The following is a 72089-nucleotide window of genomic DNA, read 5'->3' as shown; positions in this document are numbered from 1 at the left end:
GTTCTGAAGTAGACATGCAAGTGTTGCCAGGGCTGGTAACTAGAGCTTCACCTAGAACATAACACTTAAAAGAAAGTGATGCAAAATTTTCACATGATGAGAAATTTCATTCTTGCCTTGGAAATCTGCTTCAGTGGTTACTTACTGTCACTTTTAAAATGTTGAATCCTATTTCCTCTTTTCTACTTTAAATTTGATACCATGGGATCTTGTTGTATCTCTGCCTTCTAGGTTAATAAGTTCTTTAAAATCAAATCTGTTTTCCCTCCATAAGTGTGCATTTCTAGATCACAAGCAAGATACATGCCAGTCCTATTAATTCCTTGAGTCTCATCTTAAAATGTATTTATATTTCTCTCTTAAGAAACCATTTCTGCAATCTGCTATGCTATCAAAGAATGGAGAGAAGTATAAACATTATTCCAGTAGCAAACTCATCTTTCCTATATGCAGAACATTGTATTCAACAGTCTGCTCTTTCTATGCTGAAGGCTGCTATTTACCTTTTCTCTCAGTCCTAAAATACTAGGCATTCATTCTCCCAGATGAAATTTTTTTTCAGCTGCTTTTTCCCAAATCATCTTCTCCACCATGAAAGTGTGGCCTACATTTCTTTCTTCAATGTATGCACTTACATTTCTCTGTATGAAAGTATAGTTAATTCTTTAAGTAAATAATTCTTTCCCAGATGGCTGAAGTCATACCAAGGGGATAGTTACAGCCCAAGATACACAGCAGCAGTTCTACTCTAGCAGCGGAAAAATTCTCATGTGAAAAAACTCCCCCTTGAATATAATCAGAGCACAGAGCTGTTCCAAATTCCACCGATTTTAGCACAAAATGGATTCAGCTTAGGAGACCTAAAAGGAACAACACAATTTCAATTCTCTGGGTATCATAATGGAAAGGAGGGTAAGTACCACTAACAGCAGTGTGGGAGTACAGCGATTGTTTCCACAACTTTCAAATCAAAACTCACTACAATTATGTTTCACACTGGGAAAAGCCTGAAACTTTAATGCAGAAAAATGAGGTTTAATTTTACATATCCAGGTCTTATCAAAACAACAGAGAGAAATTCTAAACACGGAAACTCTGACTAGACTTTGGTCCCCAAAATCCCCTCAAAAATCTAAACTGATGGCTTTCATGGTGGAAATGGGCTTTCAAGTTTATTACTATTCTGTGATGAGGTTCTGGCTATGAAGTACGTTTCTTTGTATGAAGCATGACAAATCCTCTAGATTACTTGCATGTAAGTTAATATACTGGATAGTTTTAGAACCTGCATATTCATTTTCTCTGTGAGCCTTTGACACACACACCTTTATTTTGTTTGATTGTTTTTATAATAAGCTACAGTTATACGAAGGCAAAAATGGTGGAACATCATGCTTAATCAGGCCTGTTGTTTCCAAAACTGTTTGGCTGAGTGCTTTGGTCTAATGCAACCTTCTTCCTTTGCCCCTTCCTTTTCCACTTTGCAGTCTAAGAAACTGTAAAATAATTGAAAAAATTATGATGTGCAGCCACTTTGTTTGCCACTATTTCTTTTAAAGATGGAATAGGAATTTAAAGCAATATCTTGAAATTATACTGCAACAATATGTAATTAGCTACAGCTACAGAAAGAACACAACCTTTAAAAATTTTGTAGATACAAAAAGGTCTTGGGTTGGGCATAATGAGGCATGGCTGAGTCAGATCTATACATCTCCAAAACGGATTTGTAACATAGTATAATAGATTCCAGATTCTATTTTCCCTGAAACTCTATAAAATATCCCTATAAATCACTTCTTAGTGATTGCCCTGTTAAAGTAAGGGTACCACAACCATATGTACAATCCTATTTGACTATTCATTGTTTTATACGTATTTGTGTGCATGTTTGTCATGCTAGGATGGGAGATGGGGAAGTGGGGAGAGAAAAACCATCATGGGTCTAGAAGTATTACCAAAACATCGCTAACAAGGAATCACTCTTACTGTAAAACCAAACAAAAAAATAATTCATATATTCTTTTCCTCCCTCAATTAAAAAAAAAAAAATCTCCAGGGGTTTCATGTGGAGTAGGTCCATCTCTAGTCTAAATCAAACACAACTTTAAAGGCAAAAACCTATCCTACCCACACCCAATACAAGCTTCACTTTTTAATAATTATTCATCCCATGATAAGTTAACAGTATGCATGCTTGTAGATGATTTTCCTGTACTTTAGGACTTTCATTCTGTTCACAGTTGAAACAACATCTACAGTAACCCCATTGATTGAGCAAAGGACAGATCCTACTGGTGGTTATTCTCCAGTCCGCTGGTATCTCCAACAGTTTAAAACATGGGAGGTTCTAACAGGCTCTGAAATTTCTGTGCAAGAGAATGGTTTTTCTTCAGGGCTGCTAAAACATTATCATGGGTATGAGAGTGCTAAATGTCAATTTGCTACACAATGAGAGAAGTATGTTTTCAGAAGAGGCAAAGGAGCCAGGTATTCCTCAGCTCCAATTCTGGTCAAATACAATTTCCTCAGCATTGGCAAATCACTCCCCGAGCACCAGCCTATCAGTGAAACAGAGAAAAAGCTACTCATTGTACACAGGTATTCAAAGAAATACAGCTGATGCACTTAATCCATTCCTTGTGGAACTCCACTTAGTTCTAGGATGAGATACGGCCAGTTGCAGAATCTTGCTTAAAAAGGAAAAAGGCTGCCAGACTTAAGCGCTATTCCCCAAACTGACAGCAATCCCCACTAATTCAGAACAATTCCTGGTAGACAGAGCTATCTGAGAAATAGTTATGAGCACTATGTGGAAAATAAGGAACTCCTTGTTAGGACTATTCTTAGAGGTAAAGGTGAAGTAGTTAAAATATATAACCATCCATTCATAACAAAAAATATTTTCTCCCTCAGTGAGGATGAAAATTGGATTCAATAGCAAAGCAATTTAAAGCGAATTTCCCACTCTGCAAAGTTTATATGCCATGTGACAGATTAACTTCTGTCTGCAGGTACAACAATTAAATCCAGTGAATAAAATTAAACTATTTGGGGTATTCAGATGAGTTCTGTTGCTATTTCTCCACCAGTATATTTAATGACGAATAGTGTCCAGTATTGTGAGAACAAAGGATATTTTTGCATTTCTTCTTGTCAGCCTTTTTATTTGATAGACTTTTCCTCATCACTCTGTGGATTTATAGGATTTATTATAATGAATAAGAGAGCTGAGTTATTAAGTCTGATATCCAAACCACAGGAGTGACTGCCACAGGAATTATTTACTCTGTAATATCAGGGCAATAATTTATTCCCTGAAGCATTTTTTTTTTGTACATTTAAAAGTCCTTTTTCAATGCAATTATGAATTACTATATGAGTTGGTTAGAATTGAAAAATAAAATTTTCGGGGGGGAGAACTTCTAGACAGATGTGGAAATAACAAATGACTTTTTCCGTTTTAACATTGAAAATAAAAATTGAAGGAAAACTCAAAAGACATTTAAAAAAATCCAGTTAAGAAATAATGTACAAGAGACATCTTTCTTTTTCAGAATTTTCTTTTCTCCTAGGAGAACTAGTTCATGGAACTATGCATTAGGATATTTTAATTCCTAAAAATCCAGAAAAAAAAAAATTAGCTCAAATATGCTGTCAAAGACTACAGCAGATAGTAGCTCAGTCCTACATGTTTTGATTTTGTGATTAGATTCCTAATTTTAAAAACATGAGCTACAGTTTGTGTCAATGGGGTGAAAGACTATTCTGGCATTCCATAGGACTTAAATACTATGTTCCAAATTAAAATTAAGTGTGAAATCTACTGTTTCATATCCCCTCTTACCTCCTCCTTATACTGGATCTACCTGTCTTTTCTGATGTATGTTCTCTTCTGCATGTCAGCCTCTGGCCTCTGATTTGAATCTAAAATGGTATACTTGTGGAAAGAACAATAAAACCAGCACAATACTGTGAGCCTTCATTCAACAGCTACATTGAAAAAATTATTTCTACACATGGAGTCATCTGAATTTAAGATTTCACTAAAAGAGGTGTTTTCTTGAATTTAATAAAACAACAGAACACAATTTGCTTTTAATATATGTCTTCCATATAAATTCAGAAAATGCTGTAGAATTGAAACACAGACTACTTTGGCAATTTAGGGATCACAGTACGGGTTTTTTTCTTCTAGTCTGTTCATCATTAGAAAATTCCTAGACTGGATGGTTGAAAAATGCAAATAACTGCCTGTTCTTTGTTCTGTTGAAATAAATTAAAGGAAAGCAAATGGTGCAGTAACAAAAGAAAGGAGAAGTATGTCATTCTTGCTATTACGAAACATACAGCTATTCATCTTTTGCTCAGACATGCAGTGTGAGAAGCCAGGGCCCTATTCGCAGTGATGTCTTTTGGCTCCACTTGTGGCAAGAAGTAGCAGATGCAGCTGATTACAACTTTGCAACACCTAGTACTTCAGCATGGGAATGGCTAGGGACAAAGAACAAGCACTTAAAACTTTTATTTGGTGTCAAAGAGCCAGCTTATTGGATAGAGATAAAAGTGTAATGAGTATACAGTCAGAAAGTCAGAGGCGTGCAAGCGATGCAGTGGGTAGCAGGACACCCCCACATGCACAGAATATCATCTATGATCCTTTCTACATAGAACCATGCTGTAGGACCTCTGAATGCTAATTATCTTCATAAAAATATTCATATTTCTTGCTAAATACAATAGGAAAACTCCTTCTCGGGCAGACAATGGAAATTATTTCAGAAACCTGAACAGAAACAGTGTAAGTCTGTAAAATACTTTGCTTTACAACTGCTTGAGCACAAAGCTGACAACTGAAGTACACCTGATTCAAAGTTTCATTTTAAAGAATGGCATAAACTTTTTTCTTTGTCTATGAAATATCAGCCTTTCAGCCAGGTAGCTCTGTTCTTACTCAAGCATCTCATGGGATTCCATTTTAGTTCCCCAGGGAGACACCAGTTTACTACACTGTAGCACAGGTGACATGGGAGATGACATGAAACAAGCACAACAAAGGGCTTCTTACCTAGAACGCTTTCTACATTCTATATAAGCCCTTGATGGGCAATCCCCAAATCAGGCAGTAATATGAGAAAGAGAAATGGGTGCAGTGCTTGCTAAATAACTGTCTGTCAAAGACTGAACAAAAAGACAGTATGCCTGTAATGAGTTAATACGAAGCAATCTGGTATCCAGGGAGCAATGAAGTCTACTAAAAATATTTAAAATTTCTGACAAAATTTGAAAACTTTTTTTTAAAATTAGGTTTATTTCCTGTCCAATTTATGAATAAATTTGGCAACCACACAAAGTTCTCATGGAAATATTATAAGGTCAGTTGATTGATAATTTCCTACAAAGTAATGTTGATACCCAGCACACAACCAATATGAACTAATATGGTGATATATAGGGGATCCCTGTTTCCCCAGTGAATAGGCACTAATTAAATTACTTCAGCTAGGTTCACAGCGTAAATGCTCAATTTTAATAGCTACAGCCAATTCCTTCAGGATTAGCTGGGCGGACTTCCTCTGAAAAGAACCTGAAATCTCCTGGTAATTGTGTAGCCTTCTTTCTCCAGTTTATGTACAAAAATCCCATCAGACTTAAAAGTTCAGGTGCCACTTCATCATGTTCTTAGCTGGTGCAAAGGTCCATCATTTGAGAATCATAGAGAACCTCCTAAGCTGTTCTAATTTATTTCTAGTGTTATACCTGCCCATAGCTTGCTTTGCTTTGCAGTATGGTACTTTTCCTTTCTCACTTTGCCCTTGGTTGAGCTGAATATAAATTCAGTGTTGATTCCTTCTCCCTGTAGATGGACAGAACTAGCAATGGATTTCAGCTGTCTTGTAAATTTACATTGACAAGTAAAATAGAGTATAGTAAAAAAAAAAAAAAAACAAAAAACAAACAAACCACCAAAAGTGAACCAAAGTGAAATATAAAGGTTCCCTGTCTTTATTTAAAAATTTGAAATACTTTATTATGAAAATTATTTGGAAATTACACCATTTTTGCATCTGGCCCAGAGTTCTTTTTTAGTTTTTTCTCAGGATACCCATAAGGAAAAAAATGAACAAGTCTGTAAAGAGTCAAGGCTTAAAGGACATTGCATAGGAATTGGTAAAGATTTCTTTACAACTGGCTTTTGCATACTTTTTGAGCCCACAAAATTGGTTCAGCAAATGGCAAAGCCATAGTTTGGAGAGTGGTTAGTGGGGAAAACTCCTGGAATATTACATCATTATTTCAACTTTGATTCAGTAAGCAATATGTCTGTGAAGTTTTATATATCTGTAAACAAATAGAGACTTGAGGGAGAAAAGATAAACAGTCCAGTGTCTAAAAGAAGAAAAAACGTGTAGTCTGCCTAGATAAGCAAAAATCACCTGTAAATTGTTTAAAATGCAAATTCTATTCATATTACTCAAAAAAACCTTTTTTACTAAAGTCATCTTAATCTAAATAAAAAAATAAGCCAAACTGTTACATAATATGCAGTGTTTGAAAGAAATTCATTTCCACTCCCCTCTTCCCAACAAACATATTTTAAATTCTGTTCAAAAATGGTTTTGTCAGATTAAAGATTTTTCTCTTTTTTCAGAGTTGTATTTCATATTTTTAACACTCAATGTTTTACAAGTTGAGTAAATATTTTACAGGCTTGACAGTGTCAACGATACTTGTATATAATTATACTGTATAAAAAAGTGTTTCTTTGGCACGCTATGCAACTTTCAATATGCCAGAGACACTGCAGAGGAAATGTAGCAGACATTATTTAATTAGTCGCATTCAAATAAAGCTTTGCAGAGCAAACACATGAAAATATGGAACTTCTTAGTCCCTCTGCAATTTACAGAGGGACTGTAAGAGATACAGAGAATTATTTTTACTTATTTATTTATTATGAAAAGTAGAAAACCAAACACTACTGAGACCTTTGCAATACAGATGGCTATACAGAAGATTTTAATAATAAATCCATAAAAATTACAATATAGTAGACAGAAGAAAAATTGGTTACTTTGCTCTTGTACTCTCATCACTAGGCCAGATTCAATTGTAATTTTTACTTATTTTTAATGTTATACTTTGTTAATCAACACTGTCATCTTTACTTATAGTATTTATTTAACCCTAATTCTGGTATATTCTGAGCAAATGGATGAAATAAACATCCCTAGTTTCACAATAGTACTGCCTATAGGAGCAAAATGTGGCACTGAAGCCACATAGGAATATACTGCCTGATCCTGCATCTATCGAAGTTAATAGCAAGATTCCCACTGGATTTTCACAGAGACAGGATTTCACTCCAAAGTTCCTGGCATGTAGTCAAACTGCTTGAATTAACAGGCTTATTCTCATAGGGAAACTCACTGGGGATTTGGAGCTCGCTTCATGAACTGCATGCCTGCAGTTGCTCTTTGGGTAATATAAACTGTTCATACAAACTCCATGAGCAAACTTATTTGTACAGACTGCAATTCTACCTGCATACAAAAATGGCTGCTGTCATCAACTATGCAGAAATGCTCTGCCTTATGATACTATGATAATTATTTGTAACCAGTGTAGAAAATTACTCCATCTAAATGCAGAAAATATTTAAGACAAATTTATGTTACTCAAAAGTTGGGCTTATTCATTCATTTTCCCTTCAGTTGAAAATTTAAAAATTGCAATTTTTTCATCCTCTCTGATCAGTACAGCTTTTTTCAGTGAAATTCCTAACACTAAATAACACTGTTTTCAAGGAGATATTCAACTCTGATAATGAGAATAAATACTGGAGATCAGTCACCAATATATCACATCACCGCATATACATGTGCAACGACAAAAGGTACTAACAGAAAGGCTACAGCCCTTTACTTCCCTTCCCCCACAACATTCATAGTGGAATTTCTAATCCAGTATTTGCCACACATATAAATTATTTCACTTTCAAAGGAGTATAACCTATTGGTGGTAACGTATCTCTTCCAGACATTTTACTTCTATGGATATTTGCAGAAAAATAACCATTTTCTTCAATTTTGTAGAATATGAATATTAGAAAGGTGCACAAAAACCCCAAAAGACAAATTTGGCTACTGGTGCTTGGGTAGTGTTTGCAAGTGTCCTTGTATGCTCTCACCTCATTACTCCTTGTCTGACATGCTTGTAGTAGGGTTGCTGGGGCAGCTGAAGAGAATGAGGATTCTTCTTGTTAGTAAAGTTTGTACAGTTTTAACTATGTTTTCTTGTGTGAGAACTGGAGAAAGTGAAAAGACAGGTTTTGATTCTATTTCTAACTCTAACTCTGCCAAAACAAGGTACTAACATGAGGAAAGTCACCTCCTATCTGACTTAGAGTAGCTGTATGTTATATTGTTCCACAATACACTGTGTAATACCATAGTCACCCACTTAGTACATATGCTTTGGGAAAGATTAACAGGCTAATGTGCCTCATTCCTCCTGTCACTATGGAAGAAAACAGCTGAAAGAGGTAAAAAATATGGCAGTTTCATTTAGCAAAAGTTTTATATATGTTTTCCATTAATAAATCATAAGAGCATAATGGATTCCTGTACTTCCAGGTGGATTATAGCAAAATTATTATTCCTTGATCAGCAGGGTCTCTGCTCTCTAGACTAAACTATAAAAGTCTTTTTCAGTAGATGTCAAAGGAACTTAAGGCAGTAAAATTCCTCTTCAAAAGATGACAAAAAATTAACTTTGTAATTGCAAGCTCAACCGGGGTAACTGCTCCCCTTCCCACAAAAAGAGGATTCCTCATTCTCAGGAATTCTGTGTTTATTAGTCATGCTACCATACCTGTGTGACATAAGTTCAGCTAAGTAATTATACTTGTAAAATTTACCTAGCTGTTCCATAGCCAAGAGTTGATTTAAGGTCAAATCTTGAAATGAAGGTTGTTTACCTCTGCTTACCTAGGCTGTTTACCCAGGTTCCTTGGGTGAAGAAAGTGATTTCACTTCATCTATGGTCAGAATCAATTCAAGCAGTGAGGTGGTTGTAAGTGAAAAACAGAACTGATATTGTTTGGCCCCATTTCCTCCCAGCTCTGTCTGTCTTTTTTTTTTTTTCCTCTCCTGCAGAAGTGGCTTTCTGGTGCTCCATTGCCTGTCAAGTGCTCACATATTAGATACTTCTAGTATCTTTGCCATGTGCAGCTTTAACACTTTCTGTACAAGATCTGGCCATGAAATCTAAAAAAGTTCCTCCTTTGCTATTCATATCTGACACCGTTGGGGGAAAAAAACCCAAACCCCAGACTTTGTTTTGGACAGAACACAGGCATTTGAGTTTAAGGAGTAAGAGAAGACAACTGTTTCCAGTGTCTGTGCTTCACAGCCTGAGCAGTTCCTACTCCACCATGGTTCTAGGTGACCCGCAAACTTTTCTGCCAATGCAGTGCAGAGCCCAGGGGAGAGAGGATATGCTTAGATACTACAACTTGCGTGCTACCTCTGCTAAAGCACAAGAATTTAAAGTTTATTTAAAAATAGCAAGTACCAGTACCAAGTGTACACACAGCATGATCTGAACTCCAACATTATTTTAGAGTTTCCCATCCTGCTAATAAATCTTCTTTAAGATCGGTCTACACTGCAAATCAGAGAAATAGCTAAGTATTGTGTAAACATAGCTGAATGATCTCTAACTGTCTTAGTTCTTGATTTAAAAAAAAGCAGGTGTTTAAAACCAAAGCTGCAAAACTCTTCACAGTCTGAAGGTAAAAAAAATTAGGAAGCTCATTTCTTATGCCACAGTTAAAATTATGTGTACACGGTGTAGTTTAAAGCTTGTTTAATTCTGTCTACTTTAGTAGGGTTGAGTTTAGCTTCTTCCAGTCATAGATTTCAACAAACAGAAACCAACAAATACCACCCCCACTCCAAAAACAAAGTTGAGGAGGGAGGAGGTGGGCCTGGGAATGAAGTAACCTTGTTTCATGTTAGAGGCTGTACCTGAGCATGATGAGCAGCTAAGTGATGGAAGTATGTAAATCCACTGTGACTTTTCACCCTCCAGGGTATGTTTATAAGGTATAGTTTAGGCACATGTTTTAAAAAAATCAGTTGGAATAGCTGTATTTAAGAACAGTAAGAAAGAGATACAAGCATTACAGCAACGATTTAAAACAAATGAAAACGATTATTCCCATGAAAGATATGGAGGTAAAAGAAAGATGCAACAAACGCTGTGTAAGTTACAAAAAATAGACAAACACCCTCTCTCTCTCTCTTTGAAAAGGTAACTGATTATGAGACAGATTTTATGAATCTGAATTTTAATAATGATTTTTAAATGATTGTACACAATTATTAGTTATGCTGGAGGAGGAGTAGCTTTGAAGAACTGTGGATACTGTGTTATTTAATAAAAAGATGATAATGGGTAGTGCTAAAAGACAAACTATCAGACTGCAGGGAGGTTATCAGTTCTTGAAGGACTGAAATGAAGACTGATATTATTTCATATTTCCATTAACTAACACAAAGTAGGAACGCATTAATGACAGTCATTGCTGAAAGAAATTATGTGGCTAAGAACAAAGTCGGATTAGGATTTTACAAAGAAAGGCTGATTGGCCTTCAGAAAACACAAAACAGAAATGGGATTAATATAATCATACGAAAGGCAAGGACTAATTTCTGCTATTAAGTGGTAAGATCATCATTTGAGGATGATGAGGGAGGAAAAGGTCACACATGCTAGTTGGTAAAAAGAGTCAAAACAATACAAGTTTGAAAAGAGAAGACATTAAGAAGCAGAAAAAGTCTACAGCATCGGTCAGATTGCATCTGCAATTCTGCATAAAATATATGTTCAAGAGACATGAATTCAGACAGAAGAAAAAAGTGCCAAGGACCCACATACTCCTTCAGTGATCCATACTCCTCCCAGTAAGGAATTGCAGGCACTGTCATATCAGAGGAGAACAGAAGAGTTTAACCTACTTTGTACAGTAACATAAAACCTTAGAGGAAATGGAATTTCTGTCTATAAATAAATCAGATGTGTAAACTCTGGGGGAGGCAGAATTGGGGAGAGCACTATTTTATGTTTTACTGACAAACTGGCACAGAAACAAATGATGTGATACAAAACATCATAATATTGAGCTTGATGTTTAAGAAAGGAATATTATTAAACAGCCACAGAAGAGTCTCCAGTGTCTCCAGTTATATCAAACAAGGGACAAAACTGAAATTCAGTACAGTATTATTAATTAGTGAATGTATGAAAACAATCCTGCATAAGCAACTTAATTAGTTATCACTCTTTAAATATATCTAGTGAATATTAATTCTTACATAAAATTGCCCAGCCTGAACCTCTCCTGTAGGAAAACTATATGGCATATTTCTAACTTCAAGGGGATATGAGAAGAGGGTTTATACACAATAATGTTCTAAGTAAATTTATTTTCAAATTACTGAAAGTAGAGCCCAGAAAAGCCACAATAATGCCATCTGAGTATTTATCATAGTTTTTTATTACATACATTGAGAAATGTGACTGCTGTTTGTCACATAGAAAGTACTCAGGTGACACAGTTTTAAACAGGCAAGAAAACTTAATAAACATTTTTTTTCTTATTTTCTTGTCAAAACAAAGAGGCAATTAAAAAGCATGCTCATAATGTTTCAACTACTTCTGTTGCTTCTGTATTGAATCATCTGGTGTTTATGCAACAAGAACTAGAAAAAAACATCTGATAAAACCTAGATCTAAATAAGCATGCTTCTCAACTATACACAAATGTTTTAGTTCTAGGCATATCAATATGACTGATCCAACCAATTTCTGGTAGATGACAAAATACAAAACCTGTTGACACTGAAGGGAGGGTGCAGCTTTTTAAAGGAATATGTACTTATTTCCTATACAGTAAAGTTTTCCTTAGGAGATTAAAGATTAAGATATTTTGTACAATAACTGCTATAAGATACTATTTTTATGGAAGCTAGGACACTAGCTAATTACTATTTATAAAGAAATCAATGAATGTTTTTACCTACCTGATGCAGATAATCCCAAAAATTCAGTGATGGTGGAAGGTAGTTCTATTTGATTTATCCCTAATAAATCAAAATAGCTACAGAATGAACAAAGATAATTGATTCTGTTAAGTTGTATTAAATTCAAAGTCTGAAGTAAACACGTAAACAAGCTGCTCCAAATTATTGTTCTTCAAATTTCCATCTTTATCCCCCCTACAGCTATCTAAAAGTATAGTTTGATCTCATCTTACATACAGAGTTGAAATCATGAAGGCCTTGTATGAAGAATAGTCAAGAACCTCAAGATCTGTAGTAACCTACAGTGCAAATAAAGAAAAATTCAGATCTATCCTTTCAACAATAATCTTTGACCTCTACACTGTCTCATGAGTGGGCTGATTTAGAGAGACTGACATAATTTGAAAAGGCAAATTATATTTAAATGATAGCAAGTTTTTCTTTCAAGCACTGGTGTTGACCTACTACTACCACCTTACATTGAGCCGTTGATGGTATTTTCTTGCAGGAAAATATATTAGCAAATTGCAAGTTTAATTCCATTTGTTAACCTGTAATAACCAACACAAGAACTCCCTGATCTGAAAAAATCTGAACTTGTGTCTAAGATCAATGATGGAAACAACAGAAGTTGTTATGCTTCCATCTTCTTTCTTTTTAATACCCACCCCACCAGAGCTCTGATCTTTCCTTCCAATGTGTAAATCAGGAAATATTTCATAATTACAAAGTATTACAGGATCACAACATTCTTCCTGTTACCTATTGGTGAATAGGTTATCCAGCATTCAGCCCCAAAAGAAATTGGATCTGACCCTAATATTTAACAAACAGACGTTATTAACATAATCAGTCATTTCTGGGACTATAAGGTATTCTGAGACCAATTCACCACTAATTTTTGTAAAGACTCACACGCTAAGCCACTCAGGAAAAACAGCAACTGCCACAAAACTCACATAGGGGCACACAAAATCTGGGCAAGTATTTCTGCACCCTGAGCTGCTGCTCAGAAAGGTTGTAGGTTTGTTGTGGCAAAAGCATAAGCTATGAAAGCAGCTGAAAGGAGTCTGTAAAGCATAGAGAGCATGACGCAGACAAAGAAACGTGGACAGTTGTGCCATTGGAGGCAAAAATATACCTCTATGCTTCTGCCCACCTACGCTGTTGATGACAGCCTTCCATTTCCATCAATGCTCAGGCTGCGTGTCTGATCGTTTAACATGACGCAGACTTCTCATGTTTTACTCTAACAACAAAGCTTATCCAACACTCCTCTACTGAAGAAATCAGTGCAGCTATTGCTGAAACATTTGTGGCACCAACCTTCCCATATTGCTGCTGGTCTTTGACAAAACATTTATTTTCAGAACCTGACTGCTAGGTTAGTGAACGTAGTTAAATTTATAACCCCCATTCCAAAAGAATTTCTATTTTTAGTATATTGGCATTTTTTAATCTCTGCTAGTGGGTTTTGAAACATAATGTCTCATTTGAATACATTAGCATATCAGTACCACAAGGTCATTACAGAATGCAGGGATGAAAGCAGTTTTACATGCCATTATTTCCCAAGAAAACTAGGAGAAGCAAGAGAATAAATTGCCTACTATTTTGTTAAAAAAAAACCAACAACAACAAACAAAACCACAAAAAAAAACCAAACCAAAAATGAAAGCAGAAAGAATTCATTCAGTAGGCATTTGATACATCTGTGTCATGGATAGCTCTGGTCTAAATAGCTATGGATCTCTTTGCCCTTGTTGATTTTAAAAATATCCAATATTGTTTTTCACACATAAACATCACAAGAGATCTATGATGAAAAAAAATAACAACATTAAAAGGAAACACAGTATTTTACTCATTGTTGCTAAGCAACTCTGCATTTGTATCCCATTACATTTCTGGTCAGCGTGAGTAGCAGAGCAAAAAAAAAAAAAAAAAAAAAAAAAAAAGTCTGTTTAATAGTACTGCTTACCTGCTAGTGCAATACAGTTACAGGACTGTGTTTGGACTTGCTTTGACATTTCATTATACTCTAACATTAGAAAAATCTTTTAACCAACAACTGTACCACGGCAAGATAATCATGGTCTCCTGTCTTTGTGGATTCAAACTGAAACATCTAACAGTGTACCATAGATGAGCTCTCTGAAAAAGATGATACTTTCATTAAAACATCCAGTTAAATATTTTTCTGCAGCAAATATGCACATCTGAAATTATTGGAAACTATACATTGCATATAATCATACTGTAATATAAACCAAACTCATAATGGTATTTTGTATTACAGCTATGCAGTAAATTCAAGAAATTGAACTCAATTAGAGGCATCATGACATTAATTCTGAATCTACGTTTTGCTCATTAGGCAAACACTAACTTTAAAATTTTCAAGAAATTTGGTTTTGAACTTGCTCACTTTCTTTGTGTATCTAGATCCATGGCTATAGTTTGGATCCATCCATCCAAAGTACATTTGAGAACATATAACCATGAACAGGATATTGACCAGCAGCAAAGAGAAAGGTCAGCATCAAATTATAATTCTTTTTGATGTTATTCAATTGCTTCATCATTCATTTGCTTTCATTATTCTTCAAAGAGACTTAAAAAAAATACTCCTCCCTTTTTGATCAGTACAGCAATCAGAAAGTCCACAAGTTAATAATTTTCCACTAATATATTGAGAAATTGAGGTGGAAATTAATTTAGGATGCATAAGGGTTTTCTTAAATTATAGCATATTTCACAGGATACTTATCGTGCTTCTTGAACTTTTGAATTTTCTGACTGATAGACTGAGTGAAAAAGCTTCTATTTGCATTTTATAGGGCATTGATGTATCCAATTAAGATGTAGGAAAGGCTACAGAAGTGTGTGAAAGCATCCGAGGACACGATTTGAAGATGCAAAGGAAGTTTTCTTTCACTTTTTGCTTGTGGTTGGGGAATAACATACTCAATAGTATGATTCTTTAGGGAAATAGAAATGCATTAGTGTATACTTTAAACATTTAATATCCATTAAAATACAAAGCCTAACATTTCAATTTTTTAAATCTATTTTTAATTCCTCCATATCATCAGATATGCCCCACTCCTTTTGAGAATGAGAAGAGTTGCTTCCCAGACTTCTGTCAACACATCGCTGGACGCTCCAAAGACATGGAAAATGGCCAATGCTGTATTAGTGCCATAGGGCAATTGTGTTGTGCCTGGAAAAGCACAGCCGCTGTGTGCTGGTTTTGTACCTGCCGGCAATGGCAGGTCTGAGAATGGTAAGTGTAGCAGGACAACTTAGTTTGCTTTTGTCATTGGTAAGAGACACATGTAGTACTATTAATGCAATCAAAAAAACCCAAATCCAACACACACAGACAAGTAAATCTAACCCATGAGACTTATCAGAACTGGTAGAGTTGAGCACTTAATAATACAAGGTAGGAAATCCACTGAAAATAATGGGGTCACGTATTAAAAAAATGCAAATGTTAATACATACATATACTCCTAGCTCAATTTAAAAACTTCAAGAGATGGCTGCAGTCCAGAGAAACAGTTTTTCTCCCAACCTGCTTTCCAGTAGGTTGCAACTAACATATCTGATTTGGCTAGGTATAAATCTAGCAGGGGAAAAGGGAAAAAAGAATATACCCACTGTTAAATATACCCACTATTTAAAACCCAAGGAAAAAAAAAAAAAAGCCTCAAGGTGCAAGATGTTGCAGTCTGGAGGAGTATTCTAAGAAAATATTGGTTTACGTTTGTCCTATTTTTAGACCCTTTCCCAGGAACCTGTTAATGGCCACCAGGATCCTGAATTAGCCATATCTGTATCAGATCCAATGTATCCATACTTATTTACTTAGGGAATTCTTTTTATTCACGTTAACTCTCTGTACTGACAAAACTGAGTCAATTTATTATGATTTCCAGAAGAAATTATAGAAAATATATAAACTTTTAGTGTATTTATAGGAAGATGTACAACCAAAGTCCACATAACATACTGTACCCACTATCCATTGACATAAAGCACAACATCGAACAACACTCTTGGAAAATCCACATCTAAATTTGGATCTAAATATGCGATTTCCTATCACCAACTTTTTTTCCCGGTTAAAACACTGTTTCCAAAGCCAGCTTGGGGAAAGAAAAAAAAAAAAAGCTGACATTACGTGGAAGCCTGTACCTCCATGTAGGATTAATATACAATGGAATCCAAGCAGCGTGTGTGTGGAGTTAGGGGTAGGAGTGTTCATTTTTTTTGGAAGTAGGGCAAGTCCTCAAGCCCCCAAACATCTTGGTGGCCTTCTGGTTTATTTATCTTTTTTGTAATGGAAGGCTCAAAATTGGACACAGTATCCAGATGTCATCTAAAGCATGCTAAGTAGAGGGGAATAATCCCTTTCCTTGGTCTACTTGTCATGCCCCTGTTCATACAGCCCAAGATTCAGCTGGCCAGCTTTGCTGCCTTGGCACATTCCTTACCCATGTCCCACGTGCTGCCCACCACGACCCTCAGGGCCTTTTCCACAGAGCTGCTCCCTAGCCAGTCAGTGCCCAGCCTGTCCTGTTGGCAGGGGCTCCTCCTTCCTGGGGCAGGACTTCGCATTTGTCCTTGTTGAGTTTCATATGGTTCCCATCAGCCCATTCCTTCAACCTGTCTAGGTCTGAACAGCAGCCCTGCTCTTGAGCACATCAGCTGCTCCCCCTGGTCTGGAGTCAGCTGCAAACCTGACGAGCAAGCTCTCCATCACCTCATCCACATTGTTGGTAAAAAAGTTAGATATGATGGGTCCCAGGGTAGACCCCTGTGTTACTGCATGTATTACTGGTGTCCAAGTAGAGTACAACCCTTCTCTGGATTTGATCATCCAAACATTTTTTTTACTCATCTGATTGTTCACCCATCCACACTGTAACATCCTAGCTAGGATACAAGGATGCTATGTGGCACTGATTTGAAAATACCAATAGCATTTGTTTTTAAGCTCGTGACCTTACCCTCTGAGCACTAAGAAACACTACAGGTTCACAAGTAAGTAATTATTTCTTTTTCTGTTCATGTTTTTCTACTTCTACCAGCTCTAAATAATTTTATGCTCATGTATACAGTAATTATTTTTCTCTTACAAGGAAGAAAAATTAACTTCTAAATTACTTCAGAAAGTTAATAACCAGTAAGGCTGTTTGAGCTACGACTGCAGCAAATTAGAAGAAACAAAACACCATAAAATATGAATTTGACTTGTTTTTAAAGAAGTAAAGATTATTTATTTGAACCAGATAAAAGGTAGTCTTTCATAAATTCAATTTGACAGTGTGCATGACTCTAATCTATTAATGTTGTTAGAAAAAGACTTCTTTTGTTACTATTTTGGTAATGAATATCTCAGCAAAGTAGAGCCAGTTATCATCTTATGTTCCAGATCTACAAATAGATTACTTACAAAACCTTTAATTAAGGAAAAGAAGGCAATTCACAAACTTTCTTATGGTAATTTTTATATCAGCATCTTTCAGCAAAGTAAAAGAGAAATTATTTTTTTGTCTAAAGCTAACAGAATGCACAAGTCCAGAAGCAAAATGTTGGCAGCAATTATTTCAACAAGGAATTACTGATAATGTTACAGAAAATATTCTCAAGGGAAATGCAAACTCATGATACATTATTTTAAGGTAAGTTTTAATGTGTTTATTAGAACTAGAATTTAGGAGTTTAAGTATGGAACACTTAAATCATTACCAACCTATGCAGTTGTTACCATAACTATATACAAAGAACAAAAACTTACAGGATATTGAAATTGAATTAAGATGTTCATAATAGTCCATGTCCCCAGAATTTCGTTAGAAATTACATGTCAAAAACTTGAATGTTAAATGACAGAAATATTGGAGGAAGTATAATAATGATAATAAAAAAGATTGGCATCAAGAAATACAGGCATCAGGAAATATTTCCTTAGCATCTAAAGAGAAGGCATGAGAAATTTCTGCTCCAGCTAGTACTCAAAGTAAAAGAGAAAATTGTGGCAGTTCTATAGTCCTTGAGTACCTTGACTGAATTCAATACATCTTTTGCCAGGCAGGTGTTTCACAGTGTAATGGTGGCAAAAATCTGGCCCATAATCACCTATATAAATCAAGTATTTAATGTTTCCAACTCAGCCTGAGCTAAGAAAAGAGGAATGGTTGAGCATTTGGACAACATTATGACATAAAGTGGATTCTGTTCCTAGTTTAACTTTTTCCTCTCACAAAAATGTCAGAAAATGATAATTTGAGAAAAGATACACTGGGTTAATCTTTTCACAGCTTTTCTGTAGCCAAACAGCCATCTCAAAATAGACAAAAAAGAGTTCTTTAAGTTTCAAACCATACCATAAAGTATTTAATTTTATTTTTTTAAAAAAGTAAAAGGAGAAAGTCATAAGCAAAAGAGCATAATCAAAACTCTGGAAAATATCAACAGAAATTTAAATATCTTAACATACAAATCTTTCGGAGAGTACACCTTTAAAACCTAAAATTTCAAATAATCTGAAAATGTGTAGTTGAAATTATAAAATAGACCTTTGTTCTCTTATATATATATATATGTGTGTGTGTGTATAATGATATGACCTTATCTGTCCTAGTGTGTAAGACTATTGTCACACATATGCGTACACTATTTCAGCATGGCATTTACTTTCAAAGTTTATATGCCTCTTCAGTTCTCCAAGTTGAGAATTATTAATTCCTATGACATTATTCACCACAGCCTCATTTGACAGATGGGGAAGCTGAGATACAGAATCATGAAGTAGCTTGCACAAGGTCATGCAGCAAGACTCCAGTAAAACCACGAACAAATGTCATGGTCTTGTAGTCTATCTATGAGACAGACAGATGTACAAATATTACATCTTCCATCATTCTTTTTTAGAAGCAAAGATTTTTATACAGATTTGTAGGTTTACCTTCACATTCTATAGATTTTATAATCCTTCATATAATAAGGATTTTAATTTTATCCTGCCTTCTGGTTTTGTTCTGAATTAAATATTATAGAAAATATTACCCATTTTGTTCTTGTGGCTTGGAAAAGCACACTCGGGGAATAAAGACTGAAACCTACAAACTGATCCAAAACACTAGTCCTCACAACAGTTCACAGGCAGTCACAGGAGATTATTCAGCAGCCTAACACATACAGCTTGAAGAAAAATGGATCAAAGAGAGACAGAAAGAACAATGTATAGTCCTGAGTAACCATTGTTATTTTGCAGAAGCTATTTGTAGGTGTCTGACTACCTCTAACCTTGCTCCTGCAAGAACTTACAGGGAGGTATACAAAAGAATGAAACTAACTCAAGCATGCAAACATATTTTATGGTTTCTGTTTATATTACTGTCTCTCCCTTGCAGTTGTTTGCAACCCATGGTCGTCAAGCAAAGCAATGATAGGTGTCTCTTGAGTTTCTGCATAGAAGCACTTTGTGGACCTCTGTAGTTTTACCATTGGGCTCCCTTAAGTTAATTTGATCCTTAAGCACATATCCCACTAGCATATATCACTTTTGTCTGGATCTTTATAGATTTTCCTGGGGAATTTATCTGATCAGTGATCTTTCACCATTTGATATAGCTTCTCTAAGAATTCACAGCAGTAGCTATTTCAAATGATTCTTTCTTTTTGGCAATATCACTACTGCTTCTTAAGACATATCTTTTTGGCAAGCTTCTAGATAGTGTGGCAGACTTCCTACTTTTCCAGTAACTCCATATAGGAATGAGAGATGTGGTAATAGGTGGATTAATAATTAGGCTTATTTTTAATCTGGTATACTCTTGAGCACAATGTGGAAAAGGGAAGTATAGAAACTTCTCTCCCTTCTCATTCAGTTTTACCTCTTATGGGCCACTAACTACCAAACATTTCTGTATTTTCAGCTCCATATAAGTGAGCTGACATTTTTGAAAACAAGCTATAGAAGTCTGTCATATAGAATCATAGAATGGTTTAGGTTGGAAAGGACCTTAAAGATCATCTAGTTCCAACTCCGGCGCCATGGGCAGGGACACCTTCCACTAGACTAGGCTGCCCAAAGCCCCATCCAACCTGGACTTGAACACTTCCAGGGAGGGGGCATCCACAACCTCTCTGGGCAACCTGTTCCAGTGCCTCACCACCCTCACAGTGAAGAACTTCTGCCTTACATCTAATCTAAATCTACTCTCTTTCAGTTTAAAGCCATTACCCCTTGTCCTATCTCTACATGCCCCTGTAAACAGTCCCTCTCTGGCTTTCCTGTAGGCCCCCTTTAGGTACTGGAAGGTTGCTGTAAGGTCTCCCCGGAGCCTTCTCTTCTCCAGGCTGAGCAAGCCCAACTCTCTCAGCCTGTCATCATAGGAGAGAGAGGTGCTCCAGCCCTTGGATCATCTTTGTGGCCCTCCTCCAGACCCACTCGAGCAGGTCCATATACTTCTTATGTTGGGGGCCCCAGAGTTAGTAGCCCCTCCATGACAAATACTTTTGATATCATTGTATAAAGGCCAGTTTACCAAACGTGCATATGTGTCTCTGCTTGATGGCCTAGCTATCCAATCTTTGATAGATATGAGCATATTCAGTCAAGCCTGAGGAGCTTCTTTCCTTTGGTGCAAGTTTCTTAACTGCAGTACCCATGAATTCTACTGATATAGCCAGGTTCAAATTCCATTAAAATAATTCAATTTCACTTGATCTAGAAATACATTAGAACAAAATACAGAGGAACAAAGAAGGGGGAGGAACATGGGGAAATACAACTAAAAATATAGTCCTTCATGAACCTGAAATTAAATGCAATTTACAGGGACAAATTGCGACTTGCCTTATGGTAAGTACAAAGCAGATCAAGGTTATAGAAGCCATTATTCTCCCACAAAGACATCCCCTTTTCTTTATCCCAGCAAGACCCTCGCTATGTGATATCTCAAAGACACAACATGAAAACCTGAACTGAAGATTAGTTTTCAAATTCAGTCACAAGTGCATATTTATATATTCCCAAGTGGGCAAGTATCACAGTGCCTTTGAGCAGCCTTGTCAGCCACAGAAACTCCCTTATTTAGAACGAAGCTGATTATTTTTAAGCAGAGAAGAAGTTTCCAATACTTTTAAGATAAAAAGTAACATTAATGACTGGTTGCATATCTAGCAGTTTTAAAGTATGACGTTGCTTACATTTTTAAGTCTTTCTCAGTTCCAAGGTATTTCATTTATGAATATAGTCATATGAAAAGTCAAATGGTCAAAAAAAAAAACCCTCAAAGTGATGACTTGCCATTGAATTATGCATTCTGCTACAGTACAATAAGTAATTTCCAATTGCACTGGACCCTAAAGGGATAGAAATATTTGGAGATTTATGTAGTGGCAGAGTTAGAGGAAGTATTTTGTAGTGAATTATTCAATTATCTTGAGAAAGGTTCCCAAAATTGAATGGTTTGAATAATTACTTTTTTTTAACACATTTTTAGAGATGCTATTAAAATCTTGTTAAAAAAAATAAAAAAGGAAAAAAATACTATTATGATAAGGTAAAGCCCCCACACCAAGACATGGATTTGTTTTGATATAAGTATTTGGTAATGAGTATTTGTAAAGCTGAGACAAATTACACTTTCTTCTTCATAGAAGATTCTGGTGGATGAGAAGATTTAGCATATTTACATGTTTAATATAATCTCCTCTCCTCCTCACTTCAATACATTCTGATATGGCAATTATTATTAACCATCTCCACAAACTGTATTTACCCTTCTCCCATCCCCAGAAAGTCATGAAAGGACTAAAATCTCTTGAAGCTGTCTGAATTTCTACATGGTCATTGTATCTTCATAACATCTGCCACACATATGAATTATTTTCATTTTTCTAAACAGTTTTTGATTTTTAAGAAATTCCATCAAGCAGAACAATGAAAAGAAAAATGAGAGAAAAAACAATTATAAAGTCCCAAAGAATGTTAAGTTTTTATAGAATAACACTAAACTACAATCACATATATTCTTGCTTTGATAGATGTTTAAATTTTATAGATGTTTAATCGCAACCAAGAAAACAAAGGTGTACAGTGTGCACACCAAAGTATGCTTGAGTGCTCAAAGCACACTTCAGAATAAGCTGAATTTCCTTGAAAATACGTGTAAAAGCTGAAATGCCCTTTTTAGATAAGGCATTGATTCAAATCAGATACAAGCTAGTTTGATAACCTTTTAATGACCTTACACAGATTTTTATTACCTGGTTAGTTACCACGGGTTATGTATCCTTATTACAAGAAAACCAGCACAATATTCTGAAGATTAATTCTGTCCCACTTTTAAACCTGATTTGCCACGAATGGTCACAGATAGGAGACTACTTTCTGAGAGAGAATGATCAAGAGAGCAGTCACAGTAAAAATAAGAAAAATAAAATAATAGTTTTGAATAGAAGCAACAAGATGTAAAATGCTGTGAGTGGTGCTTACCTTAATGTGTGTGATACTCTGCATATTTTTGTATCCTCACCTTTACAGTAAAGATAACATCACATAGAATTTTGTAATTTAATAATTAAAGTATACACAAATTCTTTTAAGATAGCTAAAATCTAGTGTGCATAGGTAGAGAAGGAAAATATGTCTCGATTACAAATGAGCACCACTTCAATTAAAAAAAAAAAAAAAAAAAGGCAGCAAAATATAACTCAGAATGCAGGATTGTACTCTCTCTCCACCATTTTTGTCCAGACAGTTTTGATGTTCAGCAGGTTTCACACACATCCACTTGTAAGAGGGTCACTGTGGACAAACACATGTTCCCTGTTGTACTAGTTTACGCTGGGTATTAAGATCAAAGACTGCCAACAGGAATGTTCTCTCCCACCAGATCATCTCTAGAAATATGAAGGAGCCAGATAAGACCCATCTGTTATTTTACCAGTCCAGATGTTAGTTTGTCTTAGAAGACCTTTCCTGCATATCCACTTCAGCTGCAATAAATGTCACATGCTTTTCACTGGGAACAAGGAGCAACACGTGCATTCTGAAAGGCAGCAAACAGCCCTTTAAAAGAGCTATAACTTTTTACAGTGAGACAGAATGGCAGCAATTACAGGTTCCAAAACCAATACTAAAAATAACAGCCAGTCAAAAAATGAACGTTGGCAAAAATTTGTATCACTTTTGCCAAGAATTTGATTAAATGCTTGCTTGAAAACTTGGTTTGTTAAATTTTTGAATATAGCCTAATTAGCAATAATATTCAGGGGATCTCTCAGCTACATGGATATTCCTTTAGTTTCTATTTTCTCTTGTTTCTTTTTCTATTATCTTTTCTTAAAATTATTTTTGCAATGCAAGTCTCACACCTCCTCTGTTCCTTGCTGTACACTGACCCAATCATCATCCTTATTTTTACCAAGTTTTATACCTTGAGTCTTGCCTTTGAAATGGAATAGAATTCATAACACAGTGTCACACATGATTTTTTTGTCTTCACTGGAATTTTCCCTTTTTTAATCTCCCCTTTGTCAGAATTGTGCTCTCCCAAAAGGAAAACAGCCAACCCAAAGTCCCACCTATAAAAAGCAGAACAATTTGTCAGGCTAATATGCCTAATATATTAATAAGAGGATAAAATATGTATATATATTTGCATGAACAATATAAAAAATTCTTTTGCCTGTAGCCTAAGTCAACTAACACAATTTTAAACATACTTTCTTAATACCAGTCTGAGCATTTTCAATTTTTTTTTTTTTTTTTTTTTTTTTTTTAATTATCCATCCTAAACTGCTCTAGACTGGCATACAATCAATTTTTCTGACTTTCTGGAAGTGAGTAGCCTAGCCTACATGCCCACTCATGGCAACTCTACACCTAAATCAAGATCATTAAAAGGGACAAATTAATCCCGGACCTACTTATATTTTCTCAGTGGAAATTTAACAGAGATAAAACCTGCCTATTGTTTCAAGTAACCACAATTTATTTATGAATGTATTTACATTTCTAATTTTCTTTCTTTTTTTTTTGTTTTTTTTGTTTTTGTAGTCCGTGCCCAAATTTTTAAAATCATGGGAAGTTTTGTGGCCTTAATTTCAGAACTTTTCAGAAAGATAAAAATGAACAGTACTTGGGAAATATCAGCTTGCTCTAAGGACAGAGATCACGAAGTGGTATTTCATTTTGCACTTCCAAATTCTGTTGTTATTTTATTGTTGCAAGTTGGCACAAGGAGAACCCAGCAGTAGGTGTTGCTCTGGATACAGAGTAGTCCTCTGCAATAACCATTCCTCCCATCCAAAAGCATGATTTGCCTTCTTTTGTCACATGCATGTCCAAGTCTTACGTCCAGTGAGATCAGTGACGGACTGACTTCCATGCTCTTTGTTGTGACCCACAGGGATTTCCTTCATATACCAGTACCCAAAAATGTAACTTAGAGTTTCAGGGACAGATAAAGAGACATTTAACCATTGGAACACTGTTACGTTGTCAAAACATACAACAATGCAAACATCATATTGTCAAAATGTCAACCACATTGTTTCAAAGCCCTGTTTTTAGCTGTCACATACATATTTAGCAGGAACACCTTTATTTGGAAAGGCCCCTAACAATCCATTCCAATATTGCTGTAGGCAATTAAATGCTATGCAAAGTAGGAGAAGCAATTGCAAGTCTATACTTAAAAACAATTAGGTATCCAAATGCAGTACTGCAAATCTGGAAACCCAAAGTAAATGACAAACAAATCTAAATATTAAAAGTAAATGTTCTCTAGTGGACTGTACTTAAACATGATACATTTAAATACACTCTTAATGTCCAAGAAGCACAATAAAACTTGATAGAATCAAAGTGTTTCTGAAAAATAAGCAGCATCTTTTTAAGAAGTCATAAAAGAGGCAATAGCAAAAAAGCCTTAATGCATGTTGTGCACGTCAACTAAAGTAAAAGGAAGACAGTTCAAAACCAGTAAGGATATTGTACACATAAATATCTGAAGTGAGATAAAACCAGCAGAACTTCATTTGCAAATAACACAGGAGTTTCCACCCCTTGAAGTGACCAACAGATTACATTTTGTAGTTTAAACGGTAAGTTAGAAACAAATGTTTCTAACGTAGCAATGGTAGCTGTTTCTATATGAGAACATGCTAGAGACCCATGCTATTGTACATGGTATGGTTTTATCTAGCTATTTACAGGAAGAAACAGCTGTTGACATTTGAGGGGGGGTGTAGAGAAATTCCATGCGGGGACGGATGACAGGACACCAATATGATGATCAAAGTCGCCAGTTTATTAGTCATAGCTGATTATTCTTATACTATTCTCTAAGTTCCTTAAAAGCTCTGATTGGTTGCTCCATGCAAGCATACAGCGTCCACGCGGATAAACATAAGGTATAATTGGTTATACTAACTCTGTACACAAGCATAAACATAGGACATAATTGGTTATATCAACTAAAACATGCGAAACTTGTCTCAGTCTAATTGGTCAAGATAAACTGCCGAATTGAGGTTCTTTGTGCCAAGTTCCCTTTATCGTGGAATGTGCACCTGTGTTTTTCTAATTGGTATCTTTCTTTTTTTTTGTCTTCTTGTTTATTCTGTTCAAGGCCTTCTAAAGGCGTCTGGAATGCTCTTGCGACCGTTAGCTAAATACGTGTCCACAACAGGGGGGGAGGAGGAGAATAGCTATCTTCAATTGTTTTATTTTCCTTCCTGGCACATTTTGGTATGCCTTTCTACAGAAGTACTATTGTAATGATAATCACTGATTGTCTGCTGAATCTCTGTTCAACCAAAAAAACCCTGTCACCTTATGCTTTCTTAATGTATATATGTAATTGTTTGCTGTAAAGATGATCCCCATTACTGCTAAATCTTATAATGATATCTTAATATCAATTTCTGATTAAATCTCTAAATAATTTTCTACAGTGATGTTTCATAGCATGACATAAAAGTCTACAGAAAATTAAAGCATCCATTGTTTAAAGCCTTCTTAAACTATTGCTGATTAGGTCTCACTTAACAAGCTTGTTTTGAAATTATAGAAAAACAATTTATAAAGTCTTAGTTACTGTACACTTGAAAGCTCCATGACAATTGTGTTTGCATGTTTTCTTACCCTGAAGGGTGAATTGAAATTCTTCACTTCTTAGTGAGAGAATATAACTCATACTCAACTCAGTAGCATTGTAGAGTAAGAAGGTCTAAACAGATGGCTACTGAGAAGATGCTGATAAGTTGTCCTGGTTTCAGCTGGAATAAAGTTGATTTTCTTCCTAGTACCTGGTATAGTGCTGTGTTTTGGATTTAGGATGAGAATAATGTTGATAACACGCTGACGTTTCAGTTGTTGCTAAGCAGTGTTTATACTAAGTCAAGGACTTTTCAGCTTCTCCTACTGCCCTGCCAGCAGAGGCTGGGAGTGCACAAGAAACTGGGAGGGGACACAGCCAGGACAGCTCACACAAATGAGCCAAAGGGATATTCCATACCATATGATGTCATGCCCAGTATATAAACTGGGGGGAGTTGGCCGGGGGGCACCACAGCTTGGTGATTGGCTGGGCACTGGTCAGCAAGTGGTGAGCAATTGTATTGTGCATCACTTGTTTTGTACGTTCTATTATTATTATTATTACTATTATTATTATTATCCCTTCCTTTACTGTTTTATTAAACTATCTTTCTCTCAACCCACAAATTTTACTTTTTTTCTGAATCTCTCCCCCATCCCACTGGTGGGGGAGGGTGTGAGTGAGCAGCTGTGTGGTGCTTAGTTGCCAGCTGGGGTTAAACCACAACATAAGTCATAATCTTTTACCCCATGTCCTACTCATATGTCAAAACCTTCTTCCCACGATACCCAAAAATCATGTCAAATTCCACTTTGGAGGAGTTCCTTTAAGTCTCCTCAGTTATCCTTCTACTCGACTATACCTAAATTTTCATGGCTTTATGCTCATTTCATGGGTATTAAAAAATATAAATGGAAAAAAAAAATCTGTGTACTGGTATTCACATAAGTGCCTATATCAGATATGAAAGGAAAAAAAATCTGTGTCAAACTGTATGTCATACTTTGGTTGTTGCCACGAATACACTCATATGTGCAAAGATAATTAAAAAGCTTACTTACTGAGATGCTAGATATAACCATAGACAAATCAACAACCTCTTTCTTGACATGGAATGCTACAGGAAAAATAATAAAGTAATGATCATATTTCTTCTGAATTATGATTCCAAAACCATATACAAGCCACTTCTATCTTTTATTTTGAAACTGAGCCTAGTATCAATAGGGTTTTTTTCCAAGTGTAAAGTGGTGTGCAACACATTTTTCTGTGCAGAAACTGTTACCACTCCACACTAACTTTTCATTTTATTTTTGTTTTTTTAAATGTTCCATATTGCTATTGAACTTCAGAATATGGATCTTTGGATCCATTGATACAGCAAAGTCATGCAAAACTATTAGATTCTCTTGCTTATCACAAGTGTTATATTAGAGAAATAAATCTGTATTACATATATTCAGTGGAGTTTATAGAGAAAAATTACAGCTTAAAAAACATTTTAAGGATTCTTTTAAAGGCAATGGGAGGCCAAGAAGAATCAGCCTTATTTTTCCCATTTTCAAACTTAAAAACTGATGTAGCACTGTTCCACTAAAATGTAATACTTCAGGACAGCATATCTAAAAGTAGCTTTAAGCTATGCCACTGTGTCTAAATGACCTGAATTACTTGCCTGTGCCTTTTGGTTTGTGTAGCAATCTGGCATTCCTTCTCTTTACTATAGTCTGAGTTTCCACAGTTATTTTGGTTTGGAACCAATTTTTCTACAGATTAACAAACATTCACCTGCATCTCAGTGATTTTTAGTTCTGAAATGTCTAGTGCCATCTCCATAAAAGCATTCTGTGAGAAGAAAACTTCCTTTTTATACTTTTCCTGAGGAAAGAAACAAAGAGAAATGTGCACTCTTGTAACACCTGAACACTTCCAGACACAGTTATTCATGAAATGCTGTGGACAGAGTTCCATCCAGGTGAATAAAATGCCTACCAAAAGGTTTGAGTTTGGTTTTGTGTTTTTTGTTGTTGGTTTTGTTTTGTTTGCTTTTTGTGGGTTTAGGGGGTTTTTTTGATTGTTTTTTGGGTTTTTTGGTTTGTTTTTTTTTTTTTTTTTTTTAATAGCTAGATTTGGATGGATCTTAGCTGAATGATTAAACCGGGTGCCAAATGCCCTGCTTTTCTTTCTGTCTGCTGGGACATATTCTCCCAGAAGTTATGGTCAAAAGAGATAGGACTGTTCAGTGACAATTTGCATCTTAGTACCTTCACATGTGAGAAGACACTCAAAACCAGGAAACACTTTTGGAAAAAAACAATGGTAACAGACAGCAAGTTTGCTCAAGGTTGTTTAGAATCCTTTTGGATCTATAACAGCAGGTTAGATCTGAATTACTTTCACTAGGATATGTACATTTAGCAGATGTTTAGTAGTAGGAGTCATCAAGAGGTGGACAAGAAAAAAATAATTGTGGGTCAGTTGACATACACATTAACACTTTCAACTTTGAAAAGAAAAGCTGAAAGAATCTAGTGTTGGGGTTTTTTTTCAATCCTTTCGTACCAAAAGAGCTGCACATGATATCTTCCATTTATTTAACTAGCTAGGTTCTGTAAATTTTGAACTCTAGGTATAAGAAGTTAATACTGTTCAACTGTTACTTGGTATAACTCCACCAACTTTGCTCCTTCCTTTATTCCAAGTGGAAAAACACCAGTTTGATACATTACACACTCACAGAATCAAGATGTTCTTTGAGCAGAGGACATCCCTAAGTTTTCATACTAGTAGCATAATGCAAATTCTTTTAAGTAGAATATTATGAAGTGCAGCAAAGACATTTAGCCTCATCTTGACAAAAATTACTAATAGGCACAATCCTTATTAAAATCCCACTTACATGGGATTTAAGTTCCTAAATACCTTTAGTCAATTGATAAATAGATACTAAGGTCAGAAGAATCACATCACATCATCAAAATGTATGTCCATCTCTGTAGAGTTTGTCTGTAGGGGGCACATTTCAATAAGGGGCACACTTCAATTCTGAGCCTCAGGTCTGCTCTCTGTTTACATGCTATGTTACTCCCCTGAAATATATGACTTCAGTTTTACTTTGCTATCCATGATAGCATACGCATGTTGCAGTGCAAATAGAGTGCGCATACGACACTGCTTTGAGATTCAGAGGCTAAGTCTTATTTCTGATTGATTCTCAAAGCAGAAAAAAAGGATTTTTTTTCCTCTCACCTAAAATTTAAATTGCCATCAGTCTTCTATCTCCTTTCTTGCATAGTTTCATAACCCACTAGTCAGGAACTCTCATGCTGGTTGACTGTGAGACTAATAACATTCCAGCTGAGTTTATCTGTCAGGTGCCTAAAGAAGACTCTTTATTTGAGCTGAGACTTAAATCTCTTTGTCGTTTCCTTAGTCCATCATAGATCAATCTCACAGATTCAGAAATCTTCAACAGACTCTTTAGAATGAAGGTTTTGCACACCGTGAAGCCTTTCCTTTTAAATTAGTATTAATACTGCTTCAGGGTCCCTGTTTTTCTGACCACAAACTTATCTGCTGCTACAGAAGTCTTGGCAACACACTAGTTTTCATTACATCAACTAGAGACAATTATTGCACATGCCTAAGAACATTACATGCTACATCACCTTTGCTATTTCTTAGGTCTGACTAACCAAAAGAGCAATATGTAAACACAAAATACTCAGGTCAGAACATCAGTAATCTTAAAGACACTTTACTAAGTGGCTTATTTTCACTTTCCAATTGGGCAGATTGAGACACAGTGAGTTTTTCACTTAAGTGAAAATCTGCTCTATATTAGATATGGATCCTGCTCTATATTAGATATTATCACATGGTGCAAGGCCTCTTGTATACCAGTTGTAGAAGCATATGCTTCATTTTTGATGGCAGTGAAATCATGAAATGTGAATCAGGCATATTCCAATCATTATATTCTTTTAATTTTCCTGCGGTGTTCACCTTGAAAGTAATGCAGTAACATTTTGGAAGTTATGCAAAAAGACCAGTTGTCAAACTAACACACACTTATGCCTTAGTAGCTTTTGAAAAATGCATCTATTCTGCCTGTTTTTAGAGTACTGAAAATAATTAGCTAATACTGACTAGATGTAGCAACTTCAGGACCTCAGACATGTGACATTTCAATTCAGTCACCTATAAATACAGGCACTGAAAGAAAGTAATTACTCCTGAATGACTAGTAGTCATTTAAGGCATCAGTTGCAAAATATTCTTTTCTGGAAGGGAAAAAAAAAAAAAAAAAAAAAAGAGGCTGGGAAGTCTTTCAGATTTTGTTTTTATTTCTCTGTGCTACCAGAGCTCACCAGCAACTATGTCCATACACCAAGTCCTTTTGGGATTGCACTTATTGAACTATTGGGTCTGCTCTGCTGCCAGCCTGCTGAGAGATTCTCACAGAAAAGTGCATTGATTAACTTTGCTGTCTTGCAGAGATCATCTAATACATATCTCAGTACAGAAAAAGGGGAAAAGAATGACAAGTCAAGCACCATCATCATCCCTTGGTATTTCGGTTAGAGGGAAGTCCCTGAATTAAAGTATTTACTCCAGTACTGTATAGATATATAGGTAATTACATATACAAGCAGTCTATGCGACATGGGTGTTTGTTATTAAGGATTCCTCAGCTTATGAGAAAAACAGAAGAGCTTCTAGTGCCCTTTTCATTTCCTCTGAATTTTTCTCAGCTCAGATGATAAAAACAAATTAGCAGCTGTGAGAATACTCCTAGTTTTTTTGGTTTGGTTTTTTTTTGTTTCTTTTACCCACAGTGTGGTACTTGCCCCACTTACTATAGAAAATGTACATACATGAGCAGACTAGCTAAATGACACTTATGCAGTAACAAACTTCTTCCTACATATCACCACATACCTATTGTAGTAATGATCAATGAAGTTCAACAGTCGAAAGAACATAATCTGAAAATTATAAAAAGCACTAAGTTTTAAGTTTTACACTTGCACACTTTCTCCTTTTTGGGGGATATCTGCACTTTTCTGACAGTTTTCTGGCTTCTTTATTTTCTTAGAGACAAGTAGGAGAGAAAATAGTTTTCTGCATTCAGAAACTCCTGTACTTGTACAATGGAAGCTAGTATCCTTTTCAGTTACATCTGCTAACTGAGTAGGCTTATATGGTGATGGTCTCCCATTTTCTTCCTTTCATTAAAGGGAAAAGATGATTTGCTGAAGCTGAGAGAGGGCTTTGGTGACGAGTTCAAGAAACAGAACACTGAATAATTCAGAAAAAAAGAATGATGATTTTTCATACCAAAAAAAGTGCAGGTTTAATTTCTGATGGAAAATTACTCAAATGTTTGCATTTCCTGAAGAAAGATGACAGTGGTAGAAATGATGGACAAGGACTAAGGAATTAACAGTCCAAAATAAATCTTGAACATGATCCAAGTCCTTGCAATTCTCCAACATTAAACCTTTAAGGTTTTGTATTTTTAAGTCTTTCATGCAACTTCTATTTCCTTTTCCAGATATTCGTAAATAAAACTGTGCAGCTTTAATATTTTAATATATTCTACAAATGCCTTGCTATTAATCTGTCCTAGGTTCATAAATTAAAATTTATGCAGTTACATAATATTATTTCATATTATGGGTATCCTGAGATGTGGAATTGTATGTGCTGAAATGACTAGGTAAACTGAAATAATCAAAGACAATATATTCTTATTTACGTTTCAGTCTCTACTGCAAGTTCTTTTGTATGTTTACTTGATAATTCATGGCCACCTCTGGGGATGAAGTTATCTCATTTCCACAGCAGGATTGGCAGCAGTACAACTGTTGTTACAAACAACACTTATATCAACAATATACCAGAAATGATTAGAAACAAGTACAGACATGCCTTACAGTAATTCTGCATTTTTTATTATATCCTCTAACACTAGCAGAGAACCTTAAGTCAGATGACAGAAATCTAAGGAGTCAGAAAACAGATGATACGTGACCTCTGATTAGTGTTTAGTGGGCACATGAGTATCCTATGTTAGTGATACTGAACAGCACTCCTGAGAGGGAAAAAATAAAATGTGGCTAAGATCCGTTTTATTTATAGTGACATCTGAACATGCACAAAACAGAGCACTACCAGTTTCTGTTGATCACTAGACAGCCACAAAGAAGCAAAGCACTGTTGAACATTTTTTTGTACAAGTAGACTGCATGATGTAATTTTGTTAAAATTTTATATGAAAAAACTTGCTGAATATTTATCTTTTATAGTTGTTCAGACACCTATATAATATATAAAAAATATATAAAATATATGTATTATAAAATATACATGAAATATGAATCTATGAGTACACAATAAATTCTGAACAAAAAAGTGCAAACAATCCATAGAACATAAGTCCTGATTTCTCTATACTTGTCTCAAGGGATACACTACAAAACCTGCCCTCTTCGTATTTATCAGGAAATCTCTAGCCATTCCTGCAAAATACTCAATAATCACTCAAACATCAAGGGATAAATGCTTCAGCTACTTGTAGAATGCATTTCAAGTGATATTGAAATCTTTATGGTTGTAATTTTTTTATAAACTTAGGAAATAATAGATAAGTAATCGATGTAAATTACTTGAGTAAGTAACTCTTGACAAAGCAATGTAATAGAAGTAACAGATCGACTTAAAACTAGGAACCAGAAACTTTAGTGGACTGGTTGCTGAAGAAGCATGGCTATACCACATGAAAACACGCCCTTTAGGTGAACTTAACTAATTATAATATGAAAACCACACCTCTAGAAGTTAGGATACCCACCTCCACCTAAGGACCCTCACCCACTGAGCTTGCGCAGTAAAATTAAAAGACGCTGCACCTTTAAATGAAGATGAGGCCCAGTATACCAATTAGCTTTAAGATATGGAATTATCGGCACCGTATAAATGAATTACTGTTTTAGTGCTGTGTGTGGTAGCTTTGCTGTGATACACTGTAGCACCCCTTTCTGTGCAGAATCGGCAATAAACAGCTAATACCTCAACTCTGTGTGTTACTGGCTTGCACACCGAGTGAACAATCCCACAAGTTTTAGAACAACACAAGTATTTCAATGAAGCTATTCTTGATTTACTTGGGTAAATGACTAGTGTTTGTCCACCTGTCTGTCTGTCTTTTTTTTTTTTTTAACTGGTGTTGATCTTTCTCTAGTCTGCTTTGGGAGCTTTCAGCAGTTTGAAGATGAATTGAGAAGGTGCTAAGGAGAAGCAGAAACTGAAACCAGGAAGAGCAAGCATAAGATTTAAACATATTTAATAAAACTAATGCCATTTGAAAAATCTCATCCAATATACAGATCCCTTCAAGTCAACATGATTTTGGTTTGTTTGAATGCTTTTTGATGAGTGAGAGATTAAAGGTTGGTTACCTTTTCCATGAGAGAATGTACTATATGCAATCCTCTCATTGTTAGCATGAAAAAAAACACCAACCCCCAAACCAAAATGCCCAAACAAAAGATAGGTTGCTCTAGTGTCTTACAGCAAGGTCATATCTCTCAAAGTTGCCTAGTTTCATTTAAAGGAACAGTGAAAAAAAACTAAAGCTGTTCTTCCAGCTCTAACAGTGATCTGCAGCATATTGTCAAGAAGTAAATTCACTGTATTGCTGCATCTTTTTACCTCTTTGACTTTATATAGATTACAAATTCCTCGAAATGGATATTGTCTCTTCCTGTACCTAATACGTGGTGTCTCGATGGTGACTTTATGCACTTCTGTAATGTAAGCAATACAGATTAACGCAACAAATTATAATGTTTGTTGAGTGTACTGCATGTAACCCACATTTACTTTTGAACTGAGGACCCTTAGTTATGTCATCTGAAGATACAGCCATCAGAATTACTTTTAAACCTAGGTCAGGTCTACTTACAACCACCAATACTTTACATCACAAGACTATCTATTAAAATTAATGGAATTGCTGACAGTAGAACATGATGGTCATATGGAAATCAGAACCTTGGCCTATAAGATTATCAGCAGAACCAGGTTTCTATGTTCTTTGTGCATTTTAGTTCATTTTTTATTTCTTCCCAGGATGAGTTAATTATTAATGGGGAATCTGTATGAATAAGCTCTTCTAGGTCAGCTGAATAAGATACATCAAAATGGCTTGTTAAATATTAAAAAAGCACTCAAAGCTCTATTCATTTTGGAACTATTGGTATACAGCCTTGCTGGTTTTGTTGTTATTTCTATTTTTAAAGGCTGTTAGTGACTTTTGCCAGTTACTCTAGCCAGTTATTTATATACCATATTAAATATCTAGAGACTAGAACTACAATCTGAGGTATCGTGAAACAGAAAGAAACACTAGATGACAAAGACAAATGTTATGGAAGCCAAATGTACATTGATTTTTATTATACACACAGAGGCAAATAATGCTACCATTTCAACATTTACCATTTCAAAATTACACAAATTTAAGGAAGCAAAGTACTTACTGAAACAGTGGCAACTATCTCACAGACTGGAGAAGTGTGGTCTCCACAGTTCTGGTTTCACAGTTCTGTGGTCTGGAGAATCCTTAAGCTTCCTGAGGACTGAACTGGACTTTCAAATATTTTTTGACAAGTCACACTCAACATCTGTGGCATGTCACTTCTCTATATCCACACATACACACCTGTTATTCACCAAACTCCACAGAAATAGGTCCCTATATCATACAATGCTTTTTTTTTTTTTTTTATTTAGAATCTTCATAGACTTTTCCATTACCTTTGCATGTAGCATACTGCGCAACCAGCATCCCCATGCTGCACTACATCTTCGATACCTAGAACCTCTGTATTCCACAACTCCATATGGAATACCCCTTTGATTCCAGAGGGCTTTTTCCACATAACACAGTAGCAAGGATGATAAGTGCTTCTACTTCATAGGAATCTGTACTGTGATCTTTTCCTAAATAACAAGTTTTTGTTCATTCCTGCTCCACCTCCATCCTGCAGCACAACACTTCTTCCTCCATGTATGCTGATATCCAGAACTTTTTACTCCAATATACATATAAATTAGGAAATGTAATCACCAAGATTGTTGTTCCCTGCTTTGACCTTCATAGTCCTTCAGTTGCACTGGTCCTCACTTTGTAAGATCTGTAAAAACATTTCTTTGCTATGTTATATAGATAGTATAAAGGCATCCACTTTTGCCACTGCTCTATGTCATGCCATCTTGAATATTTATTAACAAATAAACCTAGCAGGTAAGAAGTGTCATGCAGGAAAGTGCTCTGTTATTCACAACACGTTTAGGATATATATTTGCAAAAAAAATCCTACTTTTTTCCTTCAAGTCTAAATAAAACCTCTTTCCCATGTGCCTACAGAAAAATCTAACAGCTGAATTTTCTGGAGGACTGTGGTGTTATTTTTCATTGTTTCCTTTTAGTTACCTATTTAGCTTTTATTGTTAGTCATATAAAGAAAAAAAAGTCAATCTTAGATAAATATTTAAGCTCTTGAACAGCTCCCAATACAAAAGCGTACTACCCTACAGGAAACACCATAGTGCTAAGAATGGGAAGAGGGGATATCATAGACCCCACTGACATCAAAATAACATAACAGGTTACAGGGTAAGTAGGAAAAAATATTCTACTGACACTGCCATAAGTATAATCTTTAAATATAGCAAGAGGTAGTAAGCAGGTGATATTTTCCAGCATTAGCAAATGACTGCTCTAGCCACTCTAAGAGCATTTCCAACTGGCTTTACTTTGCCTGTGTAATCAAAAAGAACAAGGTGATTCAAACTACTAATAACCATTTTAGAACAAGTGAGCCCATCAGCTACTTCTTACCTAAAATAAAAATCTTTCTTCACTTATTGGTCAGTCTTCAGAGAAAAATTGGTTTGGGTCTGTCTTGAATTAAGTGCTTGCTCATTATTACCACCTTTGTTTAGCAACAATATGCTATGACTGGCAGCCAGATCTTTGTACTGGTGCTATTTTCTAAAAACTTAGGCCAACATTAACGAGATTACTTCTGTGCCTCTTAAAAGGCTTATATAGAATGTGATATGCAACACATAAGGACTCATTGTTCAGAATAGGAAAATATAGATGTAAAGTTTTGCCAATCAGACACGCTACCAAGTAAATAGAAATCAACATTGCAAAAAACATTTTTCAGCTGACATTTGTAGACTTACTGCTACATTATCTTATGCCATCTACTAGCTTCTGGATACTTCAAAAGATCCTCTGCTAAGAAGTAATTACAAATGGCACCTTTTAAATAGTGTAGACTTACTGAACAGCTGTAAGTTTTCACGACTTCATTTTTGTATATAGAACAGCATGAGCAGAGTATTGGGCCCAATGAGGCAATAAGGAGTGAGAAAAAGTGTGAAAGAACGGCAATAAGTCAACAATGAAATGGAAACTCCTAGGGAGCTGAGGATAGCCAGAATTGGCTGGTTGAGTTTACTCCCCTACAGGTTACGCAACTGGGTAAGGTTATGTTCTAACCATCAAAGAGAGAGGAGGACCAAGTGACTCCCAGACAGCAAAAAAGTAGTAAACCAGGTATATCAATAAAAGAGAGCATTGAGTTGTTCAACCAAGGGTTTATTATATCAAAGAGAAATGAGGTAGAAATTGTTGAAAATTAAAATTGGTTCTATTTTTTTCCCTGCCTCGCTTTTAGAGTGTGTAAACTGCAGTACAGCAACTCTTCTTAGTGTTTGCAAAGAACCCATAAATAGTGTGTTGACACTGTGCCTAGACCTGTAGGATTTCTGAAGCACACATTTAAAAAAATTTCACTAAGTAGATATCAGGAAGATGGAGGAACACACAGATCCAAATCCCAGGCTTTTCAGGTAAAGTTTTAATTGCCTTCCTAGTAAATCTGTATCTGGTAACTTTTATTGGGAAAGCCAGTGGTGGGAGGAAGGCAGAAGAGGGGTAAGCCAAAACTGCTTCTTCACAGTCAGACAGTATGTCCTTCTGTCTTCTGCAACTGGTCAGCCCATTTCCTGGGTTTTTAGTGGGGAACTAAAAATTTTACATGGGAGACTATTTTCAGTTACAATCAAACAGTGCTGAGTCTCTGGCTTTCCTCAGTACTAATAGCTGAATAGAAGGTAACAGAGAATGCCAGCTTCTCTAAGGAGAGAATGATCTCAACACTGATGCATTTATTTGTTCATGATATATAATACAGTTTAGCCACCAGCAAATGCTTCTCAGGTATGGTTTCAGAATTAAAGGAATGATCTTGCACTGTACTTCAAGAATGCAATACAAAATTTTAAGGACTGCAGTATTAAAGGCTCCTCAAGTCACAATCTAAATTCATTTTCATTGGGATATGAAAAATATATCTAATACTGGGACTGCAAGTTTTTGAAGTACTGTGTTGGCTCTGATGTAATTCATAAGTCATAATACCATGTGAGAAATCAGGTTTTTGGGTGCATGTACCTGTGAATGTACTACATACTTAACTACTTCATATGGAAATACTAATATTCAAACTCATTCTACTTTGAATAAACACATCTAGTTTTGCCCAGAATAGATTTATGAAAGTAATCAGAATACGAAGCCTAATGTTTCTAAATCTGTCCTACAGCAGCAAGACTCTTACTGACTCTAGTTAGCATTAGAATTTATTTGTGTAAAAGGAATATTTTTTTTGTTCTCATCTCTACATACTTTTTAGTGATGGGCTTTTTGGTAACAGAAACAGATAATGAAATTTGAAACTTTAATGTTATCTAGGACTTGTACTGATTTTTCACTGTGAAAAATATATATTCCAAAACACTGCACACTTATTTTGATAGAGAGCATTGAAGCAGTTTTCATACATACTTTTTTTTTTTTTTTAAACTAAAGTCCAAGGTAGAACTTTTTTATACAACTTTTCATTCTATGCAGAGGTTTGTTCTTACAGGTTATCAAATGAAATAATGTCTATGTCTCTTGCCACTTTACATTTGTTTTTGTGAATAACAGAACTGCAATATAATCTCACATACCTAAAAGTTATAGCTCTGTCTCTCCCTCAAATAATTTTTTAAAAGGAAGTTTTAAAAATGTTTTGACAATGTATTTCTAATCATTGTCAGTTCCTAGAAGATGTTGTTAAGCAACACAGATAATATACTGTCAAAGTTAATAAAATGGGTGAATATACTGTCAATTCTGAAATATCTGATGCACAGTAGTTGCGTTCACATTAGAACAACTTCTCTATCATTTCTCTGTGGCTTACCCTACTGCTAGAATTCTGGGAAAGTTACAAATTATGGCCAATTATTATTCTAACAATCTCCCAAATTAATGTATTTAATACAGTATAGAGGTGGCTGAACACTAAAGCGAACTTGCAACATATGGCTGTTCTTTCAGTGTCTTAGCATATGTGAATAAGGAAAGGAAAAATAAGGAAGAATCTCTTATGTGTTGGATGCAAGTTTTTGCTAGAAGCCAGAGCTCACTCAAGATATACATAATTTTCTAAATCCTGCCTAAGCCCTGAAATCAGACTTGATGCATAGACCTTCCCCTGCTCATATTTTTTACATAGGGTGAAACTTCACAAATACGTGCAAGGCAGGCATTAGAAAGGGAAGTAAAACATAAAACAAACCCTACAGTTTATACGAATTTATATTATTTAACTCTGCTTCCCTTACCTGCCTTTTTTCCTCTTGACCCCAAAAGTAGGGGAGCAGGAAATCTTTCCGATCCGAACTGAAAACATGACATTTTTTTCAACTGTTCATTTCAATTAAAATTTAAACCAGAACTTTAGAAAACTCCAGCCAGTGAAAAAACTTAAAATAGTAAAAAGGCATTTTTCATGAAGATGAAGTTTCTATTCAAAAGTCTGAAATAGACTCAGTAAGGGGAGCTGTAGGTGAGCCTGCCAGGCTGACAGATGAAAGTGTACCATGACAACTTGTCCTGGCCATGAGAGGCAGCTCGGTGCTTCTCAAGTCTGATGTTTAAAAACTCAGTAATCTCCTGCCAAAGCGAGAGAGTTTAAGAGCCTCAATTTATACCAAAGCTGTGAAAATGAAGCTCAAAGTTTTAGCATCAGTGGTAGGGAAAATACATGGCACAGGTCAAAAAATCACCCACCTCCTCTCAGTTTTCTGGATAAAGCTGTACCTGCTTTATTGTCAGGACTATTGCGTCCAGTACCACATTATCTCCTTCCTGCAGTCCTGCCCAATGAGTCCCCAGCTTCCTTTCAATATCCAACAGATATCGTTTTCCAGCATCACTACACATTACTTTACCTAAAATATTCTAAGCACTTTTCAAAAGGAAACCAGACAAAAACCTCTTCCTGCAAAAACCCCCCTTAATTCCATTATATATAATTCTGGTTTCTACAAAATAATCTTCCCTTCCAGATACCACAGAATCTTACCCTAGGAAAGCCAACACACAAGAACAGAATAAATAACATTTGAAACACTTTAGCAATGTTGAGAACACATTTTGAAGACAGCACTCCATGGTAGCTAAGAGCTTCCCTATTTTCCATTGCATAGGCTTGGACTATGTGTGCAGTGAACTTGTGCACCAACACTTACTGAAGTAACTCCTCTTGCCCTCTTCAATTTTATTCAATGAAACCTTTTATTCAGTTATCTATTGCTTCTGAAGAACATAAGTTAAATTTATTACTTATATACTGGAACATTAAAGCATTTGATTTCATTTTACCAATATGTTATCTGAGTGATAAATGGAATTTAATGTCAAGACATCTTAAAGGCCTGTAAACATACTTGGGGAATCACTTAGTTACATCCTTTCCCTAAAGAAGCAACATTGACTGACTTGTAATAAGAACACTTGAAATAAATTTTTAAAATCCATTGACAGTGCAATTTTTGTCTTTTTTCCTCTCTTTCTTATTTACATTTTGCTTTTCTTTTTCCCTTCTTCTTTTCCACAACTCGTACTGTTTCTTCAATCCTATCTATACTTTTCACTCTCTTTCCCCCACGTTTACCTTCATCATCTACTCTAACAAAAAATACCCATTTTCTTCTCTTTACCAAAATTGTTAGATCTGAATTCATAAAACATTTTAAAAGATATAGGATTGCTTTTGGTGATTAGGGGCACGTAACACCAACCATAAAACATGTCTAAATCAATACACTTCCACATATCAGAACAGCATGTGGCAGTACAGCATTATGAAATTTATAATTGCATCAAACCTGTGATTTCCCAATAGCTCTACCTCTATAATAACTAATTTTAAGCAGGAAGTCCCATTGGTAACCTACAAAAGAAAGAAAGAAAAGGGGACATTTCTCTGAGTAATGCTAAGCTGATGCTGCAAGGGCTACACTCCACATTGTAGAGTGATTTATTGTATTTTTTTGTCACAACAACAGAGATTAATGACTTAAAAATCATTTATAAGGACTGCCCTTTCCAGATAATTTTAAGAGTTTTTTTGTTGTTGTCATTTCTATCATTTACTGAAAAAAAGCCTACTTCATGCAGCCTGATACACAAAACAGAGCAGAGAACAGAAGAGGGTAAAATGTTACAAGGGTCAAATTAAATATTTACAGATATATAATTTTTTGATACCTCTATATATATATCTAAGACTTAAGCATAGGATATTTTGTTTTTTAAGGTTACTTCAGAGTTTAATCTGAAATGCACACGGAGGACAAAACGTTCCATAATATATCCCTGCTATAAATAAGTGTCATGTTTCCTTCTGCCAAGAGGGAAACGTACAGCCATAAAAAGAAAGTTGGGATCGTTTCTGACAGCTATAAGAATGAGAAAACACATGGTTAAACCATTCCAGTGAGTATTCTGAATTGCAAGATTAAATTACTTAGAGGAAAAATCTTTCAAGACTATTTGGTTATAGAAAAATTGTTCACAACTGTATTTTATCCAGTCACCTGACTGCCTAATATAAAACACATGAAATATATTACATTGTAATTGTATAACTAATCATATATTGTAGCTATATATTATTATTATAATCATGTGTGACCACCCTCCAGGAAAAAAACCATCACAACATGTGGATAGCGCTCCCCCACATTGCTATGTGAAAGCCACCTTTCCACCACCACCAGAGCACACTAGCAGCAGGGGGGGGGAGGTCTGTGAGTGCATGAGGAAGCCTTGGTGCCCCCCCCCACCCCGAGGACCCTGCAGAGCACTGCGTGGACTCGGCAGCTCCCTAGTGAGGCCCTGGGCCAGGCTGGCCAAAGGAAAAAATACAACTTCACGCAAACTTATCACTAGCTCAACAGTGGCATGAGGTAACTGAAAACATAAGTTTGAGCTTGCCGTCTTCTGTACAAACCTATTTAAACCCAAATAAAACAAACATAGAAAAATCTCTTATTTCACATATCTTTCTTGCAACAAGAAGAAAAGTAGTACAGTGATTATCCTGGGTGCACTCTAAAAGATTTAGGGAAGATAGCAGCTTCATTTTCAGTTGTGATATCTACTGTTCCATTTGCTTTATAAATATGTGGGTATTCAAAGGCACTTCAGTCCAAGGTCTCTGACTGGGAAAAGGCATGGACCCACAATTCAGCTTTACTTGATCTGAGTAAATAATTCGTTAGCAGGAAAGCTAGTGCACCAGCTGCTGTCCTGATGATGGCTCCTCTCATTCACAGGATAGACTTCAATCTCAAACTCCAGGAAGACTGGTAGTCAGCAGTTTTGGCAGAAACCCTATAGGCCTCAGAACCCAACGTTCCTAAGTACATTCACTCTACAGTATAAACTGAAGCATATAACCCCACATAAGCAGGTATGGAAATCTATGTTGATTCACACACCACCAGTGCTTGGCCACTACTAGCCACAGCAAGCCCTAAGGATTTGACCTCTGCTGAATTCAAAAACATGTGCCAGCACTCAGTGTGGGCTCCTAATCTCCTTGTCACAGGACCATTAATGGCATTCCTAAAAGCAGATAACATTTTTTCCTCCTTCCAAATGTTTAGCACCAAAGTTGGAGTTACTGCATTACTTCTAGAGTACTGTATAACCTTAATTTTGTTAAAAGCCCAAGGGTGCACTTATCATCTAGTGCAAAACTATTACATTACACAAGTGAAAACAAAGAAAAACTGGGTTTATGGATTGAATAGAAGAGAGAAATTAAACCAGCTCCATTACAGAGATAACCACAGTTTAAGTTTTGTAATAAGAGATTATGAAATTACTCATACACTCCCATTACCAAGTGGAATCAGGTTTGCTTTCATGTCAAAGCATTATAAAAAAGCTTCTATTCTTGTAATATTTCCCTCCCACATATTTATGTATCTATTAAAAGCATCACTAATTATTTGCTATTAAGAATGAGCTAATTAGATCTTGCACTGCGTGAAAGAGATACAAAGTACGTAACTCATGTTCCATTACAGTAGTTGCAAACAAATGAAAAACTAAATTAAGAGTTCCAAGAAAAATGGAAGAGCTGACAACAACAAACCAACTATGTTTTGGTTACCTTGGATGACAAGCTAATTTACAAACCTATGTAAAATATAAATAACAAAATTAAATCAACCCATATCTATCATATTTGCCTTTTAGTAAATGTAGCAGCTGAACAACCTGCAGGGGTAGTACCTCAAATATATTACATTTATTTAACAAATAGCTTGCTCTACTTCCCCTGTGACTGTATTTAAACCAAGGAGTTATAATTACAGGACTTTAAAAAATATTAATCTGCCAATTACTCTTGGTTTACATTGTTATATTTATAGTTGAGATTTAAAAGACTAAAATTATTCTAATAGAATAAGAATACCTGGGGTTTAATATTTTTAATTGAGAAATTAAATAATTTTAAATTAAACTCCTGTATTTATACCACCAAACTTCACCTGACACCTTGGAAAAGGTATAATGTAGGCAAGGAAGCCACAAATGGATTTTTTTTTTTTTTTTTTTTAAGTTTTGATAAGCACAATCCTCTTCCCAAATCTGTTTTTAAGAAAACAACTTCTACAAGGACTTGAAGTAGTCTGTTTTCAAGCTGTGGCCCCATATCAGTATCGCCTTGCCTCTTAGCCTGCATTCATACTCTGCTGGAAATTTTCTTTCCACTGTTTTGGAGGATAAGTCAGGTAATGTTTAAACCTCACTGTGTTCTGCTGTGGCTGCAATGTACTCTTCAGATCAGTACAAGTGCCAAAAATGAAACCATCTTTGATATGGTTCACCATTCACTGATGAGTTAGTTCTCCTTCATGTATAAAAAGTTGCAGCTAATAAAGAATGTGTAAGTGGAGACAGATGAATAGTCTGATAGGTATTAGCTTGCCTTTCAGCTTAAGGCTAAAATAAGACAGAATACAAGGCTTAGGCTCCAATCCTTCAGATATCTAACAAAAACCTATCTTATCCTATTAGCAACTCCATCTAGTAATTCTTACCTGTTCAGTCTTTTCTTACTAGTGAATTTTAATTAATTATTGATTTTTAATGCACTCTTAATGTCTGTTCTGTCATGGACATAATTAGCACTTTCATAAGGAAAATGAATCTCAATAAGTAAATGAAGTCATAGAAAAAACATTGCCTTCCCTATGCACAGAACTTGAGCTGTTAATGCTTTGAAACTCTGATCCCTTAGCATATAGTGGGTTGCATGGCTAAGATTTTCCAGAGTACACAGATAAGGCATAAATATGCCAAGATTTCAATATGGCAGCCGTATATTCAAAAAATACCTTTATCTGAAAATTTATATTTCTTTTTCATACTTTTGTAAGTGTAAGTTATATTAAAATCGGATATTGTACATGTAACTTCTAGAGGATAATTTAGAGACATAGTTATGAATATTGCAAAACATGCAGTTCTGTAAACCAATAGTTTAGTTCAAATACCTAAAGGTAAAACAAATATTTATCAAACTCCAAGCCAAAAAGTAGTCATTCAGTAGTTTGTAAATCTTCTCACATATCAAGAATACAGCTGTCCCTTGCCTATGTTGTAAGATGATTGCCAATACTGCCACAGCTATTAAGGATTTCTTTTTCGTTTCAGACAAAAAACCCCAAATCTCTGCTTCCAAGAAAAAAAAAAAAATGCAAAATGGTGAAGTTTTGTAATAATTTATACACATTCATGCGTATATACATGTATTTATTAGGTTTTCTTTCTGACTACAGTAAAAACACGTGCCTGTACTTCAAAGAGCTTCTGATGGACAACTGCATTGCTTTTATACTGAGAATATAGTAAAAGAATGCAAGTTTCCCAACCACAGCCTATGCTACAATTATATCAAGGCTTTTATTTAAAAAAAAAAACTTTTATCTTTGTCTATCTTGGCTAATAAATGACATAACTCCTTTTTGATGCATCTAGCTAGCTAGAATGTCAGTTCATGAAAGAAAACTCATGTAAAATATGAGATGTTATATACCTGTAGCAATATAATACAGGCAAGTTGTTCTACAAGGAGTGAAACTAGTGAAGTTTGGTTTTCCATGGAGATGTATCTCATGGCCGAGTATTTTGATAGTGAATAAGCAGTGGGCAAGGTGCTTCTTCCAAGGTGTCTTGTATTATAAGTAAAAACCATGACATGAAATGAACACAGCAAGTCTTTCAAAAACTTATCAATAGTTCTCGCAGTCAGGAAGAAACCTCCAAAACACTGTTCTTGTAACCTCAGAAAATTATGAAGGCAATAAACATTAGCTCCACAAAATTATCTTTTAAAATTATTATTAATTTGCTGTTCAGAATGAGAGAACCCTTTAAAGGTCAATCATCTGCTGAGATTCAAGCAGAAAAAGACCAAATAAAGAGCAAAATCGTACTAAGACTGAAGGATGTATCGTCAAGATTTTTCTGATGGAATTTATCTATTCAGCCTTGAATTTTTAACAAAGTAAGCCTCACTAGAAGGTGAGGAAATACAAAAGTTTTTAACTGCTGAACTATTAATGTTCATCAATTTGATGTCCACTATGACTTATTTTCTGACAATTGGCTAACTGGTACTGTTTTGGTATTGATTACAGGACTGATCAGAGGAAGACTCCTAAGTTTCCCATCCTATGAGGTTTCTCAGTGATACCAATGCTAAGGTTTTGATTTTATAGTGGTAAGACACATGAACTAAGTTTAATAGTACTGCTTATTTTACTTCGGTTGCTAATATACTTGATTAATTTTATTAGTGATTGTGGTGAAAAGAAACACACCAAAACAACCTAAGCTTTGAGTTAATTAAGCTTTTTGGTACAGGATACAAATGCCTCAATGCTTGCAGTTCCAAATATCCCTGTATTAATTTTATTAAAAACACCTTTCCAGAGGAATAAATCTGTTTTGCAGCCTGCACAATTGATGTCAATGTTATATAAAGGTAAATACTTCTGGTGTGAACATCTGATAAAGAAATATATTAGTAAAACATGATACATCACTGGCGTTGTACCATCTGTCAGATAGTATGTAATTATGGCAATAATGTTCTTTTGAAACCCTGGAATAAAAAAGTATATCTGGCAAAGATGATGAATTAAAGGCAGCTTCATTCTGTAATCACCAAGTTGGTGATAGTTTTGAAATTTGTTCATGCTAGTTTCTACAACTACAACATTGTACCAGTTAAAAGCAATGCTTTTAAAAATATAATTTCGTTTATAAGAGGTAACCTCAGAATTGTAAGTGATGGTCACAAGTGAAAATCTTTAAATTCTCTTTGCAGCTTCTTTCTGTCAAACCAGAATGTTTTAAAGAAGGCTTATAATTTCAAAATTCCCTAAAATCTAAACTGTACTGAAGCATACTTTTTTAGGCCTTACAGAATTGTCACAGTAATGTAGTTATTATTTTAATCTACTTCTTAGGAGGACTCTTTTGCTAGGAGTATTTTATACTGTAGAATGAAACACGAGATAGTACTCATGCATTTACCAACCAAATTGAGGAGATTCAACATCACTTTTCCAAATGGAAATATATTAGGGAAAGCTGTATATACACTTGAAAAAAAGAAAAAAGCCATTGTGTACTTTTATCTTCATTTTATGTGATTCAGCGTGTAGGAAAAACAGGGCTTCAAATATCACGGCTAGCTCTCCCTCTATATTACAAACAAGTAGTTATCATCAGCCATGATCCACACAACACTGTAGGAACTAATATTCTGCATGTTAGTGTATACGCATAGGTATGTCTATATATAGTCAAATATAAATAGATATGCATATGCTTAGTTGAACAAACATAGGTAAGCAAGCATGTGACTCATTCAAAAATATACATGCAAAGACATCATCAGATAACTCCAAAATCTGATGTGGTATTCACTTGGTATGTCATTATGTTCATAATTTTAGATTCATTATTAACTCATATAAAATACATATAAAAATAATATATGTTCCTACATGAACTTTTCAATATTTGTGACTGAACACAGACTTGAAAATGTAAATAGTATGTTATTTTAATCAAATGTGAAACAAGATGGCTATTCTTGAGTGAAAGCTTTTTAATCACCAGTTAAGGATGAATTATGCAGGTACAAAATAGTATCCAAAAATATGCAGCATGGCCAAATAATGCCTCAAAATTTGAGAGACAGAGCTTTCAGTTATAAACTAAGATTTCCAATTTAAATATTCACCTCAATTACATTTGTATGTGAACAGAACTGAACCAGGTATTCCAATAACCTGAACTGTAAGTGTGACATGTGAATACATTTTAGATTCCAGGGAGTCAGGTTCTTCATTTTTCGCTTACAGTCCTTGTAGAGGAGGCTTCAAAGTTGTAAATAAGAGCATTTGAAACCAATGATTTGACCTGGGCATATTTTTACCTATTACTTTCCTCCTTATGTACTCCTTATGTGCCTATGTACATATAAAAATTACGAGCAAACTATATCTAATGACCGCTAATAAGTAGAAAAAACTCATCTTTTGTTTGTAGAAAAAAATATATGTCTGTAAAGTGTGTAAAATATACAAGTATGTAAAAGGCACTGTAATACTCACATTAGCTGTGAGTAGATACCTTTATTCCTTCCCTCATGGATCTAGTTTGCTAAGAGATTATGTGCATTCCTAGGTGTCCTGTCACCTCCTAACCAAACTACAAAGATCATTACAGATTATCCTGTTCAGCTTCTGGGAAGACAACTGCACATGCCTTGAATGAAAGTAAATTGCTAGGATATCCTTCGTTCAAAATTCAACCTTAAACTATGGTGTCAGGAGTTATTGAAAGCAACTGCTTTATTATTGATCACAGTTCACATTTAAACACTGTAAAATGAACATCTTGTCATATCAGATATTTTAAAGGCAATAGATGTTGATGCATCCGACAAGAATGAAGATGGTTTTGTTGAAGGGTTTTGGGGCTGTGGTTTTTTTGTTTGTTTTGGGGTTGGGGTTTTTTTGTGGTTTTTTTTTTTTCATCCCTCCTGTTTTGGTTTTTGATACTAAATTTTTCAGGCATTGCTTCAGGTGGTGGCAAATAGCAGCATATGAGCATCATTTAGCTGTCACACAATTTAATTCACCTACTGTCTTGGAAAAATCCATATTGCTTAACTAGTTATAAATGAAAAAGTTGCTAAAACACTTAAGAGATCCTGTTAGGAGAGTGTCATACACTTCTAATCAAACAAGCCACCCACACTTCTATTCAATTTTAACCTTTTTTTAATCTCAAAAGGTCCTACATCAATCAATGAAACATAAAAAAAAAATTTCAGATAATTTTTCAAAATGGTTAGTGAACAAAATATAAATACTGCTAACTTCTTTCCAAAAGTAGTGATTTATTCTCCACATTCAGAGTGGACCACCACTCTGAATTTTCAATCAAAGTTAGGTGCAGCCTCACATCACTGGACTGAAATAACTTAGTGAAACTTGAGTAGTGCAATTTAACACATTTCCTGAAGAGTCTCGACATGCAACAGACCACTACTGTTTGAAATTTTTGTTTGAACAGCTGCCCACTGCAAACTCTGGTTTTGATTGAATCGTTTTTTCCTGTTAGACAGTATTTAGGCATAAAACTCCCAAAGAAGAAGCTCAAAAACATCTTCAAAATATTCAGAAATTTAATTTCACAGGAAAAAAAGATCATTTAGAGGTTTTCTTTCAAAGCATTATTTTTATATATTTTACATTATTTAAGTGTGGAATTCTGGTCACACATTTTTACTTTGGACTTACAGTATGCCATAATGTGATATACCATAATGGTCTAAATAATCAACTTTATATCACATTCATATTGTATGAGAGCTGAAGCCAAGAAGAAAATTCACTCTGTGCTAGGTCCATCTGCAGTAGATTCCTGAAAGAAGAACTGTTGGGAAAAGTATGTATGACAAGAATTTCATTTGCTAAACTTGGACTTCAAGGTGTTTCAGTTCAAGTTTACTGCAATCATGTACAAGAAAATCATGTCCCAACCACAGTGTTACATCTTCAGTTTCTTTGGTGCAATCTATAGGGTGTCTCTATAGATACAACTTTGAATTTCAGAGTAGCATGTGTAGCTCTATGCTGTATCTGTAACTTCAGTATCTAGGCTCATTACCAATCTCCTGAGCCATCCAGTCTTCCTCAGTTGTGAAAATGTAATAAATTGCTTTTTCCCCCTAGTGTATTTAGCACTCATGAAAAGTGACAGATTGACAGCCTGGGAGACTGAAGTATTCTGTTTAAATCATAGAGAAAAGGAAAGTAGAGGCAATGACAGACTAAGGAACCAAAACTGAATTAACCCTTTGCTCAAGTAACCAGCTGAAGAGAGAATAGCAGAGTCTCAACGGATCAATCAATGGCCTACTGACAACAAAGAGATCTTAATTGTTGGTGGCAAATATCAAATAAAATACAAACCCCTCACTCCAACATACATCTATATTTGCATATGTATGTGTTCAGCAAAAAGTTTGGCCAGTTTATAGTAAAATAATGGAGAAAATCCCTAACTAATCAAATGTTTGACAACTCAGCTCCTTCAGAAGGTAAAAATTATCAGCTGCACTGTAAGTTGAATGGCTGGATTATAAAAGAGAAAAAAATACTACTGGGAAATTTTTACATTTCACCTGGTTTTGTTATTTTTTAAAGCAGGTTTTAAACAATTTAATACCTACTGTCTAAAAATTCAATATTCAGCCATTGCACAGCACATAAAAAAGTTTGATTTGGTGTAGTGTTTACAAGTCTATCTCTTCTGCTAATATCTGTTTCTCAAAAGTTTATGAAAAATATCTTGTCCAGCTTTCAGCACCAAGATGTAATAATGAGTCTGCAATGGTAAAGAGTTTACCTGTTTAGCTTCTGAAGCAAAAAAAGAAATCTAAACAACTAAACAAAAGAAAGTTTCAAGAAAAAGGTGTCCAATTGGAATTTCTGGGGGAGAGTGCTTTCTTTTGATAAGTTGGCTGCAAAATTTGGAGGCCTTCTGCACTTTATTTGCAAACGAGCCACAGAGCATGGAACAAATTGATTTGGACACAAACCAAACAAGCGGAAATAGATGAGTGAAACATTTGCACACCAGCAAAGGACCTATGTTCATTCAAGCATTAGAAGCAAGTCCTCTGAGGTCTAACTCTAGTGCTCTATTTTATATGCTATGGCTAAGTAATAATAACTGCCCATTCCTGTAGAGGAGAATAAGCCTGAAAATTGGATAAAAACATGGCAGCTGGTCCTAGTAATGAATCCGACTCATCACATGTGTCCTGAAAACAGGCTGTAGGCACCTAGAGTGAAAAGTTCTGTGCCAGTGAGGGCACAGACACAGAACATGCCTGAAATATTTTCTCACCCTGGGAATTGGAGCTGGCTATTGTGCCCCGGAAAAGGAAGTACCCTAGGTTTTTGAAGAGTCACTCCTGTAAGGAGTCTCAGTGAAGCTCCTATCTGATCTTGCAGACTGATAGACCTTTTTTATCCTCTTTTGGGAAATGAAGATCTTGATGGATGTATTCATTCTCTGAGAATAATTGCGACTTTCTCCCTGCTGGGCTTAGAGGGGAAAATAACACCTATTTTCTGTTATCTGGAAGTGTGTCATCATATTTATCATTAAAAAATGCTACAATAATGCAAGGATCTGAACACACCTCCAGTGCCTGGACCTGGAGTTGTGGCTAGATTTATTTATATTAGCAAACAAACACTCTGGGCCAGATCTTTAGTTGACTTTAATCAGTGTTGTTCTACATAAGTGCCTCAGAACAAACCTAACTTTGAAAGGCTATAGAAGGATGTAGAAATGCCACTGAAAATAAATTCTTACTTTGAGGATACTCCAAGAGCAAACTCTACCACAGTGACAGGGATAGCAAGTCAAACAACTGTTTTTAGACAACAGGCTGGTAGTTAACCATCAACTCTATGATTAGTAACAAATATCACTGAGAAGTCTGAAAACCAATACCTGTTTTTCCAGAGTCCCTTTTACACCCTGAACATCAAAAATATACAAAGGGCTAATGAGATTTGAAGAGCAGTTTTGAGGTTATTTTCAGTTTAGTTTCAAACATAAAATCACAATCATGCCCACATTTACTTACAAATTCAGTTATATTTTGTGATAAGAACCATGGAATATTACTCCCTGAAATAATAAATATTCAGAACGGTAATTCCCAGCTTTAAGTAACAATTACAGCAAAGCAGAGAGTATTTATCTCTTTAAATAGAGCGCAAGCAAACTGTCCTGACTTTCAGGTTCAGCAGAATGTGCTGGACAGATCTCTAAACCACTTGTTCTACCAACAGGCATCACTCATGCTCTCCAGGAGTTCGTATTTCGCTGGCAAAGGGCCTTCTTGTGAGAATGAATCTGGGTATTGATGTGTATGCCGACTTAATTTAATAATACAATACATAGGTATTGTCACTGATGCTAGTTGTCTCACACTATTTCTTCTTCCTTTCCTTCCATGATTATGTAATATAAGAATATGTTCAAGCACACCAGGGTTGTCTAAAGTGTTCGTTAGATTAAGTTTGACAAAACATGGGAGAAGAAAGTTTTGTGCTAGTTTCGGGTCTTTAGATAATAGTAAAGGAAAACAAAACCAGGAGATCAGTTCTAGCAAGACACAGATAACTGTTAAATGAAATGATCTTTAAAGTGGCATTGATTGTACGGGCAATCTGACTGTTCAGCTGAATTTAACTCCTCCTTGTAATTTTGCATTGTTTAAGTTGCAAGCCTACAGCAGCAAAGTCCAGTGGTCTTAAACAACCCAAACATTTTGACAGTTCCAGCAATGAACTGTGGACATGACACCTAGAAAGCTTTATACAACTCTGGGCTTTCTCTTGTAAGAGGCATATGCACTGCTCTGCTGTACAGTGCATTTGTCACTTGGGAGCTGCACATGTGCGTGACAACTTCTCCACTCTGAGCCACTCTGGGACACGCTGGTTGCTCTGATGAATTCCAGTGGGCAGATGTTTCTTCCCTTCTGTTATATTTTAATTTCTCAAGTGGGTGGCAAGAGCAGATGTTACCATATATATAAGGTCCCCTCTTTCCCATTCTGAAAGAAACAGGATATTATACTTAGGGCTTGATTCAGTCTACAGGTTATATAAATATATGTTTACCCACATGCATACATATTCAACCACATATATATATATTTAAGTACATATGACAACAATACATATATATATATATAATGTATCATAACACATAAACAGACATATACAAACATATGCTTGCATAGGGCAACATAGATAATTTCCTAGACTGAACCCAGTCCAAAGCATAACGTGCTACCTTTTTCAAAACATGTAGCGTTCTGAATGGCATAACATATTGCATACATACATGATCCACATGAATAAATTTAGACTTTTTTCCTCAACTATTTCTCTGGAATATATGATAGAGAAGCTTATCTGGCATCACCTGTTTTCTCTTTCTCCTACAACATCATCTCGGAAAAATCAGGAAAACCTGAATGACGAGAAGGGACTGAAGACTGCCCACAGAGAACAAGCTAGACAATAAGGATTCAGAACAGTAATTTTGGATAGTATACATAGTTCACTGCTGTAACAACAAAGGTGGGATTACCCCCAGTAACATTATCAAAGCTCAACCTAGCAAATTAGTCCCTTAATTTCCTTCAGATCCCTCATCTTCTTTCTCCTTCAGTAACTAAACATTAGAGCTACCAACATGTAGTGGGAGCAAAATGCAAGACCAGAGGGATATCTGAAGTAAAATACCTATTCTTCCCTGAGTAGGTGCAGCCACTTTCTTTCACTGCTGTAACAATATATATGGTAATGTGCCACTAAATTTCTCAAGTGCTACTACTTCTAGTCATTTTGTGTACCACTTCCAGATGACTGATGAACTGGCCACCAGACCACTAATACTCACCACAGCACAGATATGATAAAGTGGAAAAATCCCTATAAAGTATATCTGTATTAATGCAACAATTTTTCACAGTTGTCTGTCAGCAATCTTCATAAATTACTGTATCAGTCTCAAGAAAACAACAAAAGAAAAAATCTAAACTTGATAAAACATAGGCTATTAATTATAAAACATTTTTGTGCCTTGATATGGTCCTGGCTTTTACAATGATTTTTTTTTTTTTTTTTTTTTATTAATGAAAGCATAAATCAAATATGCCTTACTACCAAGAAACACTACAAATTACTAACAGACCTTTAAAAGTGTAATAAACAGCTGCATAAGTAAAAGCACTGGAAAAGCATTAAGCTTACGTTATCTTCTGTATTGAGCTTAAGTCCTACCATGGTGAAATGCAGCAATTGTGATTTACTAAACGTCAACTTAAAGAATTGCTTAGGAGGTTTTTTTTGTTTGTTTGCTCTTTAGAGTTCAGAAATTCTTCTGTAAGAGCAAGAAATAAAAATCACTCAAAGTCTTTTAAAACCAAAAGAAAATTCAGGTGGAGTGCCTGGCAGCTAGAAATGAAAATTACATATAATTCAAAGCTGGCATTTGTATTACTACTGTTGTTTCACTGGGAATAATAAACTTTTTTGTTGTTTTTTAAGAGATAGGGAAATTAAGAAAGATGGGTCCTACACTTTTGTCAGTAGCATATATTAAAAGGAGAAAGAGACAGAAAGACCAAGATCACTTATGGCCAACAATCATACAGTTTGGGGGAGAAGGGAGTAAAACACAAGCACTGCATATCTCAAATGTGCATGTGCTTAACTGAAGGATGAAAATGTAAAAGCAATGCTCACATTTCAAAGGCTAGGCAAATAAACACATTTTTCAGACTTTTAAGTAGCATTTGTCATGGTGGTAAGGAACCTCACATAGTATTTAACAACACTTTTACAGAGAACGTTCCAGTCTGAGTCAGTCTACTAGAATGACTGGAACATTACTATATTCACACTGAAAGCACTTCTATTCGTTTATGAAGTCATACATGTTTTATTTTTTTAAATCATAAAATGAATATTCCAAAAGGATTGCAATGCAATTTACTGTCATCAACAAACCTCACAACTGAATCAGTATCATTCTTTTGAAAACGGTGAAAAAAACCTTTAAGGTGAAATAGCAATAAGTACAATAGCTAAGATTTCCAGTCTCATAAAACTCAGCAGTAGACTAAGAGATGAAACTAAGAGACAACTGCCACTCTAACCACCATGGTAACTGCTAACAACTACATATCTATATCTTTATAAACAGAATGCAGAACTCTGAAATCAATTTAATCTTGAATTTATTACATGTGCATTGAGATACTGACATTACTATCTGGAGCAGTGGTACATTCAGAACACACTTAGGTAGAAGACGTTTGGCTATTTGGATACCACATGGCTGGAGCTTGTATACCTTAATTTTGGGAGTACTAATTTAACTGAAACACTTTATCAGCATGAGTAAAGAATATTTTTTCAGTCAAAACAAAACTGCTGAATTTAGTCTAGTACAATGATTTTTTGTGTGGTTTCAAAATAACACTTTTAAATGTTATTTTAAAATAATATTGTTATTTAAATAATGTTTTTTAAAAATAACATTGTGTTACTGTTAAAAGTATATTTTTCCCTATGTCTCAATATTTAAAATTTTTCAGAGACCGTATTTTGTTCTCTGCCCTTCCCATTCTTGTGTACTCTCACAGATGACTTTTACATCCAATGTCATTCAGAATTTCTCAAACACAAGGTCAAAACACATAGAACTTGCTGCTGACAGAAAGCTAGATGTTCATGGGACTAGAAAACTGTAAAGTCAATTTTTGTTCTATCACAAGGAGCAGGCAATAAAGGTAAGAAATAGAAAGTGATTTCACAAATTCTCTCTAGTAAGTTTTTCCTTCATCAGTCAGTTAGGGAATGATATTAAATATCTCTGCTGAGTAGTTTCTTTCCCATAATAATGAGGAGTCTGGCTTTCATTACTCCAGATATCATAGTTAATTCATTTGATTGTAATTGAATTTAAGCTTTACATTTTGTTGCCATAGAATTTCCTTTATAATAAAGAATAAACTGTACATTTGTTCTGTTAAAAGGTTGATTTTGTTAAATAAACAACAAGAGCATCTACCTTCTCAGCACTTGTACAGTTCTAGCAATGTAAAAAATTGGCTTTCAAAAAGCTGGGTAGGGTTTTGCCTTCAGAGGATAATGTGCATATGCATAGTTATTGGCACTGAAGCTCTGGTTTAATCAGCAGGTTCTTTAGTATTTGGGGCTTTCATATTTTTATTTGTTCATGAATTGTAAGTTACAACACTGAATTCTATAGCGCGTATCATGCTTTCAAAACAAGCATAAAAACAATTAGAAGAACCCCCAAGTCATCAAGCAAATAAAACAAATATCTTTTTAGCATGTTCTTAATTATACATTCTCTAACAAGGCTACTTTACAACAAATGTGATATTTAGCACAAGACTAACAAAAGAGTTGAACAAAGCAGTTCACAACTTTTGATTTTGATGATTTCTATATCCATCTTCATGTACCTGTAGAACCTGGACTACTCCAGTGACTGGTAGCCAGTATTGGAACTGCAACAGCCCTATGATATTGTGCGTAAGGCAACAAACCATTGTACTGAATCTGATGAGTAGTTCCATGTTTATCAGAGAGTTTACTAAGAAGCTTATTCCTTCTCTTTTACACATTAGAAATCTACAGACATCTCAAGTATCAACTGGCTTTCAAAATTCAGTTGTCCACATATTTGACTAATACTGTCTGCATAAATGACAGTTTGAGAGAGTGGTTGTTGAGATTGTTTGAAGCAGCACACCTCTAATCTTTGTTTATTTCATTCTGATAGAATTCAGCTATGCAAATCAGCTGAACACACAGCAGCACCTTTACATCAGCTAAGCATATGCATCTTGCTTTTCAATGGTGAACTGTTCTAGTTATTAATAAAAAAATGCTTACACTTGTTCCCCATGTGTGAAACTTCACCTTATTGATGTTCTGATTGGAAAACACCCTACTTTTGCTTTGAACTCATTACATTGCATGGGGGGGAAATTACATTCAGTAGTTTTTAATGTATTTTTAGCAATCATGTAAAATTAATAAGATTAGTATTTATTTTAAATGGATTCTCTGTGCATTATGTGGCTGAGGTTGTATCTATTTGGGTAATTTTCTACACAAAAGTAATCTTCCACTTCATTATACCATGTACTAAAATAAGCATCCCAAAAATCCAGCTGAAACCTCAGAACATTTACATGAATATGAAAGTGATAGAGTAGAATATTGTCAGAGGAATGTAAAAATCAAAACCCATTTCTGGTTCTGCTACAACCCACCATCTCCATCTCTCTTTCCAGTCTCTCTTTTTATGTCTCTTGTCTATTTAGTCCATAAGCTTTATCTGTCATTATGAACATCATTAATGATCTGATTGTAAGTTTTGCTGTCACCACAACAGCTTATATCAATAAAGACTATTTTGTTTGAACTAGAAGACGGCTGTACATGAATAGTTACCATCTTTATTTATCATTCCTTTGAACTTATATACTACTGAAACTGGGAAGAGAAACATCACACAGTCACAAAAATGGTTACAATATTTCCTAGTATTTCTTCATGAAAAGACCTGAAGCTTGAATCAGTTCATACATTCCTAAGCTTATTTTATTCAGAAGTAGTACTTGGCTGGGCATATTTGTTTTGAATGGTTTTGCTTTGCTCCACTGTGATTTTAGAGAGTAACAAGTTTACAGAAACATTGATTTACAAAACTAAGCTAACATTACCTGATGCATCTGAGCTCCGTATAGTTAAGTTTGTTGCAGTAATTAAATGTATTGTTTTGAAGGAATCTTAAAGGATTTTTAAAAACTAGTTTAAAAAGTAGTGTTAATAATTTATAGCATGTTATAATCATTATTTGAGAAATCCATTTATACAAGGGCCTTTCCCAAGTCCTTTAAACAATATTTGCTGTTATGCCAGACTTCTACTAGGTTTCTGCACACAAAACTAACCTTCAAAATCATAGAGTCAATAACTTCTTTATGAAACAAAGCAGGCTAAGCTAATTAACTAAGACTGACAACTATAATTTTTATGGTCTACTGCATGAAAGAGAAAGTAGGCATGGATGATAAGAGATTTTTTGGAAAAAAAAAAAAAATTATTGGGGGGAGAGGGGGAACAAACCCCCAAATTTCTCAGATCCCAAGTCTGACTATATGATTTTGTCAGCACTCCCACTGGGCCTGACTGTGCTACACTGACAGGGCTCAAAGTCAAAATGACTCAGCTGAACAGATAATGGGCAAACATAGTGCACAGCATAGTTATGAGCCTGAGCTAGACTTTCTGTGCCAATTCAGTGACTCTGCAACTTGTTTAATTTGCATGCTAATTTGTGAGCACAGGGAAAAGTACAATTAATATATTTTTGAACTATGCATATGACTTAGTATCTTTAGGGTATAAAATACACTGTAAATTCTCATTAAAGTATTCTCTGCTGGATTTTTACAATTTTTTCCTGCTTTAGTAGAAGGATGACTTAGATAAATATAAACAATTTTATACACAAGTTGTTTTCAGAGTAAAATTCTACATGTTTGGCTCAGCTACTTAATTAATCAGAATACCTAGAGTAATAAATCAAAGAAATACTAAGAAAAAAATAATTTTTCCTAAGCAGCAATAAGCAAAATAAGCCCTCCCCCCTTCCTATTTTCCCATAAATCTGTGGTTTTTTCTTCTAAATCTCACTGAAGATTCTGGATTCCATTATTTTATAATCTGTTTTTGAACAGTACTTTGATTTATTCACTGTATTGCTAAACAATGCATAGAAATACCTAGCAATAGGTAGGAGATTTAAACCCATATATGCAGGCAAAAACATTACATATTTTAATTGTAGGGGTTTTTTAACTGAAAGGCCTTATCTTTTCTGAAACTAGACAGCCCTGTGAAAGGAACTTCTATTCATTTGCATATCTTAATTCTATGAAGATAACATTTTCCTTTGATTGCACAGGGAGATGTAGTATACAGCATGCAATGGATCATCTAAATCCTCTGCATTCAGGAAGCAGCACACTCTCTACTCCCTTTCTTCAACTTCATTGACATTCTTCCCCTAAGATTTTTTCTGGTGTCAATCTTTCAAACCAGTAAGCAGCATCACTACGGTACCAACCCAATATATAGCTATCTTTGTGGCACAGTGACACCACCAGGCCTTTGACATCAGCAGAGACAGCATAACAAAAGCACTACCAAGAGTTAAATTATAGTATTCCCCCCCTTTCTCCCAATAAGATTTTAATGGAATTGTAATTTAAGAATTACCTCTTCTGTTAAAAGCTGACATAATTTAGACAGTGTATCCTGAGAGATGAACTTGGTAAACTGAGAGAAACAAAGGATTTAATTTTGACTATAGTATTCATTAGTGTAAGATTTCAGTGTAATATTCATTAATTTCCCCGGCTGAAGACAGTTCCTTGAATTTAAAAAATTCAGACTAAATTTAAAGAGAGAGTTCAGGTACGTAGCATGACTCCTCACTTTTATGAGCTCTCCGTATCATTGATGATAACTAAATAAGACTAAGTCCTCGGCCTTCCACAAACAGAATCACGTACCCTCTATTAAAAATCTCATTACTGACAGAAAAAAAATAAATTCTGCTTTAACTGCAGCATGGTTATTTCATTGCTTGTATTCTGTTTAAAACTGTTTTCTTCTAATAACAAATTGTTGCCATTAATTCTAGCAGTTATTTCAGCAATAACATAGCTTATTAGAACACTTTTCTGTTTCACAGTTGACACATTATGGGATGGAAAGCATACCTTGTAAATAGAAGAGTGGTAAAAAGCTAATCCCTCATTTTCCATTTGCCCAAAATATACATTTTTTTAATTAAAACTAAAATATTAATAAACATCATCATCATAGTAACTGTTTGACATTTAAAGCTATTCTCACCATTATTTCCCTCCTTTCCTTCTCTTCCTTCCCGCCCTAGAAAGGCAATATGTATATCTTCTCACCTACTGGTCACAGTGGTTGCCTTAATGCAACATTAAGCAACATGCCTTAAGGAATACTTTATTCTGGTCAGGGACATGGCCAAAACACATTTGCACTCCCATATGACCACCTACATGAAGGCAGTGGATGGTGCATTTGCAAGACCCTCTCTGACAGGGAGTAAGCGAGGGTGAGGATGCTGGCAGCTGTCAGAGACAGACCAGTTCCTCACAGCAGTCCTTCCTGTAAGCATCTTGGGGAAAGTTTGGATGCCAAACTTCACAGAAGACCGACACAATAATTAGGGTAGGGAGCTCAGAAAGAAGCTGCTGGAATATTTCAGAGATATTTCCCCGAATTTCTAGGTAAAGTATGTTTCAGCTTATTCCTGATACATGGCATTTTGAAAATTTGCAACAACCCACTCTCTGCCAAAAGTGTCAATACACACCGATCACAAAGTGATGACATAGGTATTCCGTATTCTAGGTAGTCATGATGTGACATATCTTCTATACACACAGATACACTGTATGTATATGCATATAAATTTTTTTTTATTTTTCCCATCTATACAGAACGCCAAATCTGCCAGTAAACTCACATTCTGTCAGTCTTCTGTAATATGATGAAGTTGTAAACCTGTTCTTCTGATGTTTTCCAAGCACAAGTTTTGTTGTGGATGGGAAAGATATGCATAAAAATCTTTACTAATTGAGTGTAGGGAGACAAGGTAGAAAAAGTAGCTAAGAGAGTATTTCTCCATACAGTTTTAGATTCCTGCAGTTCCTGGGAGATTTATAATGTAAAAATGCAGCTTTGCTTCTCTTTTCAAGTTTTGAGGTGGGAAAGTTACCATAAGTTAATAATTCTAGCCAGTTATAGCAACTTCTGTTTTCTAACATACCTTATTATTTAGTAAAGAAGGTATTATAGAGGTCAGTTTTCCGTTGTACTCTCCTCTTGGTTTCTGTACATTAGAAAGGTTGCTGCAAAGTTGTGGTGGTACATTTCCCACCCCCTCCCCATCCTGGGCCGCTTTACGATCTCAGGAATTCCCGTTCGGCCTTAGCATTTGTGTAATGAGTTGGGCAGTTAAGCGTCCCTTGACCATTCCGGGAACTCTTGCATGGCTAAGGCAGGGAGCTGCACTGGCTGTACCAAGGACTCCTGTTGCCTGGTGGAGGTGGGGAACGGGAGCAGGAATATTAGCCATCCCCTGACAGCCTTGGAGCATCCCTCATCTGGTTTTAGTTATTCTCTGACAGCCTTGGAGCCTTCCTTATCGCAATCATAACTCATGTGAAATGGTACCAGTGCTACTGGTAATTTGCTGATGACTAAAGACAATCATCTCACGAAGCTGTAAACAATGGTACTGAGACCCTTTGAGCTCTCCTGGACCGCAGTGGGTCCAGCTGCAACCAGCATATCCCTCTGAGGGGGACGCCTCTCAGAGCTCACAAAGTCTCCAGTTTGCAAAACTTGCAGGACCATCACCGATAGCTGACGACAGGACCTGGTCTGATGCCCTTCGCTCCTTGAGGCTCAACCCTTAGCCCATTGGGAAAAATGCTGAGACGTTTGACGTGAATATTTTCACTGAACTTGAGGGGAATTTTTAACAGGTATACCTTTGCTTACATATATATCTCTCTTAGTGTCTGTGTGCATGTGTGTGTGAATTAACCTGGGTATCCCATAGCAAGTTTAGTAAAAATATTGCCTTTTCTAAATCCTATGATTCACCTCAAACTGTGAGCGAACCTCAGACTGCTGTTATACACATAATTCCTTCAGACATAAACCATTGACCAAGTCTGGGACTAGGAGTTGATCCAGCCGCACCTAAGTTCCATCAGGAGTTTAGAAAGCAAGGTGGTCTTCTCTGAACCTCATGACTCAATAGGAGGGTGTCCCCTACCTTTTTACATACCCGATCTCTGTGCAAATTGGCTGCACTGATAAATAAATTCTAACTCTATTTTCCTTTGTATGTTTCTCTCTTCCCTTTTGCATCTTCGGTCTCTGTATAAATAATTCTAGTTTGATTCTAACTTGATTTTTCTTTGTACGTTTCATCCGTGTATTAAGTGAGATAGAGTGAACCTTGCCATCAAACTCTGTGAAGTTGCGCTTTTTATAAATTCCTATTAAATCATTTTTGCTGATACCCTTGAACGATGATTCTTTAAGCAGTCCAAACCACTCATTTTTTGACAAAAGTGCACTCAAGTTCCTTCCTAGTGACAGAGGTAGAAAAGCATTAGGAAAGGAGCTTGAAGTGCGTGCATGCTGCTTCCTGCATTTTCAGTAAAAGTACAGGACACACACACAAAAAATCATTTCTGAAGAATGTAACAGGGGGAAAAAAAGAGCAAAAGATTCTCAAAGATTTAATAAGAAGTAAAGACAATAAAGACACCATGATCAGACCTGAGGAGAGTTGTTATGATTTTCTTTAGGTCATAAATTACATCTTGGAGGTCCAGAGACGATGATCATCTTACATGGCTGTGAAGTAAATCCAAAGTCCTAACATGTTTACGCTGCTGTTTGACTAGCCTTGCAGACTATGCCTATTCTGAAGAAAGCTGAAAAACTTGTTACCTTTGTTTGCCATGAAAGTCACATTCCTTCAGAAATAGGCAGCAGTTAAACCAAGTGGTACCAGCAGCAGCTTGCCTGAATCACAGTGTAGGACAGTTACAGAGGAGTTAACTGGTTACTCTGATGACAAATAAAAGCGAAAGGTACTGCTTTGGTGAAGTGACACCTCTCCTGCATTAAAAGCATGTCTTAAAGTTACGGAAATGACAGAAGCAGACAAAAGAATCAGGAAAGAGGCCAAGAAATGGGCTAACAGCCATTCCTTGTCATGTCCAGTCCCATCACAAAACATTGCAAAAGAGAAGCTGTCCATCAGGAATTATTTCCAATGCCATTTGGGCTGCTCTGGTCTCAAGTTCCAGATGCAGAATGAAAATTTAAATAAGTAGAGGGAATATTAAAGTTTTACAAAATAACTTTTCGTAAGGATCTGTATCAATTCATATCGAGTGAAAACCCTACACAGAATCATATCCATATCCTCAATATACTAAGTTAATTGTCCCAGTAATACAATCATGCTTGTTTTTTAAGCTCTTTTCCCATGTAAATCACCTAACCTTTCTTGCATACAGTTATATCCCAGTGCAACTCTTAACAATGCACTTTTTGTAAAATAATTCCTGATTAAAAGAGCATGACTCCAGTTCAATAAATTATTTGTGTATTGCTGTACATGTAGCAACCTCATGTTGTTCCTATATGGCATAAATAAATTCAGCAAAACCCTAAGTTATTCTACAATGTCTTTGCTGCATTTCCAGGCATATTTTTAATTTTATGTATTTGATAAACCAATACAGAATTGTTTTATGTCATAGATATTCATACCCATAAATTGAAAGAGAAGTGATAATTACAAATTGGTTTGACTTACTATAGAACAGAAGCAGTACAGCACTAATTGACTGCTTACCAGTGGCCTGAAATTGCTAATTGACTGGTAAGGCACTAATTTGTTAACATAACTCATTAAATAGGAAACTCTTGGCTAGGAAATCATCCTGAATAAATATTAGTATCCATTTGGAAAAGGTCACGTACTTTCTTTTTTATGATTATATTCTAACTGCTTATTTATAATTCAGTGAATGTCAAAGACAGGTTATTCTTGACATACTACCTGGCAAAAATATTTACTACAGTATCACAATTCTCAAAAATTAAAAAGAAAAACAGAATATCAGATACTCATAAGCGAGAGCAGCTATGACTTTACTTTATTTCCCAGACTAGGATGAAAATCACTATGTCTCTTTTGTTCAAAATCAAGGGGAAAAGATTTCACACTAGAGCCATTCTTGCTTCCAAGTTATAAACAGACAAACTCTCTGCTGCTTTAATTCTACTGCCTTCAAATAACAGGCAGTGGTGGACTCTATCCCTAAACAAAATGGAGAATTAAAAGTTTTCAAAAACCTAATTAGCAAGTCAAATGAAAAAAGTTTATGAAATTCTGATTTTACAGCTTCTAGACAGACCATGTTCACTCAGCATAGACCTAGAAGATGCCAAAACACCTCATTCTGTGGAAGCTTTGAAAAAACTCAAACTTCCAATAAAAATGTGCACTCCTCCTTGTCAGCAACTTGCAGCACAGAGAACAAATTGTACAAAGCATCAGCATCACAAAAGCAAATCTTGGTACTCCCTTCTCCTTTTTACATTCCAGAAGATGTACATTCTCACATTTTCCCCCTCAGCAGGAGACACTACTACAAAAATTATCCAAATGCTTCTCAACTCCTTTTATCAAAATTACCAGATGATCTAGGTAAATATTTTCAGTCAGTTATTTCCATACCTTAGAAAATAAACTGGTCTTATCATTTAGGTGTGCATCAAAGGATTACATCAAACAGTTGAGAAAAGCGTATATGAGCTTTTTCAACAAAAGACACAAAACACAGTGGAGGAATTAGAAGCAGTATGAAACACATCACAGATTCTGGAGAAAAGTAATATCTATAGCAACCAATTACTGATCTTTTACTCAGCTGTTTTCCATTAACATCATTCACACCAGCAGCAGTAGTGAAAGACCTCTTCTCCCAATCAAACTAAGCTACTTCTTTAAATCTAGGGTTTTGACTGGTGTTATACAGGAAACTCCTTCTCTTTGGTGCATGTTCCTTGAGACAAGGACAGTATACAAGGGTTTCGATTACCACACAGGAAACTTAGACTAATTTTGTCATCCAGCTATTCACAAACAATCATACAGAAAGAACTTTTTTTCAGTATATGCTTTGTTTAGAGATTAAAACCCACTTTGCTTGGCCTAACTACCAGGAAGAGATTCACCTACCTACTCTCTGTAGAGCCACAGTTCTGGGAAAGAAATATCTGCCAAAATTGTGTAAAAACATAAAATGTCATATCAGGGATGACCAAAAGAAATTAAAAAGCATTCATGCATTAAAACTTACCTTTAGCCTTCCATTCTGGGAGTAGACACTCCTTCAAAGACACCAGGTGTGACCTTTGATGCTTCCCTCCCTTTAGTTGCGAGATGCTCCAAATCCCAACATTCAACTTAGCTGCTGGAGGGTTTACAGTACTGCTGTTGGCTGAGATCCTCCTTCAGAGATTACTCTAGAGAGAAGAAAAAGACAAACAGGCATCATCATCCCTTCACAGGATTTAGGGTACTCTTTATATTCACTGTTTACAGCTATTGCCTGTTGAAATCCCAAGAGATTCATCCACTGCCCTCATGAAATTTAAGGTGTCCTGATTTCAGTAAAGACTGAGCTTTGAAGAGCTGGGTGTAATTGGTTTAATATAACCATCCCATAGCCCAGACCCCATACTACCCTACTCTGCAAAGTTGCTATGACTACATTTCATAATCAAATTACCAGGCTGTGCCTTTCCATACCAAACAGTAAATATCCCAGCCTCCAAAATTCTTCCCCTAGAAGACCAGTTAAATGCAAAACTTCATTTCAAGCACAGTTTTGGATCCCTACAGTGGAGCAAAGTCACCAGCAGGTACTTCTCAGGGCTGGCATGTGGCGACAATAAGCCATTCTTCCAAACTCAGCTTTAGAGAGGAGGGCAGGAGAGAGGGATGTATGGGCAAAAGGACTCAGAGTGCAGTGTCATGACCTCGCTTCATGTGGGGAGACTGCATGCATAGAGCACAATGCTGCCTGTCAGTCAGTCAGCGTGTTTTACTTTGAGCAGCCATGCTAAGAGCCTCTGCTCTCAAAAGCCGTGTTCTATTTTAGAAATACGAAAACAGGTAATAACAAACAAAACTTTTGAAAACAAAGTTCCCCCTGCCTACATACTGTTTCTGCTGCTCCTGTTACCTCCTTCAACCGACTTTCAAAAGCATCTCCGAGGCAGTCCCCAGCAAACTGAGAGAGAAATTGCCTTCCCTCACCTCCACAAGATGGCTGCTGCCTCCCCTGCACCTGTGCCACCACAGCCCTCCTGCCCCACCTGGGCCCCTAGCTCCACCCCTGGCGGGTGGCCTGGGAGGGAGCAGGGGCAGGTGGGCAGAGGCTTGCAGGCCACCATGGGGCCTCAGGCCTCTCTCTCCTCTCTGGGGCTCGATCCGCGTTGGGGCATCGCAGCCGAGCCCTGCTATTCAGCGGGTCTCTAGGCGTGCAGCTGCCAGCTCCCGCCTTCACAGGGGCTGAGCTGCTAGCAGTCACACGTCACCGTGGGCAGACCCTGGCAGGCCCCCGTGCTGGGCATAGAGGCCAGGTCCTGCTGTGTGCCTTTGAAACCGGCCCCCGCGCGTTTTTTATGGATGTTATCTTGTTCCCTGTGGTTTAATATGCCAAATGCGTGAATACCGTTTATGACTATTATATTGCCACAAGGGGCGTGGCACAGAGGAGAGCGCTGGTTGAGCAGAGACCCTCAAAGGGCCTTTCAAAATGTTCTGGGGAACGTGTGGGCAAAACTGTGGAGATGGGAGGTGAGGGCAAGTAAGCCACCCCCCTCCTGGGTTCAGGTTTTCAGAGACCCTTGACAGCCCTGCGCAGCAGGCCAGAACTCAAAGCAGCGTTCAGACACCACCATGACGTTTGGGCGGCAGCCCGCGTGGCGCACAAGCCCGAGGGGAGAACCAGCCTGCAAGCAGAGACAGAAAAGCTCGGCTCTTCTTTTGCCAGAGCAGACAGGGGAAGAGCGTGTCTCCACCCAGCCACTGTGCAAACACTAGCTGTGAGGTAGCAAACAATAAGTGAACCAAGTGCAGCACAAAAACTGGAACCAAGAAAAGCTCTGTCTGACTTAGGCAGGCTGAGGTCTTTCTCTTGCCATCTCACGATATTTGGAGCTGGGACTGACTGGATTTCTCTCAATTTAATATGTTGCCCAGGGTTTTTTGACACACTCTGATTGAATACTGTCATAAGAAATATATAGCAAGAGTGCTGTACTTTTTTCATAGGCAGAAATAATGACAGTTCTTATAAAGAAATCTGAGAAAAGTTAGCTATACATTTCCGTTTTACACCTTAAAGTATTAGGAAACAACAGAAATTCTGAGTGGTAGGAAATTTGAAGATTTTTTTCCTCATGTTCTTCAGCAATTTTACAAGCTATTTTTCTGTGTGTGCTCATTTTGGCTGGGATAGAGTTAATTTTCTTCATAGTAGCTGGTATGGGGCTATGTTTTGCATTTGTGCTAGAAACAGTGTTAATAACACGGGGATGTTTTAGTTACTGTTGAGCAATGCTCACACAGAGCCAAGGCCTTTTCTGCTCCTCACCCCACCCCACCAGCGAGCAGGCTGGGGGGGCACAAGGAGTTGGGAGGGGACACAGCCGGGACAGCCGAACCCAACTGACCAGAAGGATATTCCAGACAGTATGACGTCACGCCCAGCATATAAAGCTGGGGGGAGAAGGAGGAAGGGGGGGATGTTCAGAGTGATGGCGTTTGTCTTCCCAAGTAACTGTTATGCATGATGGAGCCCTGCTTTCCTGGAGATGGCTGAACACCTGCCTGCCGATGGGAAGTGGTGAATGAATTCCTTATTTTGCACTGCTTGCATGCACAGCTTTTACTTTACCTATTAAACTGTCTTTATCTCAACCCATGAGTTTTCTCACTTTTGCCCTTCTGATTCTCTCCCCCATCCCAACGGGAGGAAGTGAGCAAACGGACGTGTGGTGCTTAGTCGTTGGCTGGGGTTGAACCATGACACTATGCTTTAGAGTATGAGTTTTATTCAATTATCTAATCTATGTCTAGTAATTAATCAATTTGCTTTAAATGGTGAAATTTGATCTAAAATCTTTTGTTCATTTGCATCCAAGTAAATTTTGATAAGAACAGACAGTTTGGCAGTGCTTGTAAATCATTGTGGAGCAAGGAAATTAACATGTTGATGAGAAGCTTAACATGACCCAGCAATGTGTGTTTGCAACCCAGAAGGCCAACTGTATCCTGGGCTGCATCAAAAGAAGCGTGACCAGCAGGTCGATGGACGTGATTCTCCCCCTCTACTTCTCTCTTATGAGATCCCACCTGGAGTACTGCCTTACAGCTCTGGGGCCCCCAACATAAGAAGGACATGGACCTGTTGGACTGAGTCCAGAGGACGGCCATGAAGCTGATCAGAGGGGTGGCGCACCTCTCTCTCCTATGCAGACAGGCTGAGAGAGTTGGGCTTGCTCAGCCTGGAGAAGAGAAGGCCCCAGGGAGACCTTACAGCAGCCTTCCAGTACCTAAAGGGGGCCTACAGGAAAGCCAGAGAGGGACTTTTTACAAGGGCATGTAGTGATAGGACAAGGGGTAATGGCTTTAAACTGAAATAGGGTAGATATAGGTTAAATGTAAGGCAGAAGTTCTTCACTGTGAGGGTGGTGAGGCACTGGAACAGGTTGCCCAGAGAGGTTGTGGATGCCCCATCCCTGGAAGTGTTCAAGTCCAGGTTGGATGGGGCTTTGAGGAACCTGGTCTAGTGGAAGGTGTCCCTGCACATGGCAGGGGTGTTAGACCTAGATGATCTTTAAGTTCCTTTCTAGCCCAAACCAATCTATGCTTCCATGATCTTGGTACCCAGCTCTGTAATGATGTGCCTGATTTCATTGGAAAAAGGCAACAAATTCATTTCCATTCCTCTATAATACTTCTCTTTTGCTTTAACTTAATTAGCTCATTAAAGGATGAAAGTTGAAATTTTTTTAGGCATACCTGGTTCCTAGAATGTGCAGTAGCATGGAAAAATGTTAAATCTGAAGATTTGTGATAAGAATACTGCAAGGCAAAATACATTTGCATGTTAGGAATAAATTTATAGTGGTCTATTTTGTATCTGAATAGTCAACAAAATACTTAGCTAGTAGTACTTTAAGGGGTATTTTATATACATAATTAATTTGGCATTGATAATTTGCATGTGTCATAGCCTGCTGCTTATTGTAGCTCATACTGTTCCTGGACAGTTTCATAAGAAAGGGAAAGGAATGTCACAGACAAAGCTGCAAAAGGTCATCTAACCTGTTTGCTCTCCTCATTGACCACCCTAAAGCAGGGATTCCCACTAGTATTAAGCAGCAAAATAAAGGGAAAAGTTATGTTGCTTGCAATATTATCTGTGTTTCCTTCTTGCTTTCTCTTCCAAGAAAATATTACCATACTATTTACCTCTTCACTAGGCACCCTTGGATGGTCTGAGCCTCTACATCTGTTTCTGTGTGTTTGGTTACTTTATGTATCCCTCTCCTTACCTTTAAGATACATTAGGATAAGGCTTTGGCTATCACATAGGAGATAAATTGCCATCCATTATCTTTAGCTGTATGTAGTTTCTTTTTTCCAAAAGAATATTCAGCTCTTGAAAGTAATAGCAGAATATTTAGTATTCTCACTGTTGAAGCACTGAGTGCAAGATACGAACAGAGATTCAATGCCTTCTATCTAATCTCAAAATTTGAAAATTGTACTACTAATAGTTCAAATAAAACTTACTTTCTCACATAAATCATCCAATATAACCTTTGTTTTTTCTTCATTTTTTCCTTCTTATTTTTAATTACAGAAACATGAATGTTTGCATGTCTGGATCCCGATGTGTGCTGTCCCATGGTGAAAGTGAAAGAAAAACTGAAGAAAACTAAAAGTTTCGCTGGTTTCTTTTTAAAATACATTAAATGGGGAAATCATGTTCCCAGCTGTTGGGGTCTGCTGATGTTTAGTCAAACTAAAGGTTTGTTTGGTGAAAAATAAATTTCTATTTCTTGGAAAAAAAACCAACAGATAATGAAAATATAAGCTCTTTTTCCTTCTGCTGAAACACCCACAGTACACCTGTCAGCACATCTTATTTATCACGCAGGACACTATGAGCTTTGTTTTAAATTGAAGTGAAATAAGCAAAAGTTACATGTCTGAGCAGGTGCAGTTTTTTAACTTATTTTTATGTATTTGAATAATATTTTTGCAATGACATACTAAAAATTACTTTTAAAATGTTTTTAATTTTATCAAGAGACAGAGGTTCCCCTAGTGAACTGCACAATGAAATCAACATGAATAGTTTACCGAAAAGCCATGAAAAGAACATCACTCAGGAATAAGATGGACTTTGGAACATGACCTAAGAAGCCTGTTTGGAAATCTTGATCATATACTACAGAATGTTAAAGGAAACAAATTCCCTGAATGCAAATAAATGTTGTAACATTGTAAACAAAATTTGGAAAATTGGGACAAAACATTTAAAATATCATGATAGGCAAGAGGATTGTGGAAATTGAATACGTATGTCTAATTATAACTTAATTTTGGAAATATTTCCTTGAACTTCATCCCCACTAGGTAGGTCTTGGTTTTGATTAATTTCTAAACATTTAGAGCAACATGTTCCTTCCTGTAGTCCTTAAAATTCCCTACCATAGCTATAATATGCCATTTTCCGAGGTGTTTCATTTTAGACGTTACTCTTCAAGAGGTACTTTCAAAAATTAGGTCACATATTTAGGTGTCTAAATTTTAAGTATCTAACCTTAGTTGCCCAATTTTGAATATTCAGGGCTTAATCTTTACATTCATGAAATTAATTAAATTTACGTTTTGTGTACCTACTTGAAGGGAAGGCTGCATTTGACCTGAGCAAGAGAGAATGCATTATAGTTATGGGCATTTTATTTCTGTATCGCTAGAGATAGCAGCAGCAAACCTACAGGCAAGTTCATTAATCTCCCCAGCTACGAAGAAATGGAATGTCATGCACTGCAATGTATTCTTTATTGCTATTCCTGCATAGCTTTTCCATAAAGTTCTTTGTTAGAGATAAAAACGAGAAAAGTTTAAATAGGATTTTAAGAATTTAAAAGCTGTAGGCTCATGAATATTCTTCAAAACACTTTCAAGATCGCCCACAGTCTGTCCAGCTATCCAGTTTATAGGGGAAGGATTTAAGACATGGTCACTATGAAAGTTTACGCTACCTATTAATACATCAGTGAGGTAAAAGGATTATGAGTATCTACCCTATAATGACAATTACAAAAAACCTAAATCAAGACATGAATAAAACAATAAATCTGCTTTGTAAGACTTGCTTAAAAATGTAAATATGCCATTATTTAAAGAAAGTTACAACATATTGAACATTTAATCAATTTCCTTATTAATTCCAATCTGCGTTCACAGATTCATAGCTGTCATTCATTTGGATTTCCTGCTCACAAGAAGTCATAAAATCAGTAAAAATAATACCAAAGTTAATATCTTTCAGGCAGAAAGGTCCTTAAATTTAAAGTAGTACATGCATTTAAAGCAAGCATACATCAGTGTTGATAGAAACACAAATGCATACTCAGGCATTCTCAAGTCAAAAATTCTTTTTAAGTGTGATAATTTGATTACTCTTGACTTAATAACTTCAACTTCAACCCAATAATTTTCTAGTAGTTAAGATGTTTGACAGAAGCAATTTTAGTGTGAAAACACTTATTATTTGAGATAGTAGCACAGAAGAATAATTACATTTCATATGGTAAATGTATAATAACATTCCTCTGGTATTCTCTACTGTACATTGTGTGCATGTCCGTGACAAGAATATTAGAAATATCCTCCATTAAGAGGAAAGAAAAAAAAAAAATCACCCACAGTACTACTTATTTGGGTTCTTTGCCATGGTTTTCTTCAGTTTACAAAGAACCTGTTATTCTGCTATGAATCTCAGTTTTCTTACATTGGAAGAAAATATTTCATGTCTTCATTTTGTTCTTCAAAGTGAAACCCATCTAATGATTATTGCATCTAATGATATGCCTTTTACATCCACACACACTCAAATGCCAGCTGAGTTTTCCAGCTCCCATTCCAATACTTTTGAAGCATCACAGAAGAGCTAAAATGTAAGCATTATTTAGCACAAAACTTGGGCTAATTTATCAATAAACTTCATTGAATTTTACCAAGATATATCACCATTACTTGCCTCATAACGGAACAGTGATGCAGAAATGTCAAATGACTTTATCATCCTCATACAGTAAATACTGAGAGAGGTAAGGACATAATGTAACACTTCTGACCATCAGTCATATTGTCTCCACGTTGAATCCCATTACAGGTTGCTTATTAGCTGTGCTGTTTTCACTAAAACTTGTGAGCCTGGCCCAGGTGTCAACAAGTTCTGTGACTCTGATGGATTTTCCTATATAATGACTGAGTCTATCACTTTCATTTTCCACTGTAAATCTTCCATTCAGTCTGCAAAATGTTCAATTTGGATCCCTTGAGTCTAATTTTCTCTTTTTCTAAATGGTGAAACGCCTGTAGTCCTCACAAAATGTAAGTAATGTGGTCCTTCGGGCCAGACAATGCAACAAGGCTAAAAGAAGCCATCTGGCTAGGGCGACATGACTACAAATGTACGTTAAAAAACGATCCAGGAACTATCCTTATGAGAACAAGTTATGGAAACTGCTTATATGAATATAGTTATCAGCACTAATTAAAATTCTGATTGATTCCTGGCTTTGCATGCAACTTCCGTAATGCTTTTTCACACTGGCTAGCATAGGTCGAAAATAGCAAAAGGTCAGAAACAACAAACCTGTGTCTTGTATCTGAACTTAAATCTGGCTATAATGCATATTAAGTTTAATATTAATGGATTTGGGAGGGGTTCGGGTTAGTAATTTGTGGGTTTTTTTTCCTAAACCACTGACAGTGAGAAGATTGGCTTATAGCCTTCCAATAAAGAGTAGCATTTTGCAAGAACGTTATTTACCATTAAGTTTGTCTTTTTGTTAATTTTGTCAAATTAACAGTTTAAAAAGTCATCTAAACAGAAATTAGGCTGCTCAAAAAGAAACTCTACATTTGCTAGATGTCTGATACATATATGACAAGATTTGCAATCAACAGTACAGTTAGTCAGAAAGCTGCAACATCAATTTCATATTAACTATTTTCTGTCTATGTAATTCTAGCAACTAGAATTTAAGCTTCTGAGCCTCTAAGGATTGCAGACATACCTGCTGCAATTTTAAAGTTTCCTTTGTTATTTCATTTAGTGTCTCCAGAACACTCTTACTAAAGTAAACACTAACATATTTGTGTATATTACTGAAAGAATTTCCTAATGATTTATAATACAATCAGTGACCATAAATTAAATCAATATTTTAT

This window comes from Aquila chrysaetos, chromosome 11 (genome assembly GCF_900496995.4).
Source record: "Aquila chrysaetos chrysaetos chromosome 11, bAquChr1.4, whole genome shotgun sequence".
Taxonomy (NCBI): domain Eukaryota; kingdom Metazoa; phylum Chordata; class Aves; order Accipitriformes; family Accipitridae; genus Aquila; species Aquila chrysaetos.
The sequence above is the reverse complement of the archived record's forward strand: the minus strand, read 5'-3'. Positions refer to the sequence as shown.